We start from the raw sequence: 72,089 nt of genomic DNA on the forward strand, positions 1-72,089 counted from the left end.
CCTCACATTTTTATATCCATACTTATACTTATACTACGGTGGAGCATATAAGTATACTTATACTTTTATATATAAAACGACGTGACGGCGACAAATTCCATTAAAAACTAATAATTTCAAAGTTCAACATTGTACTTCTTTATTCAACTTAAACGCGTTTCAATTTTTCACAGGACTGCGACTGCTGAATTTTACAATTTCTGACCCTCACAAAAACAGTGTGTACTCATTTTTATTAGTTGTTATCGATATTTCAAATATTAAAGAATTACTCGTTATCGAAGCCGAGAATACTTATTCTCAAACTCAGCAAAAACTTCTGTTTGATTTTGGTATTTTCGGCAAATCGAGACTGTTTATAACGGTTTTTTCTCAGTGTATCTATGTAATGTTGCAGTTGGGCCCAATATTTTGAATGAAATTGCCAAAAAAAAGAATAGAAAACGGTTTTTACCGTTATTTTTTAGGAAATCGGTCTTGTCGCACACTTTAACCTAATTACTTGTAATAAGGATCATGGATCTTGAAAATTTTTAAATGATTGGTTTTAAGTTTTTTTTTCAAGTAGAACGTATAAAAATAAACAATGTGCCATATTTATTTGAAATACGATCTTTATTAAAATTAAATTTAGGATACAATTTAGGTTGAACAGAAATATGTTAAACCTAATAAAGGCTTTTTTATTATTTAAAAATCAAAGTCAAATTAAATATGGAAATAGTTATTATGTTTTTTAAGCGGCATATTTAAATATAACGTGTTTAACTATTTTCGCACATTTGAATCAAATCCAAGATTTTTAAAATTTACTATGCGCATAATAAGGTAAGCAAGAAAGGAAGCATACTTCGGCAAGCCGAAGTTCATACCCTGGCAGCTACTGCAAAAATTAAATATTCTTGAAAACATTAAACTAATGATTAACTTGCGTATATGTTTAAAAACATTGAAGCTATGATGATTTGCAGCTCAATTATTCGATAGTTCCTATGGTAGCTGTATGATATCGTTTTCCGCTTTTGATAAAATTAAAATCGTAATTCTGAACTGTCAAATTATTAATAAGTCAAAAAGGATTAAAAAAAATTACAAAATAGAAAAGTTACATTTTTTAAAGTTATTTTGATGAAATTTAAACCGTAGTTCTGAAATTTTTAACCATTACTATATGTCGAAGAACTAAAAAAAAAATTAAAAAAGTTATAATTTTTTAAATTTATTATTCCGATAGTTAGTATGTAATGGGAGCTATATGATATAGTCGTCCGATTTTGATGAAATTTAAACCGTAAATCGAAAATATTTAACCATTACTATATGTCGAAGAAAAAAAAAAAAAAAAATTAAAAAACAGCAAAGTTATAATTTTTTTTTATTTTTTTTTCGATTGTTTCTATGGGAGCTTTATGCTCTAGTCGTCCGATCTGGCTTATATACTACATGCAATAGTAAGACAACTTTTGGGAAAGTTTCATGCAGATAGCTTTTAAACTGAGAGACTAGTTTGCGTGGAAACGGACGGACAGACGGACGGACAAGGCTTGATCGACTCTGCTAGTGATGCTGATCAAGAATATATATACTTTATAGGGTCGGAAATGTCTCCTTCACTGCGTTGCAAACTTCTGACTGAAATTATAATACCCTCTGCAAGGGTATAAAAAGCGGAAGAGAGCGGAAGAACTGTAAGCGGGAGCAACCCCGCTATTATCTTGTAGTGTGGAACCTGCTGTTCTGCAGATGGCGCCACATGGCATATTTATTGGCTAGTTATTTTGCCATGTCAATTATTTTCTTCAGAAAATTCAAAGAGAACTTAAATTCAATTTAGACAATTTGGTAGCTCATTACTCACAATGATGGCGTTGCCAAATATGTCGGGCTGCCAAAGTACTCCAAGTACTAGCAACTGTGAATAACTTCTTCTGAATGGTCATCTTTAGCGAAAAACGCAGACTTGAGGCGGTCAACTGATACTAAAATCTCTTTTCCGTTATTTTGAATAGTGAAAACTCGGTCGTTTTCCCGTCTGGTAATTTCTTAGGGGCCTGTGTAGTGGGATTCCAGAGGCTGCTTAACGGCGTCAGTACGTATGATAACGTGAGTACAACTATGAATTCCTTTTAATAAAAACATCTTTTGTTTGAATGATGCGCTGATTGTGTTGGACGAATTTTCTGCATGTGTTCTCGAAAAATACTTAAGAAAATTGTAGGGTCTACTGTTTCGTCCAAATCAGCAAAAAATTTGTTTGGCAGTCGAATGGGTGTTCCATACAACATCTCTGCTGCGACAAGTCCAAGCAGCACCGTTGGTAGTAACCGTGGCCAAGGAGCTACACTGTTACCCAATAAGGACGATTTAAAAGATCTGTGACACCTTTCTATGAGTTTGCTTAACTGTGGATGGTAAGTTGCTTGCAAAATTCAGATTCAAATTGAGTAAATTGATCTGTGGTAAGCGGTTGGGAGATCCAAATCGAGAACCCTTGGAGTCCAGAACGCAGTGGCCATCAAAATACCGGTAATGTTTGAGAGTGGTACCGCTTCTGCTCATCGCGAGAATCACTCAATCATTGTGAAACAGTAACGAGAGTTCTCTTGCAATGGCATCACAACAATATCCAGGTGGACATGGCCAAATCTTCCGTTTGGAACACTGATCTTTATTGGAGAGATATGGCTGGGCTTGTGAATTTTTGAGCGCTGACAAGGAAGGCAAGTTCTACACCTTTCAAGGACGTCTTTATTCATCGATGTCCACACAAACTTCAGTCGTACTTGACGGACTGTTACTCTGACACTCGGATGAGACAAACTTAGGGGCGAACGGTTCCTGAGATAAACTGATTGCTGTTGGCATTGTTATTGAACACAGTTTCGAAAAAGCATCTGCAATTGTATTCTCAGAAATTTACGTAAAGAATAGTCGAAGAGAATTGTGAAATATAACTTAAGTGTCTTATTTGACTGGGATATGTTTTTTTTTTGGTCGCTGCTGAAATGCATAAACAAGCAGTTTATGTTCAGTTTCAATAAAAAAAAGATTCGTCCATCGATTAGTTGTTTAAAGTATTTGATGGCCTCGAATATGGCAAGCAGTTCTCGATCGCAGGTAGAGTAATTTTTCTCAGTGCTAGCTTACTATTGGAGAAAAATCCCAGCGGTTGCCACTCTTTGCCTGCGCGTTGTTCTAAAACGGCACCACCCGCGGAAACCGAGGCATCACAAACCAACTGAAGTTTAGATTTTTCTACAGGAAAAGAGAAAAGCGCTGCGTTTGCTATACTTTTTTTGCAAGCTTCGAAAGCTGTGATGAGCTCCAGTGATCATTTTACGTTGGTCGTTCTTTTTAACGTCTCATAGCAGTTCAGACAGTGGTGCTTGTATGATCGGGCTTAACATCTTTGATAGTAGTTTATGACGCCCAAAAAATGAACCAGTTGGTTGATAGGATCAGGACGTGTATAATTGAGGAAGGCATCTATATGTTAGGGTGGTGGTTTAATGCCATGTTTGCGATTGTGCAAGCTGACATTTGCTCAGACTGGTGCTAAGGCCATTGTTTTGAAGGATTTTAAAAAAATTCCCGAAGATGTTTTTCGTGATCATCAACGGATTTCGACGTTATGATTATGTCGTCAGTTGATTTTGATGGTAAACGTATTTACCGTTTTCTCGACCACCGTTGAACATTTTGAACCATTTTGCACTCATAAGTCACAAAACTTAATGAAAACGCATTAAACTTAATATTAAAAATATTTTTTTTTCCCATTTTAATAAACTCAGCGCGTTATATTATATATTCCAACCGTATTAAGTTAAAAGAGTTTTCTGTGTATGTATATATTTTTCCAAATGTATTTATATGCATTGTATATATAAAAAAATGTTGGGTTATATTAATATAACTTAAAATATATTTTCTTTGGCCTAACATGACTGAAATTTCTAAATATAATTTCCAAAGTAGTTGTCATTAAGCAGAGGCAATAAATAAGCTAACTTGATGACATGGATAAAGTAAAAAATACATGAGTGGCTAAAATCACAAGAAGCCTTCGATGCCTTTGGTAGGTCAGAATTTAGAAGCTTATAATAAATTTTTGGGTAGGTTTATTGCTTATTAGGGCTACGCAGAAGCTTGTTCTAATTGAATGGTGGAATGCATCACGTTGTATCTCGGGCCGGAAACAAGCTTTGTGGCCGCCTGAAGTATCTCATTTCTGTCAGATCGAGAATCTGCAACGCATAAAAGAGTTTAAGGGTTAAGAAGGAACTCGATATGTTTTAGAAACTTACCTGTGACGAGATGCACCATCATCACACGTTGCTGGGTGGTGTGTTGCCACACGTTAAGGTGGTGTACAGATCTACGAACAAAAATCAGTATTCAAAAAAGAGGGTTTTGTTTTCACAGGTCCAATGTAGGTCCACTCACCTGACCCCATCGAGGCTGGCCAGCTCGCAATGCAGGGCGCGCAAGCTAAGGTTTAGTGGCACTGCATTAAGGAGGATGGCCAAAGACTCTCGAAAAAGCTGCACCGTCGTTATTATTACAATTATAGAGAAGAGTACCGTGCACAGCGGATCCGCATATTTGGCACTTGGCTGGAAATGAACAAATCACTAATTTAAATAATCAGGAACGCTATAGTAGAATGCCCCGACTATTAAATACCCGTTACGCAGCTATACAATTTCAATAGAATAAACATATCCCTCAAAATGATTGGGTTTACAATTTGGAAAATTTACATTAATGGTCATAACTTCAAAAATAATGGCATAATTTGGAAAATTTTGTATAAGTCGATATATATCGATATATATCTGACTGACCTCTACCATGTCTCAGAATGCCGTGACAGACATTCGCGATTTTTGGGACATAAAGTGGGCGTGGCCTCATTTACGCTGTGAGGGTATAACTTAAATCTACATTTTAAATCCAATCTCATATTATAGTTTCCAAAATCTCGACGAAAAGTTACGGTCAATTTTGTTGTTGTTATTTTACTTATCCAGTTCATATAGTGGTTGATTATTTTATTAGATAAACATCACCTCTTGACGAGGTAAAACAAATACTACTCATTAGAAAGTCTGATTTCAGACGTTTTAAGAGTTGAAGTTACTTCACGTTCATTTTACCTTGTCAAGAGGTTTTTTTGTTTGATATCAGAAGTTTTGGTTTGAAACTACAGTCTTATTACTGCAAAGCTCCAAAACATAGTTACAATAAAAGAGTACCTCAAAATCACGACCATGAATAGTCCCTTATATTTGGCTATTGAAAAAACCATAGCACACAGTTCTGACAATACATGAAAACTGTACAGCTCAGTTTCATTTAAAACTAACGTTGCGGGTGTCAATAATAAAATGACACGGTTTTGACATTACATTGTTTGCCTCATTCATTAAAGGCAACTATATGGATACTGCTTGAGATTTTTTTGGATATAAAATGACGGTCACACTGCCTTTTTAACGTTAAATCCAAACTTTATGGTTTTTTTATTATATTGTTTTTATCCCGCTAATTTGAACTTTTAAAGGTTTTCAGTTGTTACATTTTAATGGTAAAAAATATTTAGTATACAATTAAGCCTCGCTTTTTCATTTCGTTTTGTCGTCAAATCCAATAAATGAGCAAAATTGTACTTTTTAAATAAAATATTGCTCATTGATGTATCGGACCAGGGGTATTTCAACGAATAGTATTTTTATGCCAAAATCAGGTTTATATATTTTACTATCGGGTATCGGTTCTGACAACTTTCCTCAATCATTGGAATCGTCATAGGCTGTCTTGCTCGCACTTACGTAAAATCGTATTGTTAAAACAAAAAATTAGCAATAAATGAGGCCAACAATGTAGTGTCATAACCCCATCAATAAATGAGGCGAACAATGTAGTTTCATACCCGTAAAAGTAAAAACCTAATTTTGGCTATAATTCTCTAATTATTTTCCTTGAAGAAATTATGTCAAGGAAACGTAAACAGTCCTTAAAATGTAAAGCAAGCATCCTTAGCCTTAGTCGTTTGAAAGTTGTAGGCGTGTGAAATTTATTTTTTTATAGCCGCAAAGCCGCAAACCAAAAGACTTTCTAAAGCTCTTAGTATACACAAACTTTTTTAAAAGCGATACCATTTCATTTATTAAGATCGGACTATTCTTTGCTGATTTCGAATATTGCGGCTCGAGCACGCTTTCCGGTGCTTATCGTCACAACGTTAACGGCCGACCACACAGACTATTTATAGTTAAAAGCAAATAAATTCCGGACCATTTTTCAGTTTATTTCATTGAAATCAACCCTTATTTGAAATGAAGACAAATTTCGGATTAATTCAATAAAATTAAAAAACGCTTAGTTTTATATTTTTAAATTATTTTATAGGCAACATAAACCTTTTTTGTTATAACTGTATAGCAAATTTGGAAAATATTACTTGTTTTCTGAAGTTGAGAAAATGCATAACCGGTGTTTTCATAATTGTTCAAAAAAGTAATGAAAATTAAAACAAGAAAGGAAGCCAACTTTGGCAAGCCGAAGTTTATATACCCTTGCAGCAATAAAAACATTGAAGCTATGATGATTTGCAGCTTAATTATTCGATAGTTCCTGTGGCAGCTATATGATATCGTTTTCCGATTTTAATAAAATTTAAAGCGTAATTTTGAACTGTCAAATTAATTAACAATAAGACAAAAAGAATTAAAATTTTTCTTTTTACAAAAAAGTTAAGTTTTAACAAAAAATCCTCCGATTTTGATGAATTATAAACCGTAATTCTGAAATAGTTAACCATTTATGTCGAAGAACTAATAGAAAAATTTAAAAACAGCGAAGTTATAATTTTTTTTGTATTTTTTTCCGATTGTTTCTATGGGAGCTATATGATATAGTCGTCCGATTTTGATGAAATTAAACCATAATTCTGAAATATTTAACCATTACTATATCTCGAAGAACTAAAAAAAAATTTAAAAAGAGCAAAGTTGTAATTTTATTTGTATTTTTTTCCGATTGTTTCTATGGGAGCTATATGATATAGTCGTCCGATTTTGATGAAATTTAAACCGTAGTTCCGAAATATTTAACCATTACTATATCTCGAAGAACTAATAAAAAAAATTTAAAAACAGCAAAGTTATAATTTTATTTGTATTTTTTTCCGATTGTTTCTATGGGAGCTATATGATATAGTCGTCCGATTTTGATGAAATTAAACCATAATTCTGAAATATTTAACCATTGCTATATGTCGAAGAACTAAAGACGGACATGGCTAGATCGACTCTCCTAGTAAGGCTGATCAAGAATATATATACTTTATAGGAAATGTCTCGTGTGATGAAAGTTGTCAAAAAGTTGTGTTATAATGATTTAAAACCAACTATGACCTCGAGTTTTACACAACATTAATTTTCAAACCATTTCAGTGATTATTTCGATAAAATTTTGGTTGGTGAACAATAACAATGTATAAATTAGTTGCTTATTGTTATACAGTTTATAATTTAAGGAATTATTTTAAGTTTAATTTCGCTTAAATGTTGTACTGTAAGGTGTATGCTAGAGGTGGACGAAATATCGATAGAGAAAACCAATTGACGGAAAATATAATGCTATCGTTATCGCCTTATAATCGGTGACATGGCATCACTTACATACATATACCTTACAGAGTAAAGTTTCAGTGGAAGTGCAAGTGAAACGTTATGAAGCAAAATAAATATGCAAGTAATTTATGCGAAATATCATAGTTTTAACATAAACCCTTTTTAATGCGCAATGCTGGCTTTTAAATTGTAAGAATTTAAGAATTGTAAGAAAAAAGTTTATTAAAACGTATATAAATGCGCAAGTGGATATGTATGTAAGTGTGTATTTATGTTACCGGTAAGGCGCGCAGTTTAAATTGCGCAGAAGTTTAATTCGTGGAAATAAATAAAGGAATTTTATTTAATTGTAGATATAGAAAATATTTTTAAGGAACGGCAGCGCGAGATGCTTAAAGTTGTTTTGAAGGTACGATTAAAATGAATATAAAAAAGTTATAACCAATTAAATTATTTTGTTTACAATAGAACATGGAATTGATGATCCTTCCTATTATTAACGGGGAAACACCTCAAGGAAAAAGTTCCCAAACAACTTTTTAAAGAAAACAATAAAAATTTATAAAAATAAAACAAACTCAAATGTAAGTTTGAATAAAGCCTCTTTTTTCTTTAACTTTAAGTGATATCTGTCTTGAAATATTAGGTAATTTTCTCACTTTTTAGGACTTTTTTTTTCTGGGTGTAAGAATACTTTTGGGAAAGTTTCATGCAAATAACTTTCAAAATGAGAGACTAGTTTGCGTTGAAACGGACCAATGGACATGGCTAGATCGACTCTAGGTCATATCTATCCTCCTCCAACGCCGCTGCTTCTACTCGGCGTTCCCTTCGCTCGCAACGCCGGCTGCCAGCCAGGATGCCTGAGCCAGGGAAAAAGGAAACTTATACAAGTAAGGAGCGCGAGTCTAAGAAGCCCGGCGTGTCTCCTTCGCCAGCTGCACAGCCAACAGGCAGGCACTCCCCTGCGCTCCTTGACGCCAGAGGCCACCGCCAGTGGCTCCAACTGGGGAAACCTGGACCTGTCCTGCGTGGCCTACAGAACCCCCCAGCGCCTCACTGCCCACTTGGCCAGCTGCAAGTAATTCCGGATTGGTCCGAGAGATCGAGAGCTTACATTCCATGTACAGCACACTGACAAGGCTGCAGATCCGAATGCGTGCGTTTAATAAACAGCTGACTATTTTTTTGTAGCACCTTTAGGTTTTTGGTTTTACGACTGTCCATAAGCACCACTTAAACTTTATTAAAAACCAGATTTCCAGACGGCAGAGTAGGGGTCTATGATAAAGCATGGACCTTATAGGTTATACAATAAAAACTACGTTGTAATGGTACAATTTCACTTATTGGCCTTTTTTTTAAATGACGAGAAAAAAAGTAAAGTGCGGCAAGTTTATATACTTTATATAAGTATATTCAACGAACGATATCGTTATCCTAATTCTATAAAATTAATCAGTAACCAATCACAATAGCTCCGAGTAAATTCCGTGAGTAATTTACGATATGCCTTAAAATTCTTGCATACAGAAGAATTTAACAGTTAAAAGCCAGTGTGACCGTGGACTTATTACCAACAAAAATTTCAGCAATCTCCATATAGTTGTGTCTTTCTGAACTTCAATAAATCCATCAATGAATGAGCCCAACAACGCAGTGTCAGCCAAGAACAGGGGTGTTTTTTTGACCATTTTCTCGGTAGAGATGGAAACATCGATGATGTCTTGCCAAAAATCGGTTAATCTTTTGAGGTTGAAGTTGGCAGAGTAGAGTATTTGCCGCATTAAAAAATTAACAGTAAAACCCAAACAACTGAGAAAAATGTACTACAATGATACAATGTTGATCACTTTTCGACGGCTTAAAATTTATTTTTTTTTGGCTGTTGAAAAGTGTTTTTTTGGCAGAGCGTAAAGATTGGCCGCAATAATGACTTATGCTAACGAAGTGCCAACATGTCATGGTGGATGTAGCAACCGCTGATTTTGTCAGAAGTTGACTAAAACGGATTCCTTTTATGAGCAGATTTTTAAAAGTCATGTTTGCGCACGAGAATAAATTTATTGGTATGTCCACAGAAAAAACTCACGTAAATTTTGATAAGGACGGCGGCCAAAAAAACGCCAACGCTCTGAACCAAGTCCCCAATCACATGAATCATAGCTGCTCGCAAGTTTAAATTTTTCTCTTCGTGAGTTAGTTGCGAGGATGTCGCCCTGCAGAGAGAGAGAGAAGGAGAGCAGTCAGCAGAAAATGTTAATACCAAATTATCAAATCAAATTTATTTCGACAACCGCAAGTCAAAAATTAGTTTGTTAATTCAAATAACAGGTATGTATTGAATCAACAATTGTAGTCCATGTTTGGGTTTGTCTGTATTAACACCTACCCGTTTGTAGACTTATCAGTCGTCTTCAATGGTACAGCTGCCTCCGTCATCAGAAAGCTCTCACTATCAGCCTCAGTAAGTGATTGGGTGTGCGAGGGACCGTGACTGGGTCTGTGACTATGATCGTGACTGTGGCCGTGTCCATTTCCCACGAACCAGGAGCCATGCAAAACAAACACCATTCTGTTGGGTACACAGAAATTTAATTCTACAATTATTTAATTTTCAAAAAAAAATAGAAAGAAAGCTTTAGTCGAGTTTTCCAACTATTAGATACCGGATACTTAGCTAACAAAATTTCAGTTCAAAACAAATCGAACTGCATTAACAACACTACACAGAGAAAATTTTGACGTTCAGAAATTGAGAATTTGAATTCTCAACTTGAGGATATGCTCATTTTGAGTACAGATTTCACCCATGAACTCACATTAAGAATATTTGTACTCATTTTAAGAAAGAATACTTAAAGACTATTCTGAATTTGAGAAAAAACGTTCTAATAGTGGGGCAAAGTGTACTCAAAATCGGTGGTCGAACGGTCTGAGATGTCCGAAGCAGGAAGCTAACACACCCAAGGTTTTGAGGTTCCGAGTTCACTTCGAGTTGTGTGATTCTTTTTATACCCTTGCAGAGGGTATTATAATTTCAGTCAGAAGTTTGCAAACCAGTGAAGAAGACATTTCCGACCCTATCACTAGTAGAGTCGATCTAGCCATGTATGTCTGTCCGTCCGTTTCTACGCAAACTAGTCTCTCAGATTTTAAGCTACCTGCATGAAACTTCCCAAAAGTATTTCTATTGCAGGTAGTACATAAGCCGGATCGGACAACTTTATCATATAGCTCCCATAAAAGAATAGTTTTTTCGGCAAAATCAATTTATTTTATTCAAAATAGTCTCCTTCTGCTTTAATACAGCGTTTTACACGGTCTAAAAGCATGTCGAACGAGTGTTTTAGCTCGTCGCCCGGTATGGCCGCCAGTATACCGGTGCAAGCATTTTGAATGGCCTCTACGTCTGCAAAACGTTTTCCTTTCATCGGCAAATGCATTTTTCCGAAAAGGTAGAAGTTGCACGGTGCCATATCAGGTGAATACGGGGAGTGGTTGATGGTTAAAATGTGATTTTTGGTCAAATAGTCGGACACAAGCTTCGATCGATGAGACGGCGCATTATCGTGCAACAAACGCCAACTTCTATCCTCGCGATATTCGGGCCGAACACGTCGAATACGGAGCACCAAAACTGCAAGGTAGAATACCGCATTAACGTTTTGGCCGGGTGGAACATATTCTTTCATGTTTAGTGATTAGTCACAATCTTGTAAAGGAAGTTCGGGTCTTTTTTTGCATCTTTATTGATGTCCTTGGAATGTTGAATTCTGAGCAATTTTTGGACGTCAGTCAATTTGTGCGAAACAAACCATGCACACACCTTTTGTAAGCCCAAATGTTCTGCGATAAATCGATGTTTTGGAGTGTTCAATACTATATTCATTAACTTCAATAATGATTTCGGATGATTTTTTGATGAATTCACGCACAATTTCGATGGAATTTTCGGTGATCACGGATTTTGGTTGACCCACATGTTCAACCACACGTGCACTCTGCTATGGGATAGGAAATCATCGCCATAAACTTGTTTGATTAATTGAAACGTTTCGGTAAAAGTTTTACCAATTTTAAAACAAAATTTAATGTTGGCTCTTTGTTCGAAGCTCATTTTCGCACCGATGGCAAAAACATACTGACACTTAAAACGCAATAACCTCGCTTCCAATAGATGAAATGTCATTAAATTTTTACTGGAATCGATAAACGGTAGCAGATTCTAACGCACCATAACGCACATATAGATGTCGCCACTAGATGGCGCTAGATTCAAAAAGTCCTGTTTACTTTGGAACTCACCTTGTAAAGTAATGGTTAAATATTTCAGAATTACGGTTTAAATTTCATCAAAATCGGACGACTATAGCATATAGCTCCCATAGGAACTATCGAATAATTAAGCTGCAAATCATCATAGCTTCAATGTTTTTAAACATACACGATTTACTTAATCATAATTTTAACGTTTTAAGAGTATTTAGTTTTTAAAAAAGCTGCAAGGGTATATGAACTTCGGCTTGCCGAAGTTTGCTTCCTTTCTTGTTTCAAGTAAAATACAAAAAATACGAAGAACATTTTTAATATAAACCAAAATTCGCCGGCAGGCCTGTATCCCGGATTGTTGGATTGCGGCTTTAAAAAAAAACGGTGCGTGCTGGTTGGCATGATTTTAACCCTTGTAGCGATCGGAATAAACCAATCAAATTCTTCATTAGTAAACTTGCAGATATCGGGTTGACCACTTAAAAAATAACAAAATGGCGTCGACTTTAAAACAAAAATGTTTTTTAACCAATTTTTTCGATTTTTTTAAATATTTTAATAATACTTATAATCAACATTTTTTCAAATCCGATGCAGACACGAGAGAGAGTAGTATAAACAAGATATATACCAAATTTCGAAGGAATCGGTCGAGTAGAACTTGAAATATCATGTCAACCACCTCAAAAATGTAGTTTCGAGAAAAACGCGTTTAATGTTAAGGAAACAAGCTCGTACGCAACGTCACGAAATGGGCTGTATCTCCCATATAATACGAATTTTTAAAAATATTTAAAGGATCATATTTTTAAAAGTCTAAGCATTCAAAAATGCCTTACTATGGGTTCTTTCTGAGGCACAGGAGGATGCTGGGACCCATCGGTGTTCCTTTGGACAAAGAAAAGCATCGATAGTGAGAAATAACAAGCGAATTTCTCGAGAGACAATCGTTGTTTTCATCGATTGTTCACCAGATCTACCAGCCGTGCTCACGCACATGGAGAACAATTCAGAATTCGGCGTCAAATCAAGTACGAACGGTGTCAAAAGTAGGGAAATTCGAATTCTAATGAACGCCTCAAAAGTTATTGAAGAAAGTGCGAAAGATATTGGTTTGACTACGAAAAATTCTTTATGCAAGTATAAAAGATATTTAGTTTAAGTTTCTTTTCTCTTTGATTTCATATGAAATTAGAATGACAGGGAAAATGATAAACTGATAAGTAAAGGAAAGAGAAAAGCAAACTTATTTTGTTCACTGTAAATCGAAACAACCGGATTCGAAATTCGTAGACGCATTAGCCAGTTGCGCCGCACTGTCATCACAATTTACTATGTACTAAGCCCGTAAAAGAATTCAAAGTAATTTGTGTGCAATCAAATAGCTTTTATTAGCTATACTTTTGAGGTCAACTAGATACAAATTTAAGTAAAAGCAGAACATTTACAAAAAAAATTTAAAACCAAAAAAATAATAAATTGACTACTTCGTCTGGGATTTGAACGAAATGTTCTTGTTTTAATTTAATAGTTTTTAATAGATTTTTGATAATTCTATTATTTACAAAACACTATAAGCAGGGTTAAAGCGAAAAATATCGTTTTCTCTGTGTATTAAGAATAAACATTTTAAAATATTATTATCAAGTAGGATCCGTACTTATTTTGTACGCGTTCGTCCTAAAAATTGTAAGTAATATTCGGTCGATTTTCAAGTACGTTCGTACTAAAATTATTCGTACTACTTTTTTCTGGTTGTATACACTAACAATTTTTCGTTTCTTCCTTGCGGTCCAATTCGTTACTGATAAGACCGAGTCAAGGTAAAAACAATATGGAAAAAATAATAACTACGCGCAGTTTTGGTTCGTTGTCTCCAAATATTTCATTTGAAATAAATCAGATATTTATTAAATAATTTTTTTTAACACATACTAAAGTATTTTTCATATTAAATAACCGTTATATCAATTTGTGTAAGAACTTAAAAAATTAAATTTTAGTTTTTACCTTTGCCAAAAATAATAGAAACAAAACACTATTTAACCAATATTTAGTAGTACTTTCGAATATAACACTGCAGAGCATCGGCGATTCATAGAATTGACTAGGCTGGCACAAATTTAGGGTTTAATGGCATACCACTCGGCTTGCACTTTCTGACACAATTTCTCCTTGTTTTTGCCCTGAAGTTACCTATGTTTTCTTTTAAGTACTCCCCATAAGTTTTCAATAGGGTTTAATTGAGCTGGCCCCATATCATTCACTTTTTGGCAGCATTATGTTTTCAAGTATTCTGCGGTAGTCTTCTGAAAGCATAATTTTCTTTTATTCAGAATAAAGGTCCAACTCCAGAAGACCCAAAAGCATGATGTTCCCTCCTCCATGCTTAACTGTCTTAATGGTGGGCTTAGAATCGTAATCAGAGTTTTTTGGGCGTATTACATATGTTTTTCCTTCTGATCCAAACATATATATGTTTAAGTTTCATCGAACCACAGGAAGTTTTTCTAATTTTGGCGGTCTTAATCTCGTTTTTAAAAAAATAAGTATTTCTTTAGATGTTAAAATATTTGAAAAGATCGACAAAATTGGCTAAAAACACATTTTTGGTTTTCAAGTCGACGACGTTTTGTTAATATTAACTTTTTTTAATGGTCAACCCGATAACGGCATTTATACTAATGAAGAATTTGTTTGATTTTTTTTCCGATCTCTACAAGGGCTGAATTCATGTCAACCAGAACGCACCGGTTTTTTTTGAAGACTCCACCTCATCGACCTGTATCTCGGAGAATATTGGTTTTTTGTATTTTGAATATTGGTTCTTTGTATTTTTAAAATGTTAATAAAAGACGTATACAAAATTGTATATTCAAAATGGTTTTCATTTCTAATTTATCTTACTTCAAAAATGCCTTAAATTCAGGCTTTTAGACCAGAATACTCCATTTTAAGAGGAACTTTTCTAGCTATAAGTGCCTTTAAATTACGTTAAGTCACCCTGTTTATTATTGTTCGACTAGTTACAGTTGCCATTAATTTATTTTTGAGTTTCTTTGCTGTAAGGCATGGTTCCTTTTTTTAATGTGCTAACAAGCTGTTTTTGGATATGGCTTGCTTCCTACCTCGTATCTCCCCTAATTCATTCATTAATCGCCGAAAACAGTTTTTTATTTGAGCACATAATTAATTCGGAAATTTATTTCATTGTTTTGCCGTCGTCATTTAGTTTCTTGATAATATAACTCTTTCTTTGTCAATGCAATGTAATCCGCAACCCATTCTAAATTGAAAAGTTTTTAAACCTTAATTAATAAAAGTTTATTTCGAAATATCGCTGTAAATCGATCGCGCTTCTATTTTTCCACCCCAAACGCGTAGTTATCCGCAAATTGGTGCACATCGCAAGTAAAGCGAAAGCGACTAAAAAGAAGCCTAGAATGAGGTGCGGTTATCTGTGCTCTACGTAGAGTTGGCTTCAAGTCTAGAACTTTCCTACATTTTTAGCAATTGCGTTCGAAGTGCAGAAAAGAATGTGCTTTCCCTTATTTTTTCAAACCACTGCAGTGCAGGCCTGAATGTTTAAGGTTCCCGATCAGAGAGTTATATTTGCTAAGGAATTGATATCATATATTTTGTATGTTGAGGGTGCGATCGTCACGACTTTTTAACCTCGTTTGGTTTGATAATGCCTCGTGTTTGGTTTAATAATGCCTTAAATGAAGATCTAAGGTCTGTCCTAATTAGAACGCGTAGTCACAAAAAATGTTTATAACTTACACAATATTAATGGCGATACCAATGCCGGATATGACCATCATCATATCGACGTTCAGTTCAAAGTCCTGAGAGTAGATCCTCTGAATGGCCACCACGACGAGCAAGGAGGTCAGGAGCCAGATTCCCAGTATAGAGGCCAGAGCGCCGATAACCTCTGTTAACCAGGGTTAAAAACGAAACAATCAAGAAAATGTGGTTAGTAAATAGCCAAGGCGGTGGACGTGAGCGATTGGAGCTGCCTGTGGGCAGACGGGTTCAATGCCTGATATAAATGGGGGCGAACACTCAATATGAACTATAATGCATCATATTGACCCGAAATAATGACAGACACAATTGGCTACTCACCGAAGCGTTTGTAACCAAAGGACATGCGCTCGTCCGGGGGTCGACCGCCCACCCAAATGGCGACCAGGCCGATGACGAAACTAATGCAATCAGAAGCTAAATGGGCTGCATCCGTCATAATGGCTAGGCTTCCGGCCAAGTAGCCGCCAAGGAACTCAATAATCTGTGTTTGCCGTTATGGCCGGTGATAGCGCCGCGGGGCATAAAATGTATCATAATTTAATCAACAATGCGTGCCCACACATATAGAGTGCGATGTTCGACTTCTCACCATAAAGATGCAACACAGGGACACCGCGAGCAGAATCTTAGATTTTGCCTCCTGTGCTGATTTGGTCCTACGATTGGCCCCGAATCCCGGCTGACGGCTGCGGCACTCTAGCTCCATACCATATTCCATTCGCTCGTGTTCCGAGTGCTGCAAGTGTTTAAAAATATGAGTGTATATTTAGGTCTATTACATATAAATGGCCCGCGGAGCACTTGTATCCCGCAATTAAGCGCACTTACCTCCTTGCCTGCGTTGTCATCACTGCACAGGAGGGGCACCTCCCAAGACTGTTCCTCCGAAGTCCGGTCGGTTTTCGTCTTTGTTACTACCACACAGCTCTTAACGCCGTTGTTGTTAAGGCTGTGTTTTTTTCCGTACACGTTTGACAGGCGATCTGCTCGATTGGCTGGCTCCTGCTGGAGGCCCGGATCCGTCTGATTATCATCAACGTACAGCGCGACGCCCTCTTCGCAGTCGTCTTCGAAGGCGGTGGGCGGCACGTTGGTATCAAGCTTCTGATATTTTGGCATGGTCTTTAGTCTCTTTTTGCGTTTTGTGCGCGTGTTGATGTCAGCGTTTGCTAAGGTGGAATTGGACAGTTGTTATATAGTTTGCGCAATGTGAGCATCCTATTTATCAAAATTATTATTCTGACACATTGAGTCAATCAGTTACAGGCATTGTGATCGCTCCTCTTTGGCTTAGTCAGTATATAAGCGCACCAGGTACATCCTGTTGAAAATTTAAAGAATTTTAATATAGACACACGTATAACTTTAAAATGAGTAAGTTAAAATATTTTGAATATTTTTGGGATTAATAAATACTCCAGACATGCTAAATTCGTTCCTTAAGAATATCAAATTTTTAATAGAATTATAAGTCAATAAGCAGATTCCATAATTGGAATTTCCTTTTATCAGATATGGAAACGAAATTAACTCAAAATATCCCAGTGTTAAACATATCGGACCAAATGTAAAACGAGGAGACTAATTACGAAACATTATTTATGTTAAACAAGAAAGGAAGCAGCTTTTGCAAAAATTAAATATTCTTTAAAACAATTAAATTATGATTATATATGTTTAATTACAATTATATATGTTTAAAAACATTGAAGCAATGATGATTTGCAGCTCAATTATTCGATCGTTCCTATGGCAGCTATGTGATATAGGTTAACGATTTGAATAAAATAAAAAGCGTAATTCTCAACTATTAAATTATTAATAAGTCAAAAAGAATTAAAAAACAAGAATGGAAGCAACCTTCGTCAAGCCGAAGTTCATATACCCTTGCAACTATTGCAAAAATTTAATTTAGTATCCACAAACGCAAATATTGCGGCAATATATAGATGTCTCCTTGCTCACGTTTTCCGGTGCTCATCGCCACAACGTGAACGGCCGTCCACAGTGTTAGTCGCCCGATTTTAATCAAATTTAAACTGTAATTCTTAAAAAGTTAATTATTAGTACACGCAGAAAAATGGTTAGAAAGAGCATCCAATTTTTATTGGGTGAGAAAAAATTGGATGTTGTACCTATTTAAAATGAAAGATCAAATAACGGTGATGGTTATTTTAGCAATTTAAAAATGATACCTCCGATTGGTTTTTATATGCTTTGAATTGGATAAGACTGCCAACTTTGTTGGAAATGATGACTTATACTGGAATTCGAATTTCGATTAATGAGTCAACTTTTTTGAAAGGCAGAAAAGAACTCGATTAATCGTAGTTGAAAATCGTATTCGACTGACTTTATTCAATCCTCGAAAATTCTGTTGAATTTATAGGTTAAGAGTTAAATTTTTTATGAAAATAAATTTTTTCAATTCGAGAAAATTCATCATCAATACTTAAATATACCAAAATAATATCACAAAAGTACATACAAACGATTATTTAACACGTATACGTGAAAATAAAAACAAACGGCAATTAATCATTCAAATAAAGTGTTCAATTTTTGTCAATTTTTAAGCCTACAAAAATCGATAACATCGATTATTTTACAATAATCGACAATCAACTCTCGACTATCATTGGCTTTGCATTTTTCATCCCTACTCTTTTCTGTTCTTTTCGGCTGCTCGCCACGCTCGCTTCGCTCGTTCCGGTATTGCCCCTTTTTTTGTGTTAAGTTCCTAGAAAATTCTACAAAAAGAGATGGATGAAAAAAGTTTGGAGTTTTTGGAAAATGTGGATCCCGAGAACGCAGAATTTTTGATTGTTCTTTTTAAAGGTAAGTTCTCTCATGCTCATTAATTGATGCCTGAATTTATTTTTCTATTTTGTTTTCTAGGCAACGTACTACGTACCAAGGCAGCCGAAAACTAATTTGGTAGGCGCGAAGCAGCCCAGGGGTAAATTATATGATAAATATACCTGTATAATAAAAGATTTGCGTGCTTCAGGATTACGGTCGAAAGAGTCCGAACAGGTATGTCATGAGAAATGTCCCTTTCCATTTCTATAAAGTTTCTTTTTTTATTTTTTTTCTCTTAACAGCCAACAACTGTTCATGACGATGGAGTAAAGAGAGATGAACAGGGTGAAGTGAAGGAAGACCTGGAGTGGTTAAGACGATGCCTCGAACCCGAGGTTGAGGCTACTGAGCGGTGGAGGACTTCCGATTATCGCCTCCATTCCTTAAGAGTTACTCCTACTAGAAAAAAGGCTATTTGTCGTCAAATTCATTCAATTACAATTTATTTGAAAATAAAGAACTTATTGAAAATTTTTTTAAGCAATTAAAATAGATATAATATCACTGGTAGATGGTTTTATGAACCAACTAAATACCAACCATATACAAAAAATTGGATCAAGCAAACAAGCGCTTGTTTTGTCGAACTCTCTCAGTTGGTGAATATATCCAATTCCTGTGGATCCAAGAAAACTAGATAATCCAACCAACAAATTGGATCGCTCCCCAGCACCTATTTAAAATAGTTGTATTATCCAATTCACAGGTGTATATTTCCAACTATTTTTCTGCGTGTATATCTTAATGAACTTATATATTCTGAGATCTTGACGTTCATACAGACGGACATGGCTAGATCCGCTCGGCTATTGAGCCTGATCAAAAATATATGTATATACATTATAGGGACGGAAACGTTTTCTTCGACCTGTTACATAATTTTCAACGATTACAAAACAACGACTATAAAAAGAAAAAAACATCATATCTACTGTTTTCAATTGTACGGGTATCTTATAGTCGGTGACTCGACTAAAGGTTTTTTTTTTTATTTTTTTTTTACTTTCTTGTGTAAAGATTGTATATGCATGTTGTTAAAAACATCGACTAGATCGACTCTCCTATTGATGATGATCAGGAATATTTATACTTTATAGGGTCGGAAATATCTCCTTCACTCCGTTGCAAAATTCTGACTGAAATTATAACAACCTCTGCGAGGGTATAACAAAAAGCAAGTGGAATCTAATTGTTTGAAGCCATGAATCTATGTTTAGCTTGTTTAGAAGCAATGACTGAAAACTAATCGCCTTCTATTTTCACTTTAATTTACGTGACCCTGCTAATCACAGTTTGTAACAGTGTGTCACAGTTTTAAAAAATTCTATTCCATAAAATAGCGCTTGAACAATGCAGGTTTTAGCTATAAGTAATCTTATATGAGTGGGCAGGCAATTTTTAGTAACGGATAATGTCCTTATTATGCCATATGTTTTTCCTTCAGACTTTGTAATATGATCACTCTAGGTAAGAGTTCTGTGAATGTGAAACCTAAGTTTACAGCTGTTTCAACATACTCAAGTGGCGCGTTATTTTAGCTCAGTGGTCGCAATAAATTAACAACTATCTTTCTATTACTTATGGCAAGACATTTTGATTTTGATGGGTTGATCCCAGTCCCTTGTTGCCGGCCCACTTATTTTAGCTACAAACAGACGATATGAAGTAGAATAGGCTGTTACACTTGATAGACGTGCTTCATTGCGTCTAAACAGCTGTTCCTTTTTTTGATTTGTCAAGGAAAATCCTCCCGCCTTTTTTTTACCAAAGTTCGTTGTTGTTGTTTTCGGTCATTAGTGGTGACAGTACCCCACGATAGTATATCGATATGCCAAATATCGAGTAAACATCTAGTATAATCGAGTAAACATAGGCAAAAATCAAAATTTTGTAGCCTGATGCACTTTAACGCCCCTTTTCCTCATCTCTATCTGCCTATACGAAACCTATGTAAAAAATAACTGCATATAGCCACAGACGCAATGACGCAGTGAATAAACCCAAGTGTAACTAGGCCCTAAGGGACGACTCGCATAAATTTGGACATCATCAGCATACAAGTGTAAAAAAAATTTAGATAACGCATTGGGAAGTCATTAACATACATATAATTTAAGCAATAGAGGACCAAATCAAATGAAGATGAAACGCTATACAGTACAACAGATTGACGATGGTTTTGAAGGTACGAAGACAAGAAGTTTTAGAAAACATAAACATCTACGAAGTTTACACAAAAGACATTATGGTTTACTTCGAAGACTTTAAAAAGCCAGTAAAACTAAACGTATAACATTATTTCCGTCTATTTGTTCCCTTAGTTCGTCTGAAAATTTTAAAATGGCTGAGGTACAGCTTTTTTTTCCTAAAACTAGACTGATTAATTTTAAGCATTGCATTGTCGGTCATAAATTTATTGAATTGATAAGCCATGAGATTTTCAAATACCTTTGATAGGAGTGGAAAATGGAGATGGGTCTGTACTCAAATATTTGGTTTGTGAATCGGAAGTATTTTTGGCGTTTAGTTTTTACTTAGTTACTTAGTTTTTAGTTGTTACGTTATGTATGGCAGCAGTACTTTTTAAAATTTGCAATTTATGTTGCCAAACCCAGTGGCTTCACTCTAAATTCATTGTATACTCTGAAGAACATTACACCTGCTAACACACAGACTGTTTTATTTTCAGTGATTTCAGGTACTGTGCAGTTTATTATCATTAACATTTACATATGTCTTGTGCAGTTCTTGGGTTAAGTTTGCATATTCCCAAGTTTTATATAATTTTCCATGTATGAGTAGTGGAAGGTGCGTTATTGAATTGACGGGAATAGAAATTTATCTTGGCGGTATCAGTAAGTTGGATAGCTTTTTGTCTCAAAAACACCGCGTAAGCTTCACATCTCCTGTACTTTTTCCACTTATTGTACGCCCCGTGACGCTGAATGTTGCATCTTTAATGTTTCTATAAAACCATTGTTTTTCAGAAGAACGAATAACTTTATGACGGACAGGTACGAGACAGGTTTATAAATAACAAATGTTGTGTTGTAAAAGGTTAACTTGTTCCTTAACTCCGGAAAGGGAATATATGTTATTCCAATTGCACGAATTAAAGGCTCAGTCCAAAAGGTCACAGTTGATATTTTTGAAGTCCCTAAAAACTGTTGTATTGTCAAGGTATTGTAGGTCAAGGATGAAAAGGATTGGGCATTAAGTTCGTCATATGTAGCTACTCTGTCTGTTTAAGACACAAAAAATAAATCTAAAAGCGAGTTGCGGGTTTTGGTAAAATGCGTAGGGGACACGGAGTTAACCAACTTCATCCCCAGCGATTTCATGTCCTCTGTCCTTAAAATATCGCTATTAAAATTATTATTATTGGCACGTCAGGGAAAATATTTAAAAATTGGTTATGGTTAATCCGACAATTAGGTCGGTATATACATTCAATTAGCAGTTCATCAGCATTCCTTTGGCATCTTATTTCTACAAACAAGTATTTAATTGCACGACAAGTTGAATGTTTACAAACAAACGTGTAAATTAACTTTTTACTCACATATATTGACCATGACCAGAGCGATACAAATTATAACCATCACATTCAACTAAGACATCATAAAAATTTGGAAATAAACCATGTTTCAGGCACACATATAAAATCGAGGGTTGATAAAGAGGTATCAAAATTCAAAACGACACATATTAAGAATAGTTCTCTTATTTCCGAGAACCCTTAACAGCTCATGGCTATCTGATCGATTGGGTCTTAAGTTTATGTTATTGCTGTGACTCATTTTAAATTATTTAATTGAAATATAAGCTGCGCACGTTGTCTACAAATATTAATGAAACAAAGACACACCATTATGATAAGCAGACTAAAATTAAAGTGACTGATTCTAAGCATTAATAAATATAATAAAATGATAATAATTAATATTTATTTATTTTAGTATGCCATTTTTCTCTGGGTGTATGACCACGGGAGTTCTTTGCTACGTCAGTAATGTTTAATGGAATAATCGTAGTCCGCTGAGAATTCTAATCGCAGTGCATTAATGGTATGTCAGTCGAAAAAATTATGTACAAATGTATGGTAAAGTCAAACAACTCTACATTCAAACTGCTCCAAATAATACAACTGCACGACTCAAATCTTATATTGTGTTTAAATTCTTATCAGCGAACATTTCCCTGCTCATATATGTGTAGTGCGGCTAGGTTGCTTACGCATTTGTTGTATGTTTTTTATCATAAGTTTTGTTTTATGTTAGGCCGCACGCGTTTATTGTTTTGCTGCCTTGGGGCCCTTGAGTTGCGATAAGCTTCACGTTTCCTATTAGAGTTGTCAAAGCCCCAGCAAATTAATAACTTAAAGAATTTTATTAACTAGTCGAGACATTTCTGACCCTATAAAGTATATATATTCTTTATCATCACCAGTCGATCTAGCCATGTCCGTCTGTCTGTTCGTTTCTACGCAAACTAGTCTCTCAGTTTTAAAGGTATCTGCATTAATTTTTTTTAGTTCTTTGACCTATAGTAATGGTTAAATATTTTAGAATTACGGTTTAAATTTCATCAAAATCGAATGACTGTATCATAAACCTCCCATAGGAACAAACGGAAAAAAAATAAAAAAAATTATAACATTCGTGTTTTTTAATTTCTTTTTAATTCTTCGACATATAGTAATGGTTAAATATTTCAGAATAACGGTTTAAATTTCATCAAAATCGGACGACTATATCATATAGCTCCCATGGAATCAATAAAAAATACATATATCAAATTTTTTTTTTAATGTAACTTTTCTATTTTATAATTTTTTTAAATATTCTTTTTGATTTATTAATAATTTGACAGTTTAGAATTACGCTTTTAATTTTATTTAAGCCGGAAAACGATATCATATAGCTGCCACAGGAACTATCGAATGGTTAAGCTGCAAATCATCAAATCTTTAATGATTTTAAACATATATGCAAATAAATGATAATTTTAATGTTTTTAAGGATATTTAATTTCTCCAATATCTGCAAGGGTATATAAACTTCGGCTTGCCGAAGTTTGCTTCCTTTCTTGTTTTTTTTCATTCTTTTTCTGAATCGACAATATGATGAGAATATTCTGTACAAATTTTAAATCAATCCGAGCAAAACTAACGGAGATACAGCGTCTCAAACGGTAGGCAGTAGAGCTGGAAAAAACATAGGCGATGTATCGATACATCGATGTTTTTCGAAAATCGGGAAACATCGAGGTTTCAAAACATCGATGTTCGATGTTTCCTCTTTACCCATCACTACTTGGCAGGAAAAAATCTTGGTAAGCTGAGCACGTTTTTTGTAAGAAACTTAAGTAAATAAATTATAGATTACAGTCTGATTCCGAAAGTTTGATATTGGTTTTGGCGGCGCTCAGAAATGGAGAAGGCTTTGAAAGAGCAGAATAACAATGGTAATTAGAGCTATTATTTACAATCATATGATTTGTAATGTAACTTTTGTCCAATATAGTTGCCTGTCAAGAGGAAGAAAGCGACAGTACGGTCCCAAGTAAACATGCGTTTTTAAATACTTCTGCGTTCCGGCCACCTCTACTGAAAGCGAGAGGATGTTCAGTAAGGCCGGGCTTATTATCAGCGAAAAGCGAAGCTCGCTTAAGGCTAAAAACGTCAATATGTTATTATTTTTAAACAAAAATGACTGGATTTCTTAAGTTAAGTTATTTTCTTATTCTTTTGAGTAGAACTCGATATTATTTTTTATTGTAATTTTCATTGAATTGTGATTTAGTTTTTATTTTGATTTTTGAAGGAAAGAGAAGAAATATAAGCTGAGTATATGGATCTCAAATAAAGCCTCATTATTTATCAAGACCTTTTACAAATTTGATTTATTTATGGTATTGATTAATAATATGTGATGGAGAAAAATACATTTTTTCAAAAACACCTTAAAATAATTCGATGCATCGATACATCGATGTAGGGAAACATCGATTATTTTCCATCTCTAGTAGGCAGTGTTACCAGATTGTTCACGTATAAAAAACCTTAAATCGATTTTCCCGAAAACGTCTTTTTTGAAGTTTGTGAACATCGGAACTCAAAATCTACTCAAACGATCCTTTTGAATATTTGAACATTACTTCTTCACACAAATCAGTACGTTATCACGAACAGTTTTTTAAATTTTTTTTTATAAAAAAACGCGGTTATTTTTTATACCGTTGTAGAGGGTATTATAATTTCAGTCAGAAGTTTGCAAAGCAGTGAAGGACACATTCTCAACCCTATATAGTATATATATTCTTGATCAGCATCACTAGGAGAGTCGATCTAGCCATGTCCGTCTGTCCGTCCGTTTCTATGCAAACTAGTCTCTCAGTTTTAAAGCTATCTGCATGAAACTTTCCCAAAAGTTGTCTTTCTATTGCAGGTAGTATATAAGTCGGAACGAGCCGGATCGAACGACTATAGCATATAGCTCCCATAGGGACAATCGTATAGCTGCCATAACAACTATCGAATAATTAAGCTGCAAATCATCATAGCTTCAATGTTTTTAAACATACACGCAAGTAAATCATAATTTTAACGTTTTCAAGAGTATTTAGTTTTTGAAATAGCTGAAAGGGTATATGAACTTCGGCTTACCGAAGTTTGCTTCCTTTCTTGTTTTTTAAAATAAACTTTAAGTTGCGTACTATTTCAATTTTCTCTATTTTTAAATAATTGTAGTCTTTTAAATTTCGTTGTCACCTTTTGATTGAGTTTTATTTTTTCAGCAAATTTCGAAGCATTAGTAACTAAATATAGGACAAAAAAATGGTTAAAACTAAAAGATATATTTTGTTGGGCTGTGTTATCAGTCTATTCTGCCCGACGTTCGCTTTCTAGTACCAGCGATTGGTTGTTGTTACCTACTTATATAAACAGTATAAATTGACTTGCGATGTTTACAGTTGAGGGAGTAGGATTTTCAGCTGCTTATTTATTTATCATCCCATCAATCTCTTTGCCTTCTCTTGTTTGAGGCTGAGAAATTACCCTGATTTAAACTACACTTTACACTACACTCTCAGCTAATTTACGATTTTCGATCGCGACCACCAGCTCTCGTTTTTTCAGGCCGCACGCAGCGACGCGTGTAGTTCAACTACCAGAGGCGTCGGCGTCATCGACTCATTTGTGGTCCGTATATGGAGAGAGTGAGGGTTGGGTGCCGGCATCGGCGCCTCGCTCTCGCTTAAGTGCTAATCGGCTGGCTCTCTCGAGTGGTTCACTCGAGTGATTTTTGAGTGATTTGCAGTGCTCACAGCGCAGTAGCCGAAGTGGCTAATCTGTAACGTACACTTAGAAAATAAATCAAAGGTAATCGCGCTTGGTTTTAGAATATTGCCTTTGATTTTAATACACGGCCGAATGCACCTACACTACAATAAAAAGGAATATATGTGGGGTTTAATTATTGTAAAAAATAAACATTTTATATTTAAGAAAAAAGAGTTCAAATAACGTTACTTACTTTAATGAATATCTTTCTATTTTATTTTCGGGGTATAAATCACATCAATATTTTCATTTAACGCCAGTATTGTTCCCATTTGAGTTATATGATATAGCCGTCCGATTTTAATAAAATTTAAACCGTAGTTCTGAAATAATAAGCCGTTACTATACATTGGCTCCATCGCATAGTCGGACAACTATTTCTATAAAATAAACATGCCACACTAAATGAGCTAAATAAAAATGTTTGTATACCATTGCAGAGGGTATCATAATTTCAGTCAGAAGTTTGCAACGCAGTGAAGGAGAAATTTGTCCGACCCTAAAAAGTATGCATATTCTTGATCAGTGTCACTAGGAAAGTCGATCTAGCCAAGTCCGTCTGTATGTCCGTCTGTCTGTCCGTGCGTTTCTAGGCAAACTAGACTCTTAGTTTTAAATCTATCTGCATGAAACTTTTCCAAAAGTTGTCTTTTTATTGCAGGTAGTACTAAAGTCGGAACGAGCCGGATCGGACGACTTTAGCATAGGAACAATCGGAAAAACAAAAATAAAAAATTATAACTTTTTGTTTTTTAAATTTATACCCTTGCAGAGGGTATTATAAATTCAGTCAGAAGTTTGCAACGCAGTGAAGGATACATTTCCGACCCAAGTTTATATAGTCTTGATCAGCATCACTAGGAGAGTCGATCTAGCCATGTCCGTCTGAAATAAATAAAAATAAATTATAACTTTGCTGTTTTTTAATTTTTTTTTTTAGTTGCTTGACATATATTTCAGAATAACGGTTTAAGTTTCATCAAACGATGATTTCCAGTACAAGAGAATTGTGAAGCCGTCAAGCGGCAGAAAGGTCGGAGCGCATCTTCAACTACCCAGCAAGCAATTTGAGCGTTTTCTGACGGTTTTCTGATGCTTTTTTCTGAGCATTTACAGTCATAAAGTGTGCAAAAAAGTGTCCGGAAAGAGTGTTTTTTTCTTTGAAAACGGTCGCACTTTAAGAGGCAGATTTCTGAGTCCGATCTGACTCTATTCTGACACAGAAATAAGTGCTTTCACCCTACGATGGAAGCATAGAAAACCCTCAGAAAAGGCACAAAAAGTAAGAACTGAAAAATATAAATTTTTACACTTTTTAAAATTAATATTTATTTTACTCAAAAATTAACAACATACTTAGGAATAAAAATTAAAATAAAAACATATGTTCAAGATGATAAAATAAGATTAAATGTCGAACTCACAGTGACATGTTTTGCATTATGAAATATAGGAACCTTAAACACTAATTTTAAATTTAAATTATTTATTTGTTTTCCTTTTTTGTCTGTTTTCTTATAATATTTATTGGCGGTTTGGAACCATTTGCCTATAAAGAGTAATAAAATAAAGAATTCAATAAGAACAAGAGAGGAAGCAAACTTCGGCAAGCCGAAGTTCATATACCCTTGCAGCTATTTCAAAAACTAAATACTCTTGAAAACGTTATAATTATGATTTACTGGCGTGTATGTTTAAAGTCATTGAAGCTATGATGATTTGCACCTTAATTATTTGATAGTTCCCATGGCAGCTATACGATTGTTCCTATGGGAACTATATACTATAGTTGTCCGATTTTGATGAAATTTAAACCGTAATTCTGAAATATTTAACCATTACTAAATCTCGAAGAACTAAAATAAAATTAAAAAACACCAAAGTTATACATTTTTTAAATTTATTTTTCCGATTGTTACTATAAGAGTTATATGCTATAGTCGTCCGATCCGGCTCGTTTAGACTTATATACTACCTGCAATAGAAAGACAACTTTTGGGAAAGTTTTATGCAGCTAGCTTTAAAACCGAGAGACTGGTTTGCGTAGAAACGGACGGACAGACGGACAGACTGACAGACGGACAGATGGACGGACAGACGGACGGACAAACGGACGGACAGACGGACATGGCTAGATCGACTCGTCTACCCTCTGCAAGGGTATAAAAACTGAAAAAAGACACTGACAAAAGTGAGCATACGATCTGTTACTAACCGCTTCTATGTAGTAATATTGATATTTGTATTAAAGTTAATATTTAGTTGGGCCACCACCTGCATCTATTACTGTTTGCAATCGACTGGGCATTGAAAAAGCTTAATTTTCCATCTCTGCTCCTGTCATTTTTTGCCAATCCTCTTGAAGTTTATCTCGCAGCATTGGAGCGGTTGGTAGGTTGTTTTCGAATTATTCGTTCCAAAATTTCCCAAACGTGCTCTATCATATTCAAATCCGGACTTTGCGGTGGCGAATATAATTGCCGGGGGGCATAATACAGCAGCCAATCCTTCACTATCTTCGCAGTATGCTTAGGATCATTGTCCTGTTGGAAGATCCAGCTTGGGCCAAAGCATAGTTTGTCCACCGATGATTTCAAATTGTTTTCCAATATGGTCTTACCGCCGCCATGCTTTACTGTTGGAATGAGGTGCTTGGGAGCCATTGCAGTGTTATAATTTTTTTTTTTTTTTTTTTTTTATGATTGTTCCTATGGGAGCTATATGCTATACTCGTCCGATTTTGATTGAATTTAAAACGTAATTCTGAAATATTTAACCATTACTATATCTCGAAGAACTAAAAAAAAATTAAAAAAAACACCAAAGTTATAATTTTTTTTAATTTATTTTTATGATTGTTCCTATGGGAGCTAGATGCTATAGTCGTGCGATTTTGATTAAGTTTTAACCGTAATTCTGAAATATTTAACCATTACTATATCTCGAAGAACTAAAAAAGAATTGAAAAACACCAAAGTTATAATTTTTTTAAATTTATTTTTCCAATTGTTCCTATGGGAGCTATATGCTACAGTCGTCCGATCCGGCTCCATCCGACTTATATACTACCTGCAATAGAAAGACAACTTTTGGGAAAGTTTCATGCAGATAGCTTTAAAACCGAGAGACTGGTTTGCGTAGAAACAGACGGACAGGCGGACGGGCAGACGGACATGGCTAGATCGACTCGTCTAGTGATGCTGATCAAGAATATATATACTTTATAGGGTCGGAGATGTCTCCTTCACTGCGTTGCAAACTTCTGACTGAAATTATTATACCCTCTGCGCTACTTATAGGTTGTTTTCGAATTTTTCGTTCCAAAATTTCCCAAATGTGGTCTATTATATTCAAATCCGGACTTTGCGGTGGTGAATATAATTGCCGGGGGACATAATACAGCAGCCAATCCTTCACTATCTTCGCAGTATGATTAGGATCATTGTCCTGTTGGAAGATCCAGCTTGGGTCAAAGCATAGTTTGTCCACCGATGATTTCAAATTGTTTTTTCAATATGGCCTTACGGCCGCCATGCTTTACTGTTGGAATGAGGTGCTTGGGATCCATTGCAGTGTTGGTTTTCCTCCAAACCTTGGCTCTGCCATCATATCCAAAGATGTTGTATTTGGACTCATTAGTAAACCAAACCTTTTTCCAGAACTCATAATCGTTAAATAAACCTTTAAATGCTCTTTTGCGAACTCCAAACGAAGGCCACGACTTTTCTAACTTATGAGAGGTTTCTTGCGAGGAGTTCTGCTGCGGAATCCTTCATTGTTTAGAGCCCTTGTTATTGTGCGTGGGTGCACATTAATTTTGGATCTGTCAGCTAGTTCCTGGACCAAATTAGTAGCATGTATCTTAGGGTTTTGGCCAACTTCACTGCGGATGAAGGAGATGTCTCTTCGGGAAAGCTTTTTTGGACGGACGCTAAAAGGAATACCAGGAACAGCTGTCTTACAAAACGTATGTTCACTTTTGTCAGTGCCCTTTTTCAGTCTTTGGTTAATAACTTCGTAGGTTATTGGTGAATAAAGGCGATATTTTGCTTTTTGTCTTATAATTAAATTTAAAACAAGACTGCATCATTAATTTTACTGGAAAATCTACAGAGCTGGCTAAACTCCAATAATAAGGGTCGTATGTAGACTTTAGTCTGCCACTGTATATATCGCTAAATTCGTTCAAATTTATTTTCCTATAAATTCTGGCCCCCACCACCACAGTTAACTCAGCCAGAGTAACATCTCGCCGAGGGGTTAAGTGAAAAAGGGCACTGTGAATTATCTCTCGAAAATATCACGTCCTTACGTCCTTTAAATGTTATACGTCCAATGATTTCTTGTATTCATTCTCTAACTCATAATAGGTCGGGATGATATCTGAACACAGGGGCTAACTTGCTATTGAACTGTTTCACCGCATTGCTTTGAGCGAAACTGCGAGCGAATACGGTGTCTCCATCTTTCAGATGTACCGATCGACTACGCAAATTATATACCCAAGCATTAACTGTATGAGATTCCGAGATTTTCTTTATAGCCTGTCGGCGCGCTATTTGCAACATGACGGCAGATTTTAATGCCACATCATTGGTCAATGAACTGAAATTCTTAAGCAACTCATAGTAAAAATTGTTTTGTATTCTTGCCTCTTAAGTAACGTTTCCTACTCTGGTCGGAGATCGAAGTCTCTCCAATACTCTGCAGTTCCTTGAATAGACTATCAACTTTTTTGAAACGAGTTTAACGAAAAACTGCTGAAAACGAGGTAAAGTAACGGTTGTCTCTGGTCGACTATTCCGTAAAAACTGGAAATTCAATTGCGATTCCTAGAGACCTAGTTCTCTTTACCTTTACTCACAAAAAATTTCTGACCCATGTTTATTCCGATTTCTGCAGATTGCGCTGGTTTCTAGATTTGTGTGGTCGTCCCAATCCGTAAGCTCTCGGACTGTGGCCGCGTCTCCAACCATCAAGTTTATAGTAAGCCTCCAAAAACCGAGAAATAAAACTAAGCTTAAGCTGAATCTACACAAAGATATAAAAAATACTAAAGCAATATCGTGAAGCATCCTGCACTTTGAAATACACAGACTTCTCGGTGGTTCCGGTTTCTAGGGTTTTTGTAATTGGAAATGGAATTCCGCAAATACTTTTCGACTAACATTAAGCTTTCGGGAGCCCCACGTTGGGCGACATTCTTTTTGTGTAGTGTTCCGCGTGCCGCGATTTGGCGCGTTGGCATTCGACAGCACCAGATATTCGGAAAATATTCCTTCTAGTGTATAGAAGAGTTGGAGCCGTGCACTTCTAACATTGCTCGGTACTAAACTCGTCGGATGGGGGGTGGTTCTTTCATCGTCTTCTAGCACTATCAGTCAAAACAAAAAAAAGTTTTAAGTGCACTAAGCGGTACTCTAACAGGTTTCAAACAAATAGGGATGTGAACAGACTTTCGATAAGAGTACGGACTCTGAAGACTAAGTAGATCAAGATTTATTTAGAGTTCGGGGTAGCTCCCTACCTTGATAACACGTGAGAAAATTGGGCGGTTATCCCTTATATGAATTTATTTATGTATTCACATATTTAATTCATGTAACAGCAGAATTGTATTTCAAACACACAAATTAGTCAAACATATTCAATTCTAAATTTATATCATTATTATTATCGATAGTTACGCTTGCGGTGCGTTTAACTGTTTAAACAGCGGATTTAAATACAAAATAAATAATATATATTGTAACGTATTCACATATTCAGTTATTGCCAAGAATCTGCAGTGTAGGCGATCCCACGCTGAACCAATGCAAACAATCCACATCCACAATACTTGCAATGACTAAGTCCCGCTCCCGGTGTGACACTCTTACTCTCAAATCTCGCTCCCAAACTTATGTAAACAAAGGGCAGTACAAGTATAATTTTTGTCACAAGAATTTAGTCTTAAACTGAGATAAATTTAATAATCACGTCCTTAATCAACTGACGGGACATTAGTTCGACTCATTTAAATATAAACATTCAACTGGCGCAGTCGGTAGGATACAAAAAGTATCCGAAAACAAGAAAGAAAGCAAACTTCGGCAAGCCGAAGTTCATATACCCTTGCAGCTATTGCAAGAATTAAACATTTTTCAAAACATTAAAATTATGATTTACTTGCGTATATGTTTAAAAACATTGAAGCTATGATTATTTGCAGCTCAATTATTAGATAGTTATTTTATATATATTTTTATTATTTCTATGGGAGCTATATGATATAGACGTCCGATTTTGATATTATTTAAACCATAATTCTGAAATATTTAACCATTGCTATATGTCGAAGAACTAAACAAAAAATTAAAAAACAGAAAAGTTATACTTTTTTCATTCATTTTTCCGATTGTTCCTATGGGAGCTATATGCTATAGTCGTCCGATCCGGCTCGTTCCGACTTATATACTACCTGCAATAGAAAGACAAATTTTGGGAAAGTTTCATGCAGATAGCTTTAAAACTGAGAGACTAGTTTGCGTAGAAACGGACGGACAGACTTACGGACGGACATACGGACATGGCTGGATCGACTCGCCTAGTGATGCTGATTAAGAATATATATACTTTATAGGGTCGGAAATGTCTCCTTCACTGCGTTGCAAACTTCTGACTGAAATTATAATACCCTCTGCAAGGGTATAAAAAGAACCTCTAGTGAAAAATAAATTAATTTTATAATTCAGTTCTCGAATAATAATTACGTAACACATTTCTAAGCCCTTCAACTTGGATTATAATTCCAATTCGGTTGTCCAACAAAAAGTGGAAGAATAGAAAAAAAACAATAAGTCCAAAGACACTTAACTGTTTATAACAACATATAAATTTTAAGAAAATTTTATTTAAACAATCACTTAAACAGTAATAAGTGAAATTAAAAATAAACTAGAACAAAATTTTTTTTTACTATAACAAAAATCAAAAAAATTTACTATAACAATGGCACAACCAATGATCGCCGCACCCCAAATCCTTGCGCTAAGCGACAACAACCTTGCTATAGCTCGTCGGCAGCTAAAAGACCATTTAAGGGTGATCCAAAAACTCTCCACACCTTCGTCAGCAGAGTGGACTATGTAATTTCACTCTACCAAACTAATAATGTGCGACAACAGAGGATTCTTCTGGGAGCCATCGAAAGAAACTTAGACGGACACGTAACACGATCATTGGGCCTTCCGAACATTGAAGATTGGCCTACCCTTAGATCGAGAATACTTGCAGAATTTAAACCCCAAACACCGAACAACAAACTACTGGAGAACTTCAGGGAGACACCTTACAAAGGAAATCGGAGAGCATTCTGCGAAGAAGCAGAAAGACGACGTCAAGTACTGATTTCGAAATTGCATCTGGATGGTAACCAGTCAGATTTTCTTATTTATATTCAGTCGATTAAAGAATCCATTAAAATATGATCAGAATATTACCAATACATCATGGTATTACAGACTTAAGGTCGTTAATTACTATTGCACAAAATTAGGGAATATATGAAGAACGTGTTAATTTTGAATTCAATACAAATACCCAAACCCAATATCGACCAAGTTACCCACAATATTCTCAACTACTCCAACCTAATTTTAATCAATATACGCAATCATTTAAACCCACAAAACAATCCACCCAAAATAAAGATGAAAAAAATCAAAATAGTTCAGAAGCAAACGAAAATTTTCGGTTAACAGCCCCGGACAACACCAATACACAGAAATAGCATACCACCCCAGTCGGAAAAAACACGCTTCCAGGATGCGTTCTTTTACGCTTCCTTTGCATGCGAAAAACGCATTCCAGATCCCTGAAAGCTTCCTTTCCTTTTTGTTCGAGACGGGACAAAAAGCAAGCCTTCTTTTAGAACCGATCTAAGAACGAGTCTTAATGCGTTCCATTGGAAGGTAGTTTCAACTTCGGAAACGCTCGGGTTTCCCTTCCATTTGTACTTTACGAAGGAAGCATTCTACAGCGCACTGTTGGAATGAACATAGAAACGTTCCTCGGGAACTCTCCCGGATAGCTTCCAAAGCAAGCATTGCGTAACACATCTAAAGAATGAATATTGATCCCTTCCCCAAGAACACATTAAGTATGATTCCAAAACTAGCCTTCTAATTGTCTTACCCAAGAATGCAAATATTATCCTTCCCAAAAAAGCTATTGGGAACCGTTTCTTTTTTCAATTCCAATTTTTATTTATTTAATTTTTTTTAATATAAACATGCTTTAAAACTTATTGTATTACTCCTGGCCGTTTTCGTCCTCTCTCATCTTTTTGTCCAAACTTTTAGCCTTGTAAGTTTTATTTTTGGCCCTTGAGAAGGCCAGTCGAAGGTCTTTAATATGGTCGGTGAAGCGGTAACCGTCCCTTCTTTGTGACTCTGAAAATATAATAATGAGAAAATATAATATAAAATATAATAATGAGAAGGAAATATGTAATTTTATTAAAATATGATTGTAAGTTTGTAAAACACTTACCGAATAATGTTCCATTTAAATGAATGTAGGACGCAAAACCTTCCCTGTCCCTAGTACCGCCATAATTAAGCTCCATTATCAAACTTGGACTTAATATCCTATTGAAGATCTAGATTTTCCGAATTCAAAAGTTTTTAAAAGTGCATCAATATGAACTCTAGTAACATTATTATTATGGTACCATTCTAATAATTTTTCACGGAGATTCATAGGTATCATACTCATAAGAATAGTTTGATGCACTTTTATCCGATTCGGGTTCACATAGGCATTCATTTCCAGAATTATTTTCTGTATCAAAAGTAAGAGCTCTAGCAGCCGATTGCTGAAGCTCTTCCTTTTGTTTTTTCGTTAAGCGATGAATAGTTGACCGCGACATTCCCCTCATTTTAAATTATATTAGTTATGTTTGTTTTGTATAATATTTTTTTCAATTAAGTTATTAAATTTTTTTATTTATGTAATGTTTATTTATTTAAATTTATGTTTATTTTTCTTAAATTTTTGTTCACTTAATTTGTGTTCTTAGGTCCACCCTAATAAAACACAACTTTTATGTAGATGTAAGTCCACCCTAGGTAGAAGTAAAAGGAAGAGAGAAAAAAGAGAGCACACAAATAAACGAAACGAGTTCAAAAAACACAAAATTTAAATTTATGAAATATATAAAAATTACCTTTTGTTTTGAACTAGTTCTTCTGGAACTAAACGAAAATAATATTTAAAACGCATTAATTAAATTAACAGAATTTATGGATATGTATTTATTATTAAATGAAACTGAAGTCTTATTGCAGTGTACGCTCAAATAAATAATTATTTTTAGTTATTTGATTAACAGCCACACACAGTTTTAGGAACAATTTGTTTTGACCGTACACTGTATATAAGATTGTTAATAAGTGTTTATAAATTTAATGTTTTTTTGGCACAGGTACACATCACATATTGTTTTAATTAATCTAGTGTTTGGTTCATGTTATTTTATGAACAGTATTGGAACTCCTTTATAGTTTGTTTATATCAACACTATACTTACCTGAAAATTAAAACCGCAAAGAATATATAAATTTCACAATTCACAAATCAAATCAAACACCAGCTATTTCAATTGAAAATCAAAATGCAAGTGGCGAGAAATGCAAAAGAAACGAAAAAGGCCGCGCGCTTTCTTGCCTTTTCCCTTTTGTTCTTGTCGTTTGCTTTTTAGAGTACCGTTTTGTTCGGTTACTCCTTGTGTATACAGTGGCGGAGGAAACTATAGCGCCGGCAAATGTAAAATAATAATTCAAAACGCTTTAAAAAGGAATCATGTAATCTTGTATATATTATTACCTAAAATTAAAATATATAAAAAACTGCGTCAAATTAATAATTTTCTAATACATTATAAAATATATTAAATATTATTATTAATAAAGTTAAATATTAATATTTTTACAGAATTAATTTTAGAAAAAGTTTAACAAGTCATATACCACCAACATAACAAAGCGTTCTGATATTGTTTATAAAGATAAAAAGTGTATATATTTACGTCGCTGCTGTTCATTAAGAAAAATAGATTACATTTGTTTCCCATTTTTTTGTCCATTCCAAAACAAGACTTCTTTTTGCGTTCTTTGGTAAGCGAGATTTTCGGTGAAAAACACGATCTCAAAAATATCGGACGATCGGCATCGTTCGGGTTTCATTTTTTTTTTACATTGCAAAAGAAGGCTTTTTTATGCATTGTAGTAGAAGGGACGATTTCACAAAAACTCTTTAGAATGCATAAAAAATGCTTCTTTATAGCTTCTTACATTCTTTTTCGCTTGCAAAGCATGTATGAAAGAAGCTTTTTTTATTGGAATGCGTTCTCTAACTTCCGACTGGGACGGTTGCACATACAATGGCCTTATAGACACAGAATCCACAATAAATATGATCAATAAAAATATATTTTGTCGTCCTATTCAAAATACTAAATGCGATGTTTTGACATCAAATGGTCCTAATACATTGAACAACTTAATTATTTTACCCAGCAATACTATTTTTAAAACAAATGAACCACTTTATGTACACAATTTTTCTAATAATTATGATATACTAATTGACAAAAAATTCTTGAAGAATGCACAATCAAGAAAGGAAGCAAACTTCGGCAAGCCGAAGTCCATATACCCTTGAAGCTATTGCAATAATTAAATATTCTTGAAGACATTAAAATTATGATTTACTTGCGTGCATGTTTAAAAGCATTGAAGCTATGATGATTTGCAGCTCAATTATTTGAGTAAGTATGGCAGCTATATGATACCTTTTAACGATTTTAATAAAATTAAAAGCGTAATTCTGAACTGTCAAATACTTAAATAATCAAGAAGAAATTCTCTCAGTTTTAAAGCTATCTGCATGAAACTTTCCCAAAAGTTGTCTTTCTATTGCAGGTAGTATATAAGTCGGAACGAGCCGGATAGGACGACTATACCATATGGCTCCTATAGGAACAATCGGAAAAATAAATAAATAAAAAAAATTTAACTTTGCTGTTTTTTAATTTTTTTTTAGTTCTTCTGCGTATAGTAATGGTAAAATATTTCAGAATTGCGGTTTAAGTTTTATCAAAATCGGACGACTATAGCATATAGCTCCCATAGGGACAATCGAAAAAATAAATAAAACAAAATTATAACTTTGCTGTTTTTTAATTTTTCTATTAGTTCTTCAACATATAGTAATGGTTAAATATTTCAGAATTACGTTTTAAATTTCCAGTTCCAACAAAAGTAAAAGAGATCAGAGCTTTCCTTGGATTAACCGGTTACTATCGTAAATTTATCCCAAACTACGCAGACGTAGCTAAACCAATGACCAAATGTTTAAAAAAAGGAGCAAAGATGGATACACAAAATCTCGACTACATAGAAGCAGTCAAAAAACTTAAAGCTTTAATAATTATAGAAGCAGTTCTCCAATACCCGATTTCGAAAAAAAATTCACTTTTACCACAGATGCCAGTAATCTAGCCCTTGGGGCCGTACTTTCTCAAAATTGTCATCCTATATTCTTTATATGCAGAACACTTAAATAACATAAATTAAATTACAGTGCTATCAAAATAGAATTACTCGCCATACCTTGGGCCACTAAAACTTTTCGACATTATTTACTAGGACGACATTTTCTCATTGCTAGTGACCATCAACCTCTAAAAAGAACCGAATGCCAAGTTACAAAAATGGAGAGCTAAGTTAAACGAAAACCAATTTTAAATCGAATATATTAAAGGGAAAGAAAATTCAGTTGCCGATGCATTATCAAGAACTAAAATTGAAGAATATCATCACAGTGAAGTTACTCAACATAGTGCAGAAGAAGATAGTAGTAACCTAATTCATTTAACAGAAAAACCAATAAACTATTTCTAAAAACAAATAATTATACCCTTGCAGAGGGTATTATAATTTCAGTCAGAAGTTTGTAACGCAGTGAAGGAGACATTTCCGGCCCTATAAAGTATATATATTCTTGGTTAAATATTTCAGAATTACGGTTTAAATTTCATCAAAATCGGACTATAGCATATAGCTCCCATAGGAACAATCATTAAAAAAATAACTTTGCTGTTTTTAAATTTTTTTATTAATTATTCGAGATATAGTAATGGTTAAATATTTCGGAACTACGGTTTAAATTTCATCAAAATCGGACGACTATATCATATAGCTCCCAAAGAAATAATAAAAATATATAAAATAACTATCTAATAATTGAGCTGCAAATAGTTGCAAGGGTATATAAACTTCGGCTTGCCGAAGTTTGCTTCCTTTCTTGTTTTCTTTATTATAGGTATTGCTATTAGAAATCAAAACACACCAGCCTCTTCTAATATTATGATATAGAAATTTTTTCTAAACAGTCCCTATTATTTATGTCTAAAATTATGAAAAATGTCCTTGTTTAGCCTAGGGAAAAATCACTTGGAAAATCAAACATTGCGTAGCTATTTTGGACCCGGGTTCAAAGCCACTTCCTAAGTATTAATATGTTTATAATTTTTAGACTTTAAAAGACTAGTTAACAAAAGCAATTTTATTGCAATACTTTTCTCTTTGAATTCGTTTACGGGTTTTGTGCAATATTGAATGTGATGCCAGTGTGGTGCAACCGGCTAATTCGTCTACAAACCAGGTTGAGCCATCTTGGTCCGAAAAAGAAGTAAATTTGTTTTTCCCTTTCCTTTCATAACATTATAGTCTATCGTATTTCATAATCCAATTGCAGGATGCCTGTTCAAGAGGGTTGACACTTACTTATAATAAGAGATATTAAAGTAGGTACCAGCCCGCTCCCCACAAACCTTTGAAGATTAAGGGTATTTTTTAGAAACTCTTTTTTATAAAATATAGAAAATTATTGATATTGTTTATATTATTTTTTTTCAATGTTTTGCAATTCAACCAATCAACCATTTTTTTTACGTATCAACAATAAATTTTATTTTTGCAATAGAGCAATGTAAAATCCTTTTGTTTTTTTTTGTTGGTAAACAAACAAATATAAGCCGAACTCAAATTATATGGAATTACAATTAAAAGATAGTTGGTCAGTACTTCGGTATATTACCAATTTGTACTTTAAATCTTTGGTACAGAACGTTACATAATTTTTCTTTTGAGTGGAGCTTAACCCAAAACTGGAACTGCACTTAATTTATATTATAATGATGGCATGCCGTCTGCGCCCCAAGTAGAAGAACTGGAGAGGATGGCGAGGCAGATGACACTCACACACGTTTTCAACTAGTCCTTTATTCCGCCCATTTCTTTTTAGATCTTCGCTTTTTTCCTTCCCTGCGTCCATGCTGTTTTTTTCAGTCGGCGTCGCGACGCTTCCGCTTTTATGGACATTTAGATGCAAAAGTTCTGGCATAAAAATGGCGTGGCAGATAATTTTCATAATTTTCAACTACATTTCATTGTGTGCAACTGTGCGGGGGCGTGGCCGGCAGAAGTTCTGGCTGCAGTTGCCGGTCCGCTTTCAACTGGGTCGTTATTCTCCGTTTTATTTTCGTGTGACACTAAAACGTAAGCGCCACTGCGGAGAGTGGGAGCCGGAATTGGCTCCAGAGTCGGAGCCAAAGTCAGAAGTTGGTTTTTATTAGCGCTCGCTGCACGGCATTTCATTTGGTCATTTTGTGAAGGTTCTCGTTGACTTCGTTGTCAGGCCGTGGCAGTGTATTATATTTTATTGGCCATGCCCTGGCGAAATTTATGAACTCGAATAATACACTTTAACCCCTTTTCCAGGTTAGACAAATTCGCCTTTAATGCGCCGAACATGTTTATCAGGGCACACAAACTGATAGTGTGACAAAGTTCAAAAAAGCATAACGCTAACAAACACAAGCGCCCTGATGTCTTTAGTTTGCAATGTGTAGTACGGCTACGACAATACTCTCCAATAATAGAAAAGCGAAGATCCCGAAATATACTATCCAAATTGATTTTTATACCCTTGCAGAGGGTTATACAATTTTAGTCATAAGTTTGCAACGCAATGAAGGAGACATTTCCGACACTATAAAGTATATATCTTCTTGATCAGCATCACTAGGAGAGTCGATCTAGACATGTCCGTCTCACCGTCTGTTCGTCTTATTCCTGTCCGTCCGTTCCTACGCAAACTAGTCTCTCAGTTTTAAAGCATCTGTATGAAACTTTTCCAAAAATTGTCTTTCTATTGCAAGTAGCACATAAGTCGGAACGACTATAGCATATAGCTCCCATATGACCAACCGGAAAAATAAATGAAAAAAATTATATGTTTGCTGTTATTTAATTTTTAATTTTTTTTAATTTCTAAACATAATTTTAATGCTTTCAAGAATATTTAAATTTTGAATTAGATGCAAGGGTATATGAACTTCGGTTTGCCAAAGTTTGCTTCCTTTCTTGTTATAATTGAAATTACGTACCTAATAACATCAATCTAAAGGTGAACAATAAAAAAATATAGAAATTGCCCTTAAATTAAAAGTCAATTTTCCTATAGTAAGAAAATAAACCGTAAATGCTAGAAAAAAAACGTTGAAAATTTGTTTTTGTATTCAACCCATTTCAAATCTTTTCATTATGCATTTCATGCTTATTTGAATCAGCAGAAATTTATGCTGTGTTCGGAACTGTGTTCTTCGTTTTTTTTTTGTCAACGTATAACGAGCACTCCTTCTGGTCATGGTATTAATGTTCTTTAACACAAAATTTAATTAAAAAAATTTTTTTTTTTAATTTTATTTAAAAACAAGAAAGGAAGCAAACTTCGGCAAGCCGAAGTTCATATACCCTTGCAGCTATTGCAAGAATTTAACATTTTTGAAAACATTAAAATTATGATTTACTTGCGTATATGTTTAAAAACATTGAAGCTATGATGATTAGCAGCTCAATTATTTAATAGTTATTTTATATATTTTTATTATTTCTATGGGAGCTATATGATATAGTCGTCCGATTTTGATAAAATCTAAACCATAATTCTGAAATATTTAACCAATGCTATATGTCGAAGAACTGAACAAAAAATTAAAAAACAGAAAAGTTATAATTTTTCCGATTGTTCCTATGGGAGCTATATGCTATAGTCGTCCGATTTTAATGAAATTAAAACCGTAAATCGGAAATATTTTACCATTACTAAATGCCGAAGAACTAAAGAAAAAATGAAAAAACAGCAAAGTTATAATTTTTTTCATTTATTTTTCCGATTGTTCCTATGGGAGCTATATGCTATAGTCGTCCGATTTTAATGAAATTTAAACCGTAAATCGGAAATATTTTACCATTACTAAACGCCGAAGAACTGAACAAAAAATTAAAAAACAGCAAAGTTATAATTTTTTTTCATTTATTTTTCCGATTGTTCCTATGGGAGCTATATGCTATAACCGTCCGATCCGGCTCGTTCCGACTTATATACTAACTGCAATAGAAAGACAACTTTTGGGAAAGTTTCGGTTGAATGTCAAGCTGGTCGTTAACTGCGTCGTTGCGTTTGCATTTGTGTGTACATATGTACAAACGGGTGTCTTTTAATAATTTATTAAAATGTGATACAAGCTTGAAATAAAGTTGATTTTGTTGTAAATTTCACAATATATATGAAAAAAATTTCTTTTAATTATATACCTTAGTTTTAAGTGGTAAATTGGTAAAGTTAGACATGCCAATTGTGCCAATATTTATGTTTGTCACTGTATGTATGTTGATATGTATGTAAATATTGCACTTGCAGAAGAGTAAAGAGTATACTTTATAGGGTCGGAGATGTCTCTTTCACTGCGTTGCAAACTTCTGACTGAAATTATAATACCCTCTACAAGGGTATAAAAAAATGTTTTATGAAAAATACTTATATTTCATAATAATGAATATTATTTTCTTATTTAGATAACATTAAATATTAATACTAATAAGTTATTCGATAGTTCCCATGGTAACTATATAATATCGAGTTCCGATTTTAATAAAATTAAAAGCGTAATTCTAAACTGTCAAACTATTAATAAGTCAAAAAGAATTTTTTAAAAAATTACAAAATAGAAAAGATACTCAAAAAAAATTTTGTTTTATATTTATATTTTAATTTTTTAAACAGCAAAGTTATAATTTGTATTTATTTTTTTCCGATCCGGCTTGTTCCCACCTACCACCTGCAATAAAAAGGAATTTTTTGGGAATGATTAATGCAGATAGCTTCAAAACTGAGGACTAGTTTGCGTAGAAACGGATGAACAGACGGACGGACAGACGGACTTAGCTTGATCTGCTCTTCTAGTGATGCTGCTCAAGAATATATATACTTCATAGGGTCGGAAATGTCTCCTTCACTGCGTTGCAAACTTCTGACTGAAATTATAAAACTCTCTACAAGGGTATAAAAAAAATATTTTATGAAAAATATTTATGTTTCATAATAATGAAAATTTTTTTCTTATTAAGATAACATTAAATATTAATACTAATAAGTTATTATTAAGCAAACACACCTCTTAACGAGGTAAAAAGTCGTGACGGTCACACCATTTAAAATATCTGATATACAATTTTGCGACAAAAAACTAATAAGCAATCTACTAAATATATACACATTCTAAACCCTCGAAAATGTGTCCTTCTGACTGAAATTAAAATACCATTTGTAAGGATATAAAAATAAACGAGAAAGTTATCTGGCCCAATAGAAAAATAAAATTTGAATAACTTCGTTGCTTTTAAGATATTTGTTAAAAAATTGCATAAATTAAGACTAGGTTTAAATTTAAATTTAAAACAATATTTAATATTTTATATTTATTTAATGAAAATGTTTCTTCCTTTAACCTGAAACCATTTTTGTATAGCATTTTTCTCACCAAATTGGTGGTGGATACTTTTAGGAGGAAATTCTTGCCTAAGCAGCGTTAACTTCTCCAAACTTAAAAAAAACCGTTTTCGTTGCTTAATAGCTTTCGAAAACATTCATACCGAAAAATTAATTATACACCAACAGTTGAGGAATCTCAAGGGCTAAAATGTAAAAAATAAACAAAAATCGACACACAAAATTTTTAAAAATTTACAAAAAAGTAAAAAAATAAAAATCAAAACAAATTTTAAAATATTTTATTTAGACCAATTATGTTAAGGCAACGTTATTAGCATTTGACATTACCTTTTTAATGCAGCACTTATTTGTAGCTTAACTTGTTTAGAAATTATAGCCGTGCGAAGTCAATATCAAATCCAAGCAAATCTGGTGTCAACCTTTCTCCTCAACCAATCAATTTTCCTAAAGTCTTTGTATGCAATTCTCATTCATTCAGCACTACCTTTCGATTGGTGTATTAGTCGTCGCGATCGGACCATCACAGCATATTTTCAATTCGGCGGCTTTATAATACATAGTAGTCTCCTATGCACACGCTCTTGGTGCGCATCGTCACTACATGTACTGTCGTCTATAGTGATAAACATAAATAAAAATCATAATTTAATTTTATATTTTGAATATTTATAATGATAAATACTACAATACCATTTAACGGTTAAAAAAATTCGGCGAACCTTTTGCTCTATCAAGATTATTGTGAATCCTGGTAGAACAAATGTTGAGGAGACTATTAGTGATGAGGGTGGGCTATACATGCGTATACATTCATGCTTTCAATTCTTATTATAAGAATGTTTTATGGAATGCATAACTGTTACAAAATGTGTACCTAATATAAAAGCTAATGTTCTAATATTCCGTAGAAGTAAAAGCAACGCACGGTTGGCTAAAATTTTTAATAGAACCATAGAAAAATGATCAATATAACTGGAGGAAATGCTTCAAGCTGCGGAGAGACTTAATTATGTCATTATGATAATCTTCTATAGATCGACATTGACTTCAAATTCAATCACCCAGAAGCGCAATCTTTTTTGAGCAGTTGGAATTTTTCAAGACCGGGAATCACGAGGCTTTTAAATGAACGTGTAAAAAATTTAGCTTATATCGAATGGCTAGATAAAATGAGCACCAAAGACGATATTTGGCTTTTTTATTACACATTGAAGCGGAAAACGAAGTCGAACATCGACTAGATGAAGTCAAAACCAACTTGTACCACCGTGGAGAAACCTTTCAGCCAAACATACTAGCTGTGGGAGCTACGTTTGCTAAGTTTTATGTATGCTTTGATCAAATCAAGTATGAACTTCCTTCTTTTAAACCGGCTTTCTATATTTGCTTTAAGATATTTCATGTTTTAAATCTAAAGTACTCAAGAGACTGGTTGTTTATCCAAAAACATTTCTATGATATTAAATTAATCCAATTACCAAATTTATTGTGTCTTTTAGCCGGCCTAACTTAACTTTATTTTCAAGCAACATTATTATTATTATATTTAAACTTAAGAAAAATGGCGCTGTGCTTTAAAAGTCCACGATCTTTTGAAAATGTGAATAGTCTTGTCACCCATTTTAAACTATGTCACAATATAAAGCCATCGGACACATACTTTTGCACAGTATGCTGTCACCATTATAAAGGTTTGAAACCTTTCAGAAAACATTTTTTTAAGTTTAACTCTTGTATGAAAATTATGAACAATAATTTAGGGCAATCAACTGACGATTTTCAATTAGAATTAAATCAATCTTTAATGGAAAGTAATTTTGAAGTAAACGAAAATGAATTTGAATTTATCTTTTTTGAAAACATATCTTTGAAACCTCTATGTGAGCTAAGCCCTAAGACCAAATTTTTGTAGGGCAGATGTGCAAATAATGGCTAATCAGCTAACAGAATGTTTTTGCAACTCAATTTCCAAGATGCTAGAGGCTATTATTTCGGATAGTAACCATTTAAATACAGAGTTCAAAGAAATTATTTTGCTCTTAAGAAACCCCTTTTAAAAATGTAAGCTCGTTTCATAAATTTGTAAGTCAGTTGAAGAGCAAGGATTTCTATGAAGATTTTAAGGAATCTGACATTAACAACAAAGTTGCTCCTTTGCTATTTAGGCCTTTCTTTCCCAAAAGAAATCCAAAAAATAGTATGGCCAAAATTTTCAAATATGTATAAAAGTTTTTTGAACTTTCAAAATTCCTAGAGGACACTTCAAAAAAACATAAAAAAACAAGAAAGGAAACAAACTTCGGCAAGCTTAAGTTTATAAACCCTTGCAGCTTTTGCAAAAATTAAGTAATCTTGAAAACATTAAAGTTATGATTTACTTGTGTATATGTTTAAAAATATTGAAACTATGATGATATGCAGCTCAATTTTTCGATAGTTTCTATGGCAGCTATATGATATCGTTTTCCGATTTTCATAAAGTTAAAAGCGTAATTCTGAACTTTAAAAACAAGTCAAAAAGAATTTAAACAAGAAAGAAAACAAACTTCGGCAAGCCGAAGTTCATATACCCTTGCAGCTATTGCAAGAATTAAACATTTTTGAAAACATTAAAATTATGATTTACTTGCGTATATGTTTAAAAACATTGAAGCTATGACGATTTGCAGCTTTATTATTTGATAGTTATTTTACATATTTTTATGTAAAACCATATAATTAAAAAACACCAAAGTTATAATGTTTTTAAATTTATTTTTCCGATTGTTCCTATGGGAGCTATATGCTATAGTCGTCCGATCCGGCTCGATCCGACTTATATACTACCTGCAATAGAAATACAACTTTTGGGAAAGTTTCATGCAGATAGCTTTAAAACTGAGAGACTAGTTTACGTAGAAACGGACGGACAAACGGACATGGCTAGATCGACTCGTCTAGTGATGCTGATCAAGAATATATATACTTTTTAGGGTCGGAGATGTCTCCTTCACTGCGTTGAAAACTTCTGACTGAAATTATTATACCCTCTGCAAGGGTATAAAAATTAGGTTAAAATGTAATTATTTCTAATTTAAGAATCACTTTCTGCACCATTTCGCCAATCTGCCCATCTTCGTAATCTACAAGCCTCAATTATGCCATCGTATGCTATTTGAGTGATTTGACAATTATCTTATCACATATCTATCGTTTGGAAGAATTTTCTTAATTTTATAAGGGCCTCTCTATTTGGGTATGAACTTTTTTTTTGTTCCTATAACTGTGTCAACATTTCGCACGGCAACAAACTCACTTTCAGTGGAAAAAAAAGAGGTGGCTTGGTTTTTTGACTATGCTTTTCGGCGCTTTTACGTTGAGCATTTTGGATTTTATCATCTGCTAGTTTCCGCAATTTTCTCAAGTCATAACTAGGATAGTTCTTTTCGTCTAGGTACTCACATCTTCTTTGCTGCACCCCGAACAATAAGTATTGACGGAGTTTCACCTGTGGTTGACTGAACTGAATTATTTATAGCGTATTCTACTTTGCTTAACAACCTTTGCCAATCACAGTGCTAGACAGGTTCAGAAATCTTTGCTAACTTATTTATACCCTTGCAGAAAGTATTATAATTTCAGTCAGAAGTTTGCAACGCAGTGAAGGAGGCATTTCCGACACTATAAAGTATAAATATTCTTGATCAGCATCACTAGTAGAGTCGATCTAGCCATGTCCGTCTGTCCGTCCGTCTGTCCGTCCGTTTATATGAAAACTAGTCTCTCAGTTTTAAAGCTATCTGCATGAAACTTTCCCAAAAGTTGTATTTCTATTGCAGTTAGTATATAAGTCGGATCGAGCCGGATCGGACGACTATAGCATATAGCTCCCATAGGAACAATCGGAAAAATAAATTTAAAAAAATTATAACTTTGGTGTTTTTTAATTATATGGTTATGGTTAAATATTTCAGAATTACGGTTTAAATTTCATGAAAATCGGACGACTATATCATATAGCTCCCATAGGAACAATCGGAAGAAAAAATACAAAAAAATTATAACTTTACTATTTTTTAAATTTATTTTTAGTTGATCGAGATATCGTATTGGTTAAATGTTTTAGAATTACAGTTTAAATTTCATCAAAATCGGACGACTATATCATATAGCTCCCATAGAAATAATAAAAATATATAAACTAACTTTAATAATTGAGCTGCAAATCATCATAGCTTCAATGTTTTTAAACATATACGCAAGTAAATCATAATTTTTATGTTTTCAAAAATATTTAATTCTTGCAATAGCTGCAAGGGTATATGAACTTCGGCTTGCCGTGCTCACAGCTGCAGGCCCCTGCACTTCGTGTGTGATCGGGTTTTTTGCTCTCTCATTCTTATTCTCATTTTTATGCTTGCGCACTCATTGCACGAGTTCAGTCGCAGATAGGCGCTTTTTGAAGAAGGCTGCCCTGCGCTTGAATTCGTCTTTGTATGTTTGCGTGATCATGCATTCTCATACACGGGAGCATGTGTGCGTTTATTTCATTTCGGCGCATCAAGAATATTTTGTGTTTTGCCACTTTTCAAACTTGGTACCCTTAGAACAGGGGCGTATTTACTATTGGGTTATGATAAAAATATGAATATTATATGATATAATATATTTTTTAATATTTCAGCATACATTTTATTATTATTTACAAATTCCTATTATTGGTAGCAGTAAAATGTTTTACATATATGTATGTACATATGTATTCGAATTTATAAAAATCAGTCTACTGAAACGGGAACCGGGCATATCGCAGTCGTGTCACTTAATACACCGACTGCTCTTAAGTGGTTGAGAAAACGTCAAAGCAAATCAGCTTTTGTTGTTGTTCAGCGAGCGGATGGTGCCTGCATACTCTCCGACGATCGCTTTTAATGGGAGCGGGCAGAAACAAAAACACCTGATTGGCTTTTGTTTTGTTTACATTTTTTAGGACACTTGTTTTGAAAAGTTATGTTTAATGATCTATGGTTGATTTCTTTTTTTATGATACGCAATGTAACTTGTTGTCTTTTTCCTTTGCTATTTCTATGAGATATGTATGGTGTATTTGGCAATGCAAGTAATAGGCCGACTGATAACTTGCGCGCCAATTCCGGACACTTGTTATGAATTTTATTTAATGTTGTTATTTAATTATCTAGTTGCATTATTTTTTATGTATTTTTGTTCTAAAAAGTCGCCGCTCCAATTAGTTACCGATAAATATACATACAAATGTATATGTACACCTGTGTTAATAGTGCAGCAAAGAGGATGTGTAATGTATGCACTTACTGAGTACCTAGAAGAAAAGAACTCTCCTAGTTATGACTTGAGAAAATTGCGGAAACTAGCAGATAATAAAATCCAAAATGCTTAAACCAAGCCACCTCTTTCTTTCACTGAAGGTGAGTTTGTTGCCGTGCGAAATGTTGACACAGTTATCGGAACAAACAAAAAGTTCATACCCAAATATAGAGGCCCTTATAAAATTAAGAAAATTCTTCCAAACGATAGATACGTGGTGTCAGTCATAGAGAATTGTCAAATCACTCAAATACCATACGATGACATAATTGATAATGATAATGATAAACGATAATCTACAAGGGATTACCAAGATGGGCAGATTGGCGAAATGGTGCAGAAAGTGATTCTTAAATTAGATATAATTACATTTACATTGTAAAATATAAAATTAATCGGGACGATCGAAAGGTCAGGATGGCCGAGTTGTTAAGTTGATTGTTAATTATAAGGTAAACCATCTTATATATGATGTTTGCTAGTAGAAATAGTTTAATTTGTTTATATATTATTAATATTTATTTTTGCAATGAACAAGAATATTGTTAAGAGAAATGGTCGTAGGCGTATTATTGAGTGCTGCAGGGAGAGTTATAGAGACTAAGCAGCAATTAAATTGTTTTCATTTCCATCAGACGATAGGAGACTTAAGAAATCGGTTGAATTATGCCATTTGGATGACAATTTTAATAAGCGAACGAAATAACAATCCGACGATGTATGAATTCAACATCATTATGTCAAAAATGCTTTCAATTTCAGGTATTAACATCCACATCAGTATCTGGTAATTGTGGCCCAGATGATGATACAATATTAATAAATGTTATCCAGGACTGCAGCTTAAACAATAAAATAAAATCCGATAAAGAAGAAAGTACCGATTTCGATGTGTGTGATGATGAAGAGACGGAAATTCAGCATATTTTTGATATTGCAACTGGTAACGAATTTGACCACAATGCCTTGCGATACTTAAAATTAACAAGAAAGAAAGCAAACTTCGGCAAGCCGAAGTTCATATACCCTTGCAGCTATCGCAAGAATTAAATATTTTTGAAAACATTAAAATTATGATTTACTTGCGTATATGTTTAAAAACATTGAAGCTATGACGATTTGCAGCATAATTATTTGATTGTTCTTTTATATATTTTTATTATTTGTATGGGAGCTATATGATATAGTCGTCTGATTTTGATGAAATTTAAACTGTAATTCTAAAACATTTAACCAATACGATATCTCGATCAACTAAAAATAAATTTAAAAAATAGTAAAGTTATAATTTTTTTGTATTTTTTCTTCCGATTGTTCCTATGGGAGCTATATGCTATAGTCGTCCGATTTTGATGAAATTTTAACCATAATTCTGAAATATTTAACCATTGCTATATGTCGAAGAACTAAACAAAAAATTAAAAAACAGCAAAGTTATAATTTTTTTTTCAATTATTTTTCCGATTGTTCCTATGGGAGCTATATGCTATAGTCGTCCGATTTTGATGAAATTTTAACCATAATTCTGAAATATTTAACCATTGCTATATGTCGAAGAACTAAAAAAAAAAAATTAAAAAAACAGCAAAGTTATAATTTTTTTCAATTATTTTTCCGATTGTTCCTATGGGAGCTATATGCTATAGTCGTCCGATTTTGATGAAATTTAAACCATAATTCTGAAATATTTAACCATTGCTATATGTCGAAGAACTAAACAAAAAATTAAAAAACAGCAAAGTTATAATTTTTTTTCAATCATTTTTCCGATTGTTCCTATGGGAGCTATATGCTATAGTCGTCCGATCCGGCTCGTTCCGACTTATATACTACCTGCAATAGAAAGACAACTTTTGGGAAAGTTTCATGCAGATAGCTTTAAAACTGAGAGACTAGTTTGCATATAAACGGACGGACAGACGGACAGACGGACGGACAGACGGACGGACAGACGGACATGGCTAGATCGACTCTACTAGTGATGCTGATCAAGAATATATATACTTTATAGGGTCGGAAACGTCTCCTTCACTGCATTGCAAACTTCTGACTGAAATTATAATACCCTCTGCAAGGGTATAAAAATGAGAATAATAATGAGAGAGCAAAAAAACCCGAACGCCTGGGGCCTGCTGCTGTGAGCACAGGGGACCTCCCGCTTTCAATCTTTGTATGGTTAGTGATCATAATTACTTACATACATAATTTATATATCGTTCTTACTAGCAAACATCATATTTAAGATGACTTACCTTATAATTAACAATCAACTTATCAAATCATAGCTCTCTAAGTGGATAAAAAGACCGACGCTCGTTTTCAAATTAAATTAAACTGAGTAAGTTAAACTCAAACTGATAATTTTCGATCTTGCTTTTTTTTTTTTAAGTACGAATATTTTTAGATTGAATGCAATATACTTGATTAACTATCTCTGTGTAGTCTCCTATGCACACGCTATTGGTGCGCATCGTCAATACATAGTGATAAGAAACAACTAAAACACTACAAGTTAACACAAAAAACCGTCCGAAACAGTCATTTTCAAATTTAATTTATATATTTATGTTTGGCAAACAATAAATTTGATTTTTTCTCTGTGTATACATTTATTTCTTCACAGTACATAATTCTACATATTTAAATGTTTTTTTTTTTTTAATAATTAAGAGAAATTTCCAAAAGCAATCAGTTGATTATCTTATAAGCTAAAAATAGAAATTTGAACGGCAGATACATCAGAATTACAGTTGTATAAAATTTTAATTTAAGTTTCTCACCTCTTTTATGTATATTTTATAAAGTTCTTAACTGCTTCGATGTTATTAAAATAGAAAACAAAAAAGAAAGCAAACTCCGTCAAGCCGAAGTTCACATACCCTTGCAGCTATTGCAAGAATTAAATACTTTTGAAAACATTAAAATTATGATTTAATTGCGTATATGTTGAAAATATTGAAGCTGTGATGATTTGCAGCTCAAATATTAGATAGTTATTTTATATATTTTTATTATTTCTATGGGAGCTATGTGATATAGTCGTCCGAGTTTGATTAAATTTAAACCGTAATACTGAAATAATAAACCAATATTATATGTCGAAGAACTAAAAAAAAATGAAAAACAGCAAAGTTATAATTTTTTTTTATTTATTTTTCGATTGCTCCTATGAGAGCTATATGCTATAGTCGTCCGATCCGGCTCGTTCCGACTTATATACTACCTGCAATAGGAAGACAACTTTTGGGAAAGATTCATGCAGATAGCTTTAAAACTGAGAGACTAGTTTGTGTAGAAACGGACGGACAGACGGACATGGCTAGATCGACTCTGCTAGCGATGCTGATCAAGAATATATACACTTTATAAGGTCGGAAATGTCTCCTTCACTGCGTTGCAAACTTCTGACAGAAATTATAATACCCTCTGCAAGGGTATACAAATCTTAAAGGGAAGAACTGGGTCTTTATACCTTTGCAGATAGTATTATAATTTCAGTCATAACTTTGCAACGCAGTGAAGGAGACATTTCCGTCCCCATAAGGTATATATATTTGGAACGTGCCGGATCGGACTACTATGTATATAGTACAGCCCATATAGGAAGAATCGGGAAAAAAATGAAAAATAATTATAACTTTGCTGTTTTTAATTTTTTTTTATTGTTCTTCGATATTTAGTGATGGTTTTTTTTTGGAATTACGGTTCAAATTTTATCAAAATCGGACAACTATATCATATAGCTCTTAGGGAAACAATTAATTCTTTTGGGTTTAAGAATGGTTTAATAACTCGTAATTACGCTTTTATTTTTATTTAAATCGGAAAACGATATCATGCTAGGGGAACGATAAAGACATTGAGTTAAAATCATCATACGTCCGATAGGTTTCAATGGGTACTCATATAACTCGAAATTTGTGCAATAGCTGCAAGGGTATGTAATCATCGGCTTCACAAAGTTTGTTTCCTTTCTTTTTTTTATTATATTTATACCCTTTATTCGCAGAGTAAAATGGTATATTGGTCGCGTTTTTAAGTAACAGGTAGGAGAAAGCTTTTCCGACCATTTAAAGTAAACGGTAAAATGGTAAAAGCTAGAGATTTGGGACTTGGCATACAGATTCTAGTAGTTCCTAGCGCAAGTTTACTTTAAAACGGAGCTACGTCTACTCTAACGCCAACAAATCACTATCACGATTTGTCACGTCACGTCACTCTGAGACATGTTAGACCGTAGCTACTTGTGTGTTTCGGTGTTATCTATCGATTGATTTTTAAAATGTTCAAAATCGATTTTTTATTTTAGAAGCTATACAGTCATTAAGATTTCTGCCGCCGCTCTGCCGCTGCTCTGCCGGCGATCGCTGATGTAGAGAGACAGAACGAAAGAACTATAAGCGGGGGGTGAGGGTGCTGAACGCTCTTAGCTTCTAGTGTTGGCTATGCAGCTCCACAGATGGCTCCCCCCAAACTTTGCTTGTTTTGTCTGGGTAATGGGTATCTAATAGTCGGGAAACTCTATATAGCCATACTTTAGCTCTCTTTCTTGTTTTTCGTGGGTCCAAGGAATGAACATATTTATTTTATGGGCGCAGGAATATAAAAAAACGTTAAGCTTAATTGTCTAAGTATAGTTTGCGGGAAGTTCGTTTGCATGTATAGATTTCAAGTTTGGTTTATGTTGGTCATTTTCTATTCCCTTTGTTTCCCAGCCCTCTATCGTTTAGCTGCCCACAGGGATGTGGTTTAACAGATCTCCTGTCCGAAAAGTGCGTTTTTGGCATTTAAAAAGCAGCAAACGTTTCCGTTTTGAACTTTGCCATATCCGGCGTTTGCTTACAATTCAAATTGGCATCCAAGGCGTTGGATGACAGTAAAATTGGATAACAAGTTTCTTAATTAGGTCTGGGCTGATGGGTTCGTCGCAGGAAAGTTTTCAACTTAAGGTGTAATGTGCGGAAGTGCTCACATTCAGCTCGTGGTCTTTGCTTATGAACTTAAAGGTAAATATTTGTACACAGTGCTGACTGGGCTACAACTTAGGCAGCCCCCAACCCTTCTTTATAACATTCCTCAGGAATGAATACCATGTATATGTGCTTTGGCAGGAAATCAAAAATAGATAAGTGAAATGTTTTGTATAATTTGATTGTGAAGTAGTGTAGTTAGATACACCTACGAACAGTCTTTACAAAATGTATTTTTTTAATTCGTAGAATATTCGTAGCCACTCACTTGAACGGCATTGTTCGGTTGCAAAACGTTGCATATTTAAATATCAACTTCATAACTATGTGTGCACATTACGTGTATTCTGAGATGTTAATTGCAAAGAGCAGAAGCAGAAGTGATTTTTAGTTAATTAAAAACTTATCAAGTTCTTGCCATTTTAAAAGCTCTTTCATCCAACGTGCGTGCCAAATAATTGCTATACCTACGGTCGAGATTCTCTGGAGCATGCAGTTTTTATAATGGCGCAGAGTGTTGAAAAATCAATGTCTCCTAATCAACATTTGTGTTACCCCACTCGATAGTCGACAGGCCACTCAAAGTCCGTGTGTATGCAGTTTGATGTAAACGTCGAACTAAGCAAATAAGCTTTAATTAATGTTGAGCAAATTAATAGGGAGATTCTTAAATCGCTGGCACCAGCGAAAAAATTCTGATGAAGCGTCCATGTTTCTCCCCTTATGAGTTTCGGCTGATAAGCAAAGAGCGTTCCGATAAGCGTCCCATATTTTCCGATGAGCGTCGTAAAAGTTAGTCAAATATAAGGCCTCTCACAGAAGTGTTTTCATGTGGCTCTGGAATTCTATTGCAGTCCTCAATGGTCTGTAAATCATCCAAAAAACCCGCTACCAATATCAACTTGTTATTTACTTTGATTGAGTGACCACAGTCTTCACCAGTGCTAAAATCACTGAAACATGTGCCAATTGACATAACGAATCCGCTGAAATCGGCCTGATTCAGTTATATTACTGTTTCTATTCAGTTCAGCTGAAAGTCCAACCAATCTGTTTAGCTATCGCACTTGTCCGGACTCACAACCATCATAGTCAAATAGTGCATCGGAGTGCCGAGTCCGAATCTAATCTAAGACGTGATAGCTGACGATAAATCCTCCCTATCAAGATGAAGCGCGATTCCATAAAGGTCTTGATGGCTGGCAATTTGCATCCCATATCACACAACTGACCAAAGCCTGCCGCACAGACGCCGATCGGTTCTTTGCGGGTTTATCAAACTTCAATATAATGCCGAGTAACAGCCAAATTCGAATCAGGGTCGAAGTGGTATGGTCCACCTCTTCGAGTGGAAGTGGGGCGACAACGGCTTTGCTGGTGTCCAGGTGAAGCACAAGTTCCCTAACCATTGTTTTATGGAGACCTAATCGTGTCGTAATCGTTTAGCCCACAGATTTCTCCAGTCAATGAGAATGCCGTGAGGGATAGCCACGCTTGGTGGCTTGGTGGCTTCCCTCACCCGTTCCGGAAACGAGGAGCAGTTCGCCAGCATGATCAGGCGCTGTAACAACGCCGGAGTCCGTGAATACGTGGATGTCGTATTTAACCACATGGTCGACGATGGAGGCACCTACGGCACTGGTGGCAGCACCGCCAGCCGAAGTGCCTTACTCCTTGCTGGACTTCAGCTCCACATGCGCCATAATAAACTACAACGATGCCTACCAAGTGCGCAAATGCGAGCTGGTCGGTCTGAACCAAGGCAACTCCTACGTGCAGGACAAGTTGGTCGAGTTCCTGAACCACCTCATTAACCTCGGTGTGGCCGGATTCCGCGTGGACGCCGCCAACCACATGTGGCCCGCGGACCTGGGCGTCATCTCTGGACGCCTGAAGAACCTGAATACTGCCCACGGCTTCGAATCGGGCGCCAAAGCCTTTATAGTGCAGAAGGTCATCGACATGGGAGGCGAAGCCATAAGCAAGTCCGAATACACCGGGCTGGGCGCCAACACCGAGTTCCGGCACTCCGACGCCATCGGCAAGGCCTTCCGCGGCAAAAGACCAGCTGCAGTACCTAGTCAACTGGGGCGCTGCCTGGGGATTCGCAGCCTCTGACCGCTCCCTGGTCTTCGTGGACAACCACGACAACCAGCGCCGACACGGAGCTGGCGGTGCCGACGTGCTCACATACAAGGTGCCCAAGAAGTACAAGATGGCCTCCGCCTTCATGCTGGCGCATCCCTTCGGCAAATTCGCGGGATATGTCCTACTTCTCCTTCCCTTTCTCGCACACGGACCAAGGCCCACCAACCACCGACGGACATAACATCGCCTCCCCCACCTTCAAAAGCGACAGCTCGTGTGGCAGAGGCTGGGTGTGCGAACACCGTTGGCGCCAGATCTACAACATGGTGGCTTTCAGGAACGCCGTGGGCTCGAATGCGATCCAGAACTGGTGGGACAGAGGCAGCAACCAGGTTTATTTCAGCAGTGGTAGCAAGGGCTTTGTGGCCTTCAACAACGAGAACTATGACCTCAACAGCTCCCTGCAGACCGGCCTTCCCGCGGGCACCTACTGTGACGTGATCTCCGGCTTCAAGAAGGGCTCCTACTGCACTGGCAAGACAGTCATTGTCGGATCCATCGAAAGCTTTGAGGACGATGGTGTTCTGGCCATTCACAACAACGCCAGAGCACTGGAACAAATGCCGAACATATGCATTGCGACTACTTACACTAGTTGGCATAATTATTTTGACGAAAAACTAATGGTTCAAATTTGTATGTAACTTTTTAATGGTTTAATATAACTCAATGATTTTTTTTTTCTGTTTTACTTAGTGCTAATACAAACTTAAAAATAATGAATTCAACATTTTGTCATATGAACATAAAAAAATATAAGCTAAAGTAATTTTCATGTGGTGGCATAAGTATTTTGACAAGAACCTTTTAATATGAATAATAAAGCTTAAACTTAAAAAAACCAAAGGAAAAAAAATAATTTAGTAAAATATATAATTTCCTTTGGTTTCAACAACTTTTTGCAAGCGTCGCGGTACTGAATCGAACAAATTTTGGATAATCTCTAGAGATATCTCTTCCCAAAGGGAAGTGACCTCAGAAATTGTCTCCTCTCTGGTTTTATTCAACGATACCGTTCTTTTACGTTTTATAAGAGACCAGACGTTTTCAATTATATTTAAATCTGGACTTTGAGGTGGCCAGTCCAAAGTGGTAACACCAACATCCTTCAAAAATGTTGTAATCATTTTGGCTTTGTGACATGGGGCGTTATCCTGTTGCAAAATGAAGGTGTGTCCAATAAGCCTGTCTCCGGAACTAAACGCATTATCATTTAGAACCCGCAAATACTGGCCTTGGTTCATTGAGCCAGTGACAGGAACGAGGTCACCCAGTCCATTATAAGCCACACATCCCCAGAACATCACAGAGCCTCCACCATGGCTTACTTTTTGGCAAACGGGTCGCCGTTTCTGCCTTTGGACCATTGGTAATCTTACAAAAAATTTATTTTTTGATGAATTATACTCAAAGGAGCTTTCATCTGTCCATAGAACGCTTCTCCAGAACTCCTTTGGCTTATGAAGATGTTCCTTTGCGAAAGACAGTCTTTTCAGCTTGTTTTTTTCTGTTATATATGGTACGTCCTTGGCTTTATAAGTCTTAAAATCGCATTCTTTTAATCGCCGACGGACTGTGCGCTCACTAATCGGTGTCTTAGCTGTCAAATTAAATTGATCTGCTGCGGATTGGGGCTTTAAAAAAATATTCTTTTTAAATTCCCGTACAAGGACTCGGTCTTCACTAAGATCTGTTTTGCGCTTAGCACCCGATCTTTTTAAATTACGCATGTCATTATGCTTTTTAAACTTTTTAATTTGGTAGTGCACAGTTTGACGCGACACACAAAACTCATTGGCAATGTCTTTGACTGCTATTCCAGCGTTAAACTTTGCTACTATTGAAGATCTGGTAACCAAACTTAGCTCAGCCGTTTTACCCATGTTATTGACTGATTTTTAATAACTTTCTGTTTTAATAACAACGTTTAATATTACTCTAAATGAAACACAGAAGTTCATTGGTTCTCGCGTGCTTAAAAGTGTGAAAATATTTCCATAAAGATGCTGTCAAAATACTTGTGCCACGCAGAAAACCGTTGTCCACATGCATTCTTATCAGTAGAAAGTGAATGCAAAAGGTAAAGGAAATAAAATTTGGCAAGCACATACATAGGTAAAAATATATTCTTTGTTTTGCGCCTCATTTTCGCACCGTTATTTCACTATTTCCAGCAACGCTAAGTTCAATAGTCAAAAAAGAGTTTCGTCAAAATAATTATGCCGACTAGTGTATTTTAAATATATGATGAGAATGTTATTTTTCAAGACTTTTTCAATCTTTTTGCTTCACAAAAATATCCAAGCTGCGTTCGAATCTTTTTCAGTAAACAGTTACCTCTGGGTCGCGCGTTATGTCTAATGCGATTATTCCGAGTGGCGTTTTAGTACATTTTTATACCCTTGCAGAGGGTGTTATAATTTCAGTCAAAAGTTTGCAACGCAGTGAAGGAGACATCTCCCACCCTATAAAGTATATATGTTCTTGATCAGCATCACTACGAGAGTCGATCTAGCTATGTCCGTCTGTCCGTCCGTCTGTCCGTCCGTTTCTACGCAAACTAGTCTCTCAGTTTTAAAACTATCTGCATGAAACTTTCCCAAAAGTTGTCTTTCTATTGCAGGTAGTATATAAGTCGGAACGAACCGGATCGGACGACTATAGCATATAGCTTCCATAGGAACAATCGGAAAAATAAATTTAAAAAATTATAACTTTGGTGTTTTTTAATTTTTTTGTTAGTTCTTCGAGATATAGTAATGGTTAAAAATTTCAGAATTACGGTTTAAATTTCATAAAAATCGGACGACTATAGCATAAAGCTCCCATAGGAACAATCATAATAATAAATAAAAAAAAATATAAATTTTGTGTTTTTTAATTTTTTTTTTTAGTTCTTCGAGATATAGTAATGATTAAATATTTCAGAATTACGGTTTAAATTTCATCAAAATCGGACGACTATAGCATATAGCTCCCATCGGAACAATCATAATAATAAATAAAAAAAATTATAACTTTGGTGTTTTTTAAGTTTTTTTTTTAGTTCTTCGAGATATAGTATTGGTTAAATATTTCAGAATTACGGTTTAAACTTCATCAAAATCGGACGACTATAGCATATAGCTGTAACGAGTACGTGGCTAGGATGTTGTTGCATGACGATAAGGACGCACGCGCGAAGGTCCAGCTGCTCCTTGTCGGCTACTTGGGGTGGTGATCTTTTCCTTCGTCACGAGCCAGTAAATTCTAAAATTTTATCGAATTTTCGCGTGCAGCGACAAGTGGTATGGGGTAGGAAAAATCATGTGAATCCGCGCCAGCACGAAGAGGGATAGTTATTTTTATACCCTTGCAGAGGGTATTATAATTTCAGTCAGAAGTTTGCAACGCAGTGAAGAAGACATCTCCGACCCTATAAAGTATATATATTCTTGATCAGCATCACTAGTAGAGTCGATCTAGTCATGTCCGTCTGTCCGTCTGTCCGTCCGTCTGTCCGTCTGTCCGTCTGTCAGTCTGTCCGTCTGTCCGTCCGTTTATATGCAAACTAGTCTCTCAGTTTTAAAGCTATCTGCATGAAACTTTCCCAAAAGTTGTCTTTCTATTGCAGGTAGTATATAAGTCGGAACGAGCCGGATCGGACGACTATAGCATATAGCTCCCATAGGAACAATCGGAAAAATAAATGAAAAAAAATTATAACTTTGCTGTTTTTTAATTTTTTGTTTAGTTCTTCGACGCTTAGTAATGGTTAAATATTTCCGATTTACGGTTTAAATTTCATCAAAATCGGACGACTATAGCATATAGCTCCCATAGGAACAATCGGAAAAATAAATGAAAAAAATTAGAACTTTTCTGTTTTTTAATTTTTTGTTTAGTCCTTCGACATTTAGTAATGGTTAAATATTTCCGATTTACTGTTTAAATTTCATCAAAATCGGACGACTATAGCATATAGCTCCCATAGGAACAATCGGAAAAATAAATGAAAAAAATTATAACTTTTCTGTTTTTTAATTTTTTGTTCAGTTCTTCGACATATAGCAATGGTTAAATATTTCAGAATTATGGTTTAGATTTTATCAAAATCGGACGTCTATATCATATAATAAAAATATATAAAGTAACTATCAAATAATTGGGTTGCTAATCATCATAGCTTCAATGTTTTTAAACATATACGCAGTAAATCATAATTTTAATGTTTTAAAAAATGTTAAATTCTTGCAATAGCTGCAAGGGTATATGAACTTCGGCTTGCCGAAGTTTGCTTTCTTTCTTGTTATTCATGGAATTCCTAAAGTTCCATTTGCCCTCCCTGCCTTGGTCGTTCGTTACCGAAAACTCCCCATCACATTATCGAACGGCCCCTTCTACTGACTCGGGTTCTACCGGGGACTCATCCTAGTCGAAGGCAAACAAAAATATAACTTAGCCAATCACTAAAAAGTGTATTTAAAACCTAATTAAAATTCTTAAAATTAGAGAACATATTGAAAAGATATTAAATGAGAACATAAATACATGCAATGCAATTGAATTATTAAATTAATCTTCGCAGTAAGATGGCAACACGAATTTAAAATCAAAAAAATATAATTCGAGAGCGAGAATGCGGAAATGGCAGAAAATTGCAGTACAAGCTCACGGCGAAATCAAATTGAGTGGTTTGTTTTACTTATTTCGAAATTCATCCCACTCAAAAATTTGAGAGACAAGAGAGATGGTAAATCCGCTCCCTTTTTTTTTTTTCTTCTTCTCCTTTCTGCATTATTTGAACTGCTAGGTTTTGTACGGTGGGACGCGTAATAACTCACTTGATATAAATATTTTACAAAGACATATTAATAAAACGTGATATCTGACTCACCAACATTCCGGAGATCCACCGACGAAAGCGCTTCCGTAGGTGCACCTTAGGCTGAAAATTCAAATTTCTTTATATATGTACACTGCAAGCCCACTGTGCAAAACAACAGTAAATTTTTTCCTTTTTCTTTTCCGTTGCAGTTCTTCCCTTCTTTTTAACACATTAGCTTGTTTGTCCATCGAAAAAAAATTAAAATAAATAATGCTTAAAGCAATTGGTTCTTCTAGCTATTCATTATTAAAGCCTTTCTGGCCTTCTAACTATCACTGCACTTTCCTTTTCTTTTCCTTTTTTTTCTTACTCTTTCACTCTCACTGGCTTATTTCACATAACCTAGACAACAAAAAAAAAAGAAAAAAAACTTATAAAATAGCTTATAAACTATCCACTTTCAGCAAACTCCGACCGATCTTTGGCTTTCCGATTTCCCTTACATTCCGTGCGGCGACTTAACAATTATTCCGTATTGTTACTCGCCGAGTTAAATTGAATTTTTGTCCGACCGTGGACTAAAAAAAAATTTAAAAACAGCAAAGTCATAATTGTTATACCCTTATATATATATTCTTGATCAGCATGACTAGGAGAGTCGATCTAGCCATGTCCGTCTGTCCGTCTGGTTAAATATTCGAGAATTACGGTTTAAATTTCATAAAAATCGGACGACTATATCATATAGGAACAATCAGAAAAAAAAAATAAATAAATAAAAAAATATTATAACTTTGCTGTTTTTTTAATTTTTTTTTTTAATTCTTCTACATATAGAAATGATTAAATATTTCAGAATTACTCCAATAGAAACAATAATACTATATATATTTTTTTTTTTAATTTTTTGAAAAATTCTTTTTTATTTATTAATAATTTGACAGTTCAGAATTACGCTTTTAATTCTATTAAAATCGGAAAACGATATCGTATAGCTGTCATAGGAACTATCGAATAATTGAGCTGCAAATCATCATAGCTTTTAAACATACAGGGGCTCCCAGCTTATTTCAGCCAGCAGACAAAAAAAACTTCAACAGCCTATAAAAGCTAAACCAAACAAGATATGAACAAAATTTAAAGGCCACAGCTTATTTCAACCAGTTAGCTAGATTAATGTTTATGTAATGACTTTAGCTATTTAATAACTTTTTAGTATTTTGTATTCCCTCCATTGCACACTGGTCCCAAAATCCAAAATTTGTGCAAGAATCCAATTTTTTTTTAAGAGTTGGGCAAAAACAATATTTTATTGCGATAGAGTAATATTCAGGGCAATTTAAAATAATAGAGTTTCAATTGAAATTGCATCCCTGCGATCGCTGGCAGCCCTGGAAATCAGCTGATTGTTTACCGCAAACTTTGGCATTGCTTTCTCGTGAAATTAATGCAAAGTTTGAAAACAAATTGTGTAAAATCTAATATCTCGATTGCAATAATTTAAAATGGATGATAATTGTGCAGGTATGTGAAATATTATGTAATATTGCAATATTTGTTATATGTGTAATTTCTTTATTAATATGTGTTTTTGTGATGTTATGTGTTTTAGCAATTCTAACCTAACTTTTGTCGTGTTCCGTGGAATAAAGTTATATAGTATTTAATCGTATTTAAGAAACTATTGATACAGATGTTATCTTTAACATATATATTTTTTGATTACACTAATTTTTTTTGCGCATTTTTGCCCGATTCCATGAAATATTGTTTTTTGACAGACAACATCGATTTGAGCTATGCTGAAATGGTAGAGGTTTGGCTGGCAAATGGTCGTGAAAATAAAAGTATTTATGATTTTGTGCTGCAGCATATTATTAAAACATTAAAGGAACATATAAAGAACTCAATAGACAATAGAAAATAGCAAACTTTGTTTTTGCATTAAAAACACGGTTAAACAATTGTAACCGGGATGTTTCAAGACTTAAGAAGAAGCATGAAAATTGGCTCGCATTACGTTTCAAAATCAAATTATTACCATCTGATTTTATAGAAGAGGCCCCCAAAAATGCAGGACGCCCACGACTAAACTATGATACAGGAAGTTGCCGATTAAAGCAAAGATTAGCTGCCGATCTTTCATCTAAAAATAATAACGACGTTAATCTTCTTGCTCATGCAGCAAACTTGGCTGCACAAGATAAAGAACAAATGACTATTCGAAAAAGCGAAATTCAACGAAAATTATGGGAGGAACTTGGACTTCATGTCGATAAACCTAAGGCAAATGGAAGCGGCAGTACTAATGACGGGAATACCGCTAGGAGAGCTTTTTGCAATACAGACAAATTTGCGAAAATACTTGGCTTTGACCTGGAAGTTTTGAGAAACTTTTATTACATTTTAATAACTATTTCAAGCCAATTTGAAATTAATGTTTTAAAATTTAAAAGTTTCTGTGAAAATGCTGCTTTTTATACCCTTGCAGAGGGTATTACAGCGTGGGCCCAAATAACTGTCGCACTTTTTCAAAGCTTCGGCACTCTTAAACAAGTGCTTCTATTCTTTTTGTTTTTTCATTTCTTCTTTCTTTATCTTATTTCGTAACTAACGGGGTTTATTGCTGATAAGATCAGTGCAAGTTAGAATTTTGGCGACGATGGAAGCAAAACGGGAGCTAGTGCAAAACTTGCATTTGCAAGAAAAAAACAAGTGAAATTGTGAAGTTGCTAAAAAATCTCAATGTGAATAGGCGATTTGTTCAGCGCACTGTGGCTCGATTGAAGGCAACTGGAAGTGTTGATATAGCCAAAAAAACTGGTCGGAAAAGAAGTGTTAGAACCCCTAAAATAATAAAGAATGTGCGTGAAAGAATTAGGCGAAATTGTGCGAGGTCAGCTCGAAAACTAGCCAATGAGCTGAATGTGAGCCGCAAAACAATTAGAAACATCATAAAAGATGACTTGGGACTGAAACCTTACAAAAAAAAAAGAATTCATGGTCTGACAGAACGTCAAAAAAAAATGCGACAGGAAAGAAGTGGGCAGTTACTTCGGCGGCACGCAGGTTGCAATACTGTGTTTTCTGATGAAAAGTTGTTCATATTGCAAAAAAGCCTGAACCCGCAGAATGATCGGGTGTATGCAGCAAGTATGGAGGATATTTCAACAGAAAAAATTGCTGTTGAGAGATTCCAAAACACAACGTCTGTCATGGTTTGGGGGGCCATATCTGAAAAAGGTAAGTTACCCCTTCTTTTTATCGATAAAGGCGTGAAAATCAATGCCAAATATTATTTGGATGAAGTGCTTGTGGGCCATTTTTATCCCCATGCATCAAAGCTGTTCGGGAATAAGCCATTTTGCTTCCAGCAAGACTCTGCTCCGGCTCATAAGGCCAAAACTGTTCAGCACTGGTGCAAAGATAACATTCCATGTTTCATGGCTGTTGATGAGTGGCCTCCATCGTCACCAGATCTAAATCCTTTAGACTTCTGCATATGGGGTTACATGCTGGATAGACTAAAGGATTTAAAAAAGATGAATTTGGAAAAGTTTAAGCGACACTTGACAAAAATTTGGAATGAAATTCCTGATGATGTGGTGCGTGCCGCTTGCAATAGTTTTAAGAAACGTTTGAAGCTCGCCCGAAAATACAAAGGGGAAAGATTAGAACTTAAGTCTTAGTAATGTAAGCTATATTAATATATATTAAATAAATAATATTTGTTACTTAAAATATCTCATGGTTTGTTTTTTATTTCAAAAATTAAGTGCGACAGTTATTTGGGCCCACCCTGTATAATTTCAGTCAGAAGTTTGCAACGCAGTGAAGGAGACGTCTCCGACCCTATAAAGTATATATATTCTTGATCAGCATCACTAGTAGAGTCGATCTAGCCATGTCCGTCTGTTCGTCCGTCTGTCCGTCCGTCTGTCTGTCCGTCTGTCAGTCTGTCCGTCCGTTTATATGCAAACAATGCATTGTTGACTATGACTATTTTTAAACGTTTTGGAATGAAATCGACCAACTTTTGGGTGACTTCTGGACCGATTTTAGACCATTCCTCATCCAATGCCGTTTTTAGGTCCGATTTGTTCGAAATTTTCCGCTTACGGATGTTTGCATCTAAAATAGCCCACAAAATTTTCGATAACGGTCAACATGCGGACAATTCCAAACCAGCTAGGTTTGTACAATTCCGACTTGTGTTTCGGATCATTATCTTGGTAAAACCGAAAATCTTCACGAATGCCCAGCTTGTCCGCGCTATCGTTCAAACTGGACCTCAAAATATCGAGGTAAAGATTTTTATCCATTGTAGTATCAATGAACGCGAAGTTTCCAACTTCCCAAACCAAAACACTTCCTCCGCCGTGCTTTACTGTGGCTTTGAAAATTTTTTTTGTTTGCAGCTCTGTGTTCTTAGCGCTGATTAACGGCTTCTTCCGAACTTTTCTGCTATTATACCCATGGTTTCGGAGCACTCGACAAATTGTTTTTAGGTGGTAAGTCTTTCCTAACTCAGCTTCTACTTCAGTGGCAAATTTCGGAGATAATAGTTTTGGATTTTCCCGAATTTTCCGGACGATAAAGAGTTCCTCCGTCTGATTGACAATTTTATTTGGAGCATTTCTTGGCTTATCGTGCGTCCTATTCTGTACAAGGCGGTAGATGTTGCTCTGGATTGTCCCATCACTCAGACCAACCATCTCAGTAATTTTTCTGCGCGAATGTCCGTTTTGAAAATGTTTTAAAACAAGTTCTCGCTGATCTAAAGTCGTAGGCGGCCCCATTTTGGCAAACTAATTATGACTGTGTGATCTTCTTACTGATTTCACGTGACTAAATTTAAACGAACTTCGAATATAAACATCAAAGCATTAAAAAAAATTAAACCGTTAAAGGAAGCAAACGAAGTTCATATACCCTTGCAGCTATTGCAGGAATTAAATTTTTGAAAACATTTATATTATGATTTACTTGCGTATATGTTTAAAAACATTGAAGTTATGATGATTTGCAGCTCAATTATTAGATAGTTGTTTTATATATTTTTATTATTTCTATGGGAGCTATATGATATAGTCGTCCGATTTTGATGATATTTAAACCGTAATTTTTTTTCCGATTGTTCCTATGGGAGCTATGGGACCGTCCGATTTTGATGAAATTTAAAACGTAATTCTGAAGTATTTAAGCATTACTAAATGTCAAAGAACTAAAAAAAAAAATTTAAAGACCGCAAAGTTATATTTTTTTTAAAATGTATTTTTCCGATTGTTCTTATGGGAGCTATATGCTATAGTCGTCCGATCCGAGAGACTAGTTTGCGTAGAAACGGACGGACAGACCGAATGGCTAGATCGACTCTCCTAGTGATGCTGATCAAGAATATAAAATATAATATATGAGACACGCTCCGGGAGACCAATCGTCAAAAATGCCGACAAAATAATGGAAATCGTTGAGTCTGGCCGTCATTCAAGCAGTAAATCAATTTCCCAGGAGCTAAACATTGCTCAAAAAACAGTTTAGAACCATTTAACAAATCCAAAGCGAATGGTGACTGGTGATGAAAAGTTGGTCACATACGACAACGTGAGTTGAAAACGGTCGTGGTCGAAGAAGGATGTGCCGACCCAGGCGGTGGCTAAGCCAGGATTGACGGGCAGAAAGGTTTTGCTGTGTGTTTGATTGGATTGGCAAGGAATTATCTATTACGAGATGCTCCCCAATGGCCAAACACTTAATTCAGTTTTGCACTTTCAACAATTGGACCGTCTGAAGGAAGCAATTGCCCAGAAGCACCCGCTTTGGCCAATAGGAAAGGAATTGGTTTCCATTAGGACAACGGTAGACCATACACATCAATAGCGATTCGCAAGAAGCTCCGAGAGCTTGGATGGGAGGTTCTTTGTCATCTACCATATAGCCCGGATATCGCACCAAGTGACTACCACCTTTTCCTATCAATGTTAAACGATTTGGAAAATGTAAAAATAGCTATAAGAGAGGATTGTGAAAACCGACTGGTTCAGTTATATTTAAATAAGGACGAAGGATTTTATGAGAGCGGTATCATGAAATTACCATCAAAATGGCAATCGATTGTAGAAAATAATGGTCTTTTTTGAAATAAATAAAATTAAAAAAAAAAATCATTATAAGAAATTTAAATCCTAAAAATATGTGCCCTTATATTTATGGTAAGTTGCTTTACTTTTTAGAAATATTTGATACATTTTAGAAAATTTTCTCCATTTTTTAAGTGTTTTTTCGTTTTAAAGACTTGGAAAACCTTTTTCAAAACTACCAGCGAACACATTTCTCCCCATTCGTAACATATGGGCAACCTTTTGGGAAGCAGCGTTTAAGTCATTAAAAAATAAACAAGAAAGGAAGCAAACTTCGGCAAGCCGAAGCTCATATACGCTTGCAGCTATTGCAAAAATAAAATATTCTTGAAGACGGACGGACAGACGGACATGGCTAGATCGACTCTTCTAGTGATGCTGATCAAGAATATATATACTTTATAGGGACGGAGATATCTCCTTCACTGCGTTGCAAACTTCTGACTGAAATTATAATACCCTCTGCAAGGGTATAAAATCAGCAAGCTTATAATTTTGTCCGATCCGGACTAGTACTTTTAGCGACGACTTTCAAAAATTGTTTTAGAATTTATGTGTTGCACCGTGTTATTAAATGATGTTTATTGAAGAGCATAGTTACGGAAATGTATACTGCGTTTTTATACGAAAACAGACGGGAATAAACAACCTACACCCAAACGAGATACAAGTGAAATTAAAGCAAAAAAAACAATTTGATTTAGCTGCAAGCAAATTTTAAATGCAGGCTGGCCGCTCTCTGGGTCCAGATGTGAGTGCTGAGTGCGGGTCTGCTCCGTGGGATAACATCAAAATAAACGAGAACCGCGGCAAATGGGAAGCGACAGTACCGACAACGACAACAGCAACAACATTGACACTGAGAGTGGGGTTTGGGTCGTTTGATGGGGGCAGGGACCAGTCCGCGAGTTGCAGTCATGCTGACAGACAGCGGAAAGGACATTTGTAACGATAACGTTCGTTTCTATTTCGAAGACCCAACGGCTGGTGTATGTGGGATTGTTAGTATGTGTGACCATTAATTTTGAGCGCGTTTAACATGAAAACTACATGGCAAAACTGATTTTGTGCAGAACCCAGCAGATCTCACACACATTTGTTAGAGTTGGACCTAGAACGACTGGCATGTAGTTCATGCCCACGAGCCAACAATGAAACAGTTATACTATAAATAAGTAAGGAGGGGAATGGTATGGCAGGAATGGCAAACCGAATGTAATGGGAAAAGCGCAAAAAGCGGGTCAGTGCGCACAAAATGCCAGCAATGATGATGATGGCGGATGCCACCGCTGCCGCTGCCTCTGCCTCAAGCAGCAGTGGCAGCGGAAACTGACGAAAGCGCAGAATAAAATGCTGATATTGCCCAAGCCGTTCATCAAGGGGCGGGGCCACGCCATCGCGTGGAACATTGCTGGATGTGGGTATGGCAGGACGTATTTCAGGCGAAATAAAACGAATAAAAGAGAAAAATTAAAAAAACAAAATGTGCAGACAAAATAATTTGAAACGGGCCGGGGCATCTCTGATGTCCGTTGCCCAGTGCCTGCTACGCGACGTATGCGTATTGCGAAAATAAATAACAGTGCTCAAAAGTATGTTACGCGTAACAAAAACAAGCTAAAAGAGCACACATAAACAATAACTGCAGGGAGCACCGGCAAGCAGTGCACTATTGGGAATTTTACCTTTTTTTTGGTATTATATTAGTTTATGCAATTTTTCGATTTTTAAATGCTAACGTATTAAGAACAAAACAAACTGATAAGTTACTTACCGCTAATGTTAATATGTCAGTCCAGTCTGTTATTAAAAGGTGACAAAGTCAGCTGTTGCAAGCGAGCAGCAAGTGTTTTCAATTGACTTTCTTTTGAGGTGCAGCTTAAAATTAATATTTCTCCAACAAATCAACCTTAAACGTTTAAATTGGAAATGGAAATTCAGTTTACAGGCTTGTGGTTACTTAAAAGTGGAACATATAATCGAAGTGAAAAACTCGAGTTCATAGTTGGTAATAAATCTTAATAACACAACATTTTTCATAACTTACATCACACGAGAACTCCGTAGGGAGTGATCCCCGGACTCAGATAGGACTAGCGCTATTTTCGGCTGCACATCACCGCAGTCTCATCTCTAGACAGCGGCTGAACGGCGAAAACTTCTTTAGGGCTCAGATCAGAAGCTTGACAATTTTTGGTGTTGCCATATCGCTAAGCGATATGAAATTATCTGTGTTTATTATACCCTTGCATAGGGATTATAATTTCAGTCAGAAGTTTGCAACGCAGTGAAGGAGACATCTCCGACCCTATAAAGTATATATATTCTTGATCGGCATCACTAGGCGAGTCGATCTAGCCATGTCCGTCTGTCCGTCCGTTTCTACGCAAACTATTCTCTCAGTTTTAAAGCTATTTGCATGAAACTTTCCCAAAAGTTGTCTTTCTATTGCAGGTAGTATATAAGTCGGAACGAGCCGGATCGGACGACTATAGCATATAGCTCCCATAGGAACAATCGGAAAAATAAATGAAAATAAATTATAACTTTTCTCTTTTTCAATTATTTGTTTAGTTCTTCGGCATTTAGTAATGGTAAAATATTTCCGATTTACGGTTTAAATTTCATTAAAATCGGACGACTATTATAATTTCAGCAGAAGTTTGCAACGCAGTGAAGGAGACATCTCCGACCCTATAAAGTATATATATTCTTGATCAGCATCATCAGCGAGTCGATCTAGCCATGTCCGTCTGTTCGTCCGTTTCTACGCAAACTAGTCTCTCAGTTTTAAAGCTATTTGCATGAAACTTTCCCAAAAGTTGTCTTTCTATTGCAGGTAGTATATAAGTGGGAACGAGCCGGATCGGACGACTATAGCATATAGCTCCCATAGGAACAATCGGAAAAATAAATGAAAAAAAATTATAACTTTTCTGTTTTTCAATTTTTTGTTTAGTTCTTCGGCATTTAGTAATGGTAAAATATTTCCGATTTACGGTTTAAATATCATTAAATTCGGACGACTATAGCATATAGCTCCCATAGGAACAATCGGAAAAATAAATGAAAAAAAATTATAACTTTTCTGTTTTTAAATTTTTTGTTCAGTTCTTCGACATATAGCAATGGTTAAATATTTCAGAATTATGGTTTAGATTTTATCAAAATCGGACGTCTATATCATATAGCTCCCATAGAAATAATAAAAATATATAAAATAACTATTAAATAATTGAGCTGCTAATCATCATAGCGTCAATGTTTTTAAACATATACGCAAGTAAATCATAATTTTAATGTTTTCAAAAATGTTAAATTTTTGCAATAGCTGCAAGGGTATATGAACTTCGGCTTGCCGAAGTTTGCTTCCTTTCTTGTTTTTAATATATGTACATTAAGTTAAAATTTTTTTTATAAATGATCGGGAAAAATTATATTATTGCCAATAATTTTGCCAAAAGCGCATATTTTTTAAAATGCTTTATCAGCTGTCTAGGAGGTGGTCACCGCAACACAAAATCAGAAAAAGGACATTTATTTATAACATGTATTTTTAAAAATTTATAAATAAAATATTTTAACATAATGAACATTTAAACAGTTTAGTAGTTTTCCTTATACCAATTCTCGAAAATAACTTATTTTTTTGACCAGCAACTGTCAGTAACCCCTTAAGTTTATTATTTCCTTACCTATATTTTATGCTACTGCCATTAATAAGTATATGAAACATATATATTTCGTCTAATATTTTATCCATTTCAACCTTTTTCCCCTAAAATTCGTTCTAATCAACTGGTCCCGTTTTATATTGCACTTTATAAGTATAGCAGCACTTTCAAAGTCTGCATATTTTGAAATATAGTTTAAAATCCGTAGATTCTCAACTACAAAACAAGTAACTCTGTTTACCTCATGACTAGTTTATTTCTTAATCTATCTTGATCTATTAACTTGTCAGAATATCCAAACGTTCCACGTCGGCGTTGGTCTAGGGAGACGATAAAATATCTAGGCTACCATAGAAAGCTTTTCTGTGTTTCCACAGAATCTTTGTAAAAATGTACTTTTATAGAACACTTGATTTAAAGTGTAGATAGCACGATAGTTTGGTAAAAGACAAGAAATTTCATGTTGTTTCATACTTTATGCTTATTATTAAAAAAATGCAAATTCTGTTTTTGAATTTTTTTAGCTATTAAAAATTTCTCTAGCCTTCAAAAATGGTCAACTGAAAACTAGCACAACTGGCGGCAATCGCAATATAACAGCAACAACAGTTTGTTTAAGTTTCGCACTAAAATAATGCTTTTTGCTTTTTTATAATAGGCTATGCGTTTACGTTGTGATGTTTAGGCTTATGTTAAGATATTGGTTAAAACAGACATGTATGATAGTTGCTGATATTTAAATGACGCTGACTGGGTAGACTTTGTAGGTAATTTTTTCAGCTTAGATTATTTCGCACACGACTGTGCATCGCGGTAACATGTGATCACCTATATTGTTTTTTCTGCCTAAGTTTCCGTTTGTATGTCGACTAAAAGATGAAGATCATTAAAGCCAATTAACCTCTAATCACAAAAAAGCAAACGAAGCTCAACACCTGTCAAACTGCTTAGCCAACACTAGAAGCTAAGAGCGTGCAATATCCCCATCCCGGGTAACAGTTCCTTCATTCTGTCTCTCTACTGCAGCGATTGTCGGCACAGCAACGGCCAAACAGCGACAGAGCGTCGACCCAGCGGCGGCAGAGTACCTAATAACCCTGTTTAGGTTTCGTTCGATTTTGAAAATTTCTGTGTCTACCTATATAAATAACAAAACACACACTATCATGTCTCAAAGAGACTTGACAGACTTTAGCAATTTGTGGGCGTAAAAGTAGGCGTGGCTCCGTTTTTAAATAAACTCGCGCTGCGCAAGAATTACTAGAATCTGCGTTTCGAATTCCAAATCTCTTGCTTTTATAGCTTCCGAGATCTGGACGTTTATACAGACGGACAGCCAGACAAACGGACAGACAGACGGACATGGCTAGATCGACTCCTTCTACCTGTTTCATATGGTAATGGTTAAATATTTTAGAACTACCGTTTATATTTCATCAAAATCAAAAAAAAATTAAAAAATTTAACTTTTCTATTTTGTAATTATACCCTTGCAGAGTATTACCTTTGCTGGGTATTATAATTTCAGTCAGAAGATTGCAACGCAGTGAAGGAGATATTTCCGACCCTAAAAAGTATATATATTCTTGATCAGCATCACTAGGCGAGTCGATCTAGCCATGTCCGTCTGTCGGTCTGTCCGTCTGTCCGTCCGTTTCTACGCAAACTAGTCTCTCAGTTTTAAAGCTATCTGCATGAAACTTTCCTAAAAGTTGTCTTTCTATTGCAGGTAGTATATAAGTCGGAACGAGCCAGATCGGACGACTATAGCATATAGCTTTCCGACTTATATACTACCTGCAATAGAAAGACAACTTTTAGGAAAGTTTCATGCAGATAGCTTTAAAACTGAGAGACTAGTTTGCGTAGAAACGGACGGACAGACGGACAGACGGACATGGCTAGATCGACTCTCCTAGTGATGCTGATCAAGAATATATATATTTTATAGGGTCGGAGATGTCTCCTTCACTGCGTTGCAATCTTCTGACTGAAATTATAAAACCCTCTGCAAGGGTATAAAAAAATTATAACTTTGCTGTTTTTCATTTTTTTTTTTTTGGTTCTTTGACATATAGTAATGGTAAAATATTTCAATTTGTCAGTTCCCACTGCAATTACGGTTTAAATTTCATCAAAATCAGACGACTATAGCATATAGCTCCCATAGAAACAATCGAAAAAAAAAAAC

The 72,089-nt window shown here is 35.0% G+C and overlaps 1 protein-coding gene, 2 long non-coding RNA genes and 1 pseudogene across 10 annotated transcripts; 3 read left to right on the plus strand and 1 right to left on the minus strand.

Annotated features, from left to right (window-relative positions):
- Positions 1–3,894: 3,894 nt before the first annotated feature.
- LOC108134993 (zinc transporter 2) lies at positions 3,895–25,761 on the minus strand. 6 transcript variants are annotated; one of them, XM_017255526.2, is made up of 11 exons: positions 25,525–25,760; positions 16,990–17,046; positions 16,554–16,894; positions 16,315–16,461; positions 16,044–16,206; positions 15,696–15,849; positions 10,033–10,215; positions 9,733–9,859; positions 4,447–4,616; positions 4,308–4,378; positions 3,895–4,247 (listed from the first exon to the last, which is right to left on the minus strand). In XM_017255526.2, the coding sequence occupies exons 3-11, from the start codon at positions 16,842–16,844 to the stop codon at positions 4,138–4,140; spliced, it is 1,416 nt and encodes a 471-aa protein (XP_017111015.1). In that variant the 5' UTR covers positions 16,845–16,894; positions 16,990–17,046; positions 25,525–25,760; the 3' UTR covers positions 3,895–4,137. The 6 variants fall into 6 exon arrangements, with proteins under 6 accessions (XP_017111015.1, XP_041563375.1, XP_017111014.1 ...); XM_041707441.1 differs by having other exon boundaries at positions 16,554–17,046; positions 25,561–25,760; XM_017255525.2 differs by having other exon boundaries at positions 16,554–17,046.
- On the plus strand, positions 17,612–20,953 carry LOC108134996. Of its 2 annotated transcripts, XR_005977024.1 has the most exons (4): positions 17,612–18,563; positions 18,624–18,761; positions 18,830–20,649; positions 20,711–20,953. It is a non-coding gene; the product is annotated as an uncharacterized LOC108134996 (long non-coding RNA). The 2 variants fall into 2 exon arrangements; XR_001773873.2 differs by having other exon boundaries at positions 17,761–18,563; positions 18,830–20,953.
- On the plus strand, positions 23,634–24,918 carry LOC108134995. Of its 2 annotated transcripts, none has more exons than XR_001773871.2 (3): positions 23,634–23,921; positions 23,970–24,053; positions 24,113–24,916. It is a non-coding gene; the product is annotated as an uncharacterized LOC108134995 (long non-coding RNA). The 2 variants fall into 2 exon arrangements; XR_001773872.2 differs by having other exon boundaries at positions 23,908–23,921; positions 23,977–24,053; positions 24,113–24,918.
- Positions 25,762–53,950: 28,189 nt separating the features above from the next.
- LOC108138384 lies at positions 53,951–55,921 on the plus strand (annotated as a pseudogene).
- Positions 55,922–72,089: the final 16,168 nt, after the last annotated feature.

Source organism: Drosophila elegans, unplaced genomic scaffold (assembly GCF_018152505.1).
Source record: "Drosophila elegans isolate 14027-0461.03 unplaced genomic scaffold, ASM1815250v1 contig_111, whole genome shotgun sequence".
In the NCBI taxonomy this organism is placed as follows: domain Eukaryota; kingdom Metazoa; phylum Arthropoda; class Insecta; order Diptera; family Drosophilidae; genus Drosophila; species Drosophila elegans.

Excerpts from the sequence above, each read along its gene's own strand:
- LOC108134993 (XM_041707441.1), bottom strand. The coding sequence starts at position 16,844 with ATGCCAAAATATCAGAAGCTTGATACCAACGTGCCGCCCACCGCCTTC. Across the intron at positions 9,860-10,032 it reads ACTGATAAGTCTACAAACGG|GGCGACATCCTCGCAACTAA; the intron begins GTAGGTGTTAAT and ends CTCTCTCTGCAG. Across the intron at positions 4,379-4,446 it reads GCCAGCCTCGATGGGGTCAG|ATCTGTACACCACCTTAACG; the intron begins GTGAGTGGACCT and ends TTTTGTTCGTAG.